The sequence below is a fragment of the Astatotilapia calliptera genome, chromosome 8 (assembly GCF_964374335.1).
Source record: "Astatotilapia calliptera chromosome 8, fAstCal68.1, whole genome shotgun sequence".
NCBI classification, from domain to species: Eukaryota; Metazoa; Chordata; class Actinopteri; order Cichliformes; family Cichlidae; genus Astatotilapia; species Astatotilapia calliptera.
This window is the reverse complement of record NC_137429.1, coordinates 8,555,695-8,607,373: the sequence shown is the minus strand read 5'-3', so window position 1 is coordinate 8,607,373 and position 51,679 is coordinate 8,555,695. Positions and strand designations below refer to the sequence as shown.

General features: G+C 37.6%; 2 protein-coding genes and 3 long non-coding RNA genes across 6 annotated transcripts; 4 read left to right on the top strand and 1 right to left on the bottom strand.

The window, feature by feature from the left end:
* Positions 1 to 6,138: 6,138 nt before the first annotated feature.
* Positions 6,139 to 9,590, top strand: LOC113027890 (5-hydroxytryptamine receptor 3E-like). The gene is made up of 7 exons (XM_080305738.1): positions 6,139 to 6,313; positions 7,733 to 7,890; positions 8,428 to 8,472; positions 8,594 to 8,703; positions 9,000 to 9,169; positions 9,289 to 9,449; positions 9,525 to 9,590. Exons 1-7 carry the CDS (start codon positions 6,241 to 6,243, stop codon positions 9,588 to 9,590), a joined length of 783 nt encoding a protein of 260 aa, XP_080161864.1. The 5' UTR covers positions 6,139 to 6,240.
* Positions 9,591 to 10,331: 741 nt separating this feature from the next.
* Positions 10,332 to 11,141, top strand: LOC145430373 (uncharacterized). Its single transcript, XR_013910918.1, has 2 exons — positions 10,332 to 10,428; positions 10,631 to 11,141. It is a non-coding gene; the product is annotated as an uncharacterized LOC145430373 (long non-coding RNA).
* A 3,586-nt stretch (positions 11,142 to 14,727) lies between these two features.
* On the bottom strand, positions 14,728 to 17,413 carry LOC113027881 (uncharacterized). The gene is made up of 2 exons (XR_003273156.2): positions 17,197 to 17,413; positions 14,728 to 15,318 (listed from the first exon to the last, which is right to left on the bottom strand). It is a non-coding gene; the product is annotated as an uncharacterized LOC113027881 (long non-coding RNA).
* LOC113027900 (uncharacterized) lies at positions 17,411 to 28,117 on the top strand. Its single transcript, XR_003273166.2, has 3 exons — positions 17,411 to 17,542; positions 17,626 to 17,754; positions 27,971 to 28,117. It is a non-coding gene; the product is annotated as an uncharacterized LOC113027900 (long non-coding RNA).
* Positions 28,118 to 28,839: 722 nt separating this feature from the next.
* On the top strand, positions 28,840 to 46,546 carry LOC113028206 (5-hydroxytryptamine receptor 3A-like). Of its 2 annotated transcripts, none has more exons than XM_026178283.2 (13): positions 28,840 to 30,578; positions 30,887 to 30,979; positions 31,467 to 31,706; positions 35,152 to 35,220; positions 35,976 to 36,139; positions 36,810 to 36,854; positions 37,010 to 37,119; positions 38,449 to 38,618; positions 41,542 to 41,705; positions 43,745 to 43,955; positions 44,035 to 44,199; positions 44,286 to 44,365; positions 44,585 to 46,546. In XM_026178283.2, the coding sequence occupies exons 3-13, from the start codon at positions 31,670 to 31,672 to the stop codon at positions 44,810 to 44,812; spliced, it is 1,443 nt and encodes a 480-aa protein (XP_026034068.1). In that variant the 5' UTR covers positions 28,840 to 30,578; positions 30,887 to 30,979; positions 31,467 to 31,669; the 3' UTR covers positions 44,813 to 46,546. The 2 variants fall into 2 exon arrangements, with proteins under 2 accessions (XP_026034068.1, XP_026034067.1); XM_026178282.2 differs by having other exon boundaries at positions 31,464 to 31,706.
* Positions 46,547 to 51,679: the final 5,133 nt, after the last annotated feature.

Genomic DNA, 51,679 nt, shown 5'->3' with positions numbered 1-51,679 from the left:
ATCTGTTACTTTGTTAAAGCAATGATCATTTTAAATAACCTAGTGATTCAAATGGCCTCGTCTGGCCTGCTCCTCAGAATAACTTAGACTTTGCTTTCACTTCTGCAAAACTCTCTGCAAGCCTGTTTCCTGTCCTGTTACTTTTAGCCTTTCTGAAAGACACACTGTTTAACCCCTGAATGCAATATAAACTCCAGATTATATTATTAATGCAATGGTAATGATGACAATTATTTAACAATAGCAGTAAAATAATTTCCCTGCTCCACAACGTTTATTTTGCAACCCAGAAAGAGTAATAAGGGGGGCACTGAAATTCGGGATTGTCCGAGAAAAAACGGGAGGGTTGGCATGTATTGCCTTGCATAGCCTGTAACGTTATTATGATGGACAGATTTTATGAGTGAACTTGACTTTAAGTGACTTACAGGTTTCTTTGAAAAATACTTTCTTATATCCAGGTGTGGATAATAGCAAACACTGAAATACATTTTTTGCACGCAGCAATGAAGTTTGTTCACTCAAATTTAGCTTTTCTTCGCTCAAAATAAAATTCTCCTCAAAATGCAACACTTGCAACTGCAATTTTTTTTTACGTGCGCTCAAATTTGTTTTTACGTGCGCTCTGAATAGTAGCACAAAAATAACGCTATACTCCTCCCCCCTCTTTCCAGCGCAAAGCACAAGGCTCGCGTGCGGAGTGAAGCGGGAAAAAAAGGGTGAGAGAAAGGGTGAGAGAAAGAAAAAAAAAAAACAAACCCACGGCTCACGTCGTTCACTTCAAAGAGTTTCGTTCGCGACCGACACATCACTACGGCAAACTAAGTGAGAAGACAGTGCTGCCATCTGGACTAGATATCTGTCAAAAATTAAAACTTACAGTAACGTGAAGACAGTATATTGATCAGGGCATTTATTCCAGATAGTTTAACTACACAGCTGTGACAATGATGCCGGGTCCTGGGGCAGACACTTTGAAGGCCCCAGGATGTGTACACACCCATCATTGAAAGAGTGTTCACTGGCCTGTAGGTGTAAATAGACTGTGGAGTCCTTTGTTGTGCCATGGTCATGACAGTTTGCATATTAATGATCAAGGAACTAACCCCCGAGCCCATTGTTCCTTCAGTGGCGCTAGTTTCAGTCATTATACAAATGTACTGTTTATAAGATTGGGGAAGCCTACAGTCAGCTGAGACTGAAGAAGTCACTTGGATGAGTGACAAAATGTTTCTCCCACTGAAAACGCTACGTCCAGATGAACAGAATCACCTTTTGGGGACATAGCTTCTCACATTTCTCTCTCTCTCTCTCTCTCTCTTTCTCTCTTTGTGGAACAAACACATGCAGCAGCATGACTGAGAGTGAGAAGAGGAGGTAGACCCTAGCCAGTGATGCTATACTCTCCTGGCTGTGCCTGATGAAGCCCAGAAATGATGAGCAGAGAAAAAGACTTGTAAATCCAATATTTAGATTGCAGTTGCTTGGCCAGGATGAATTGGTAAATGATAAATGGCTTGTATTTGTATAGCGCTTTACTTAGTCCCTAAGGACCCCAAAGCGCTTTACACTATATTCAGTCATTCACCCATTCACACACACAATCACACACTGGTGATGGCAAGCTACATTGTAGCCACAGCTGCCCTGGGGCGCACTGACAGTCCGGTAGGTAATTAAAATTCAGGTGCAAATCTTTGATCTAATCCATTCTTCAAGATGATCTTTCTGCTGATCTGAGGTCTGGAGAAAAGTTCTTTATAACAGAAGCACCACTTTCTATATTATTCCAGTGATTCCTGAGATTAGGGACGAAACAGGTTTTAATTTTCTAAAATATATTTTTGGATTTTTCAAAAACACATTTACATATAATTGTTACACAAAGTTTTGGCTGTCTCACCATGTTTTGGTACAATCTCCCAGGTGTAACATTTTTTAATAATTTATGTTTTTGCTGGAGAAGTGCAAGGTTTTTCTGAACACCGTCAGACACAAAGAAATGCAAAAATATATATTTTAAATTAAGTTGTTTCAGCTATTTTGACTATTAGCAGCTTCTCTATTCTATTGTTTATGCACATATGTTTTCAAAGTAATTATACCACATTTAAAAGTAAGATTGTTTTGGCTTTTTATTATTAGAGTTACAGTCATACATATTTTCAGAAGCTTGTATTTAATCTGTATAAGAAACAGTCATATTAAGCAGGATGCAAATTACACATTTATTGAGAAAATTACATATTTTTATTGGAAGATCATGAGGGAGGAAACTATATGGTTCTCCAAAAGAGAAAAATAAACAAAAACTCCATATTATGGAGTTGACAAGGTGCTGACGGTGGTGACGCAAATCTGACGGTGGTGACACACTAGTAGAAAACAAGATATTATTTCTTTCAAAATGACAATTAAACCTTAACAACCTTCGTAATATCACAAGACACATCATAATAATTCTGTTTTTGCACATGTCAAGTTCTACATCTTAATAGTTCACCAGCAAGTAGCTGCCTACTACTCCTTGATTCCTAAAGTTCTCTGTGGTTGTGTGTTTAGACCCTGCTGGACTTTCTCTCCTTTTGTCTCTGTGCTTGTTTCCAAAACCTTCTCTTCTGACTTTTTTCTCTTCCTTTCAGATCACTGGTGTTCTTTATTTTTCTCTTTTTTCCCTCTATTTCTCCATCTATCCCTTTCCTTTATGAGAACCTCTTTCTTCAACTCAGGCTAGCTGTTAATTTTTTCTCTCTTTTGTTTTTGATCATCCCTGTTCCTTTGCTATTTTAGCCTGAAATGTACCATTTTGTAATTACTATCATTTTTCTGAACCTTATGCTTTTTCACAGATTAAGGATGGATATTCACAACACAATTATGCATTAAGCAATAGGAATGCTATCCGGCCATTAAAGAACAGCTCCCGGGGCACAGCTAGCACAGTAGATGCCACATGATCGAAAGGTTGGGCGTTCAAATCCAACGAACAGAGGCTATCCTGGATTGGTAGCTGCCCACTGCATCACTCAGTGAATGGGTCAAATGCAGAGGACTAAGCATTTTCCTACAGGATTAATAATGTATACATAAACAATGCACGGCATCTGTAATCATGACTTGCCGGCAAAAAAAGGTTGGCTGTTTGTCTGTGTTGTTGTTGTTCATGGGAGTCGGGCTGTGAGCTGGAAAGCTACAGCCAACTCAGTGTATTTGTGGCAGCAACCGGAGTACTGTATTTTTCAGACTATAAGGTGTACTTAAAACCCTTTAATTTTCTCAAAACTCGATAGTGTGCCTTATAATCCGGTGCGCTTTATGTATGAATTCTGGTTGTGCTTAAGCCGCACTGCTTGATGGATTGTTGGAACATTACGGCTAACAATCGGGAGCCTAGCGGCGTGCTATGTACTGTGCTTCAACAATTATTACTGTATTGTGTGTGTATAAGGACCCCAAATGGCACCTGTTAAGAGACATGCTTACGAAGTGGATTTCAAACTCAAGGCTATCAGTCACGCAGTAGAACATGGGAAGAGAGCAACTGTGAGAGATCAACATTTATGAATCAATGGTGTGTTGAAATGTTTCGTCGTTCAGACAAAATTTACCAGTCAGACTATAATTTACCAGTCAAGATGTGTTTATTTTCCTCTCACACACTAAGTAAACAACCTAACCCTAGTTGAAGAAACCTAGGGTTAGGCTGAGCAGAGAAAAACTCCTCAGTAGTCCTGCTTCTCATGTAATGGTCTCCCCACTGTTGAGAGCGTGGTGAATACGGTACTGCCTATATCTATTAGGGTACCTAACTGAAGGTAAGTGTAATGTTTCACTGAAAAATAAAATTTTGTGCATTTGGCTTTGTAAAGATGGTAAATAACCTGAATATTAGCATAAAAAACAACTGTTGTTCACTGACATCTGAGCGGAGTCCAGCAACAATAAACTCATTATAAATAACTTGGTTTTTGTTTTTTTCAAACAGGATCTTTCTACTTCCTCTAATGGAGCACTTAGCAGTGTTTGTTCTCCAGACTGGTATCTCGTGCTGCCATGGTTAATGAATATGTGAAAATCTAAGAGCTTTCCAACCCACATCCTGTCCAACATTAATAAGGAAATGTACAGTTGTCTAGATATTTTTCAAAGATCTCTAAATAACAGTAACTTTAGGACAAGTTGTGCAATCTGACACATTTTTTTACATTATTATTTAAACAAATACACCTGAACATGAATTGCTTTTTAATTTATTGTCTTTATTGTCTGGATATATCACAAATGCTCCAAAAGAGTGTTTGGATTACTGTAGAGTCCTCTAGTTTCATAGACAAGACCAGAACAATAAAGATTTATTTTTTTCTGTAGTAGAATAAGAAAAAAACCCAAGTAAATCTGTGACAACATCTGCTCAAAAAGACAATTTAGTCACTGTATCTTGAAGTTTATTGGGTTTTTAAAAAAAAATTGTTTTATTAAAAGCTAATGTTAATGCACTTCAGCTGTTTGGATTTAAATGAAACTGATGTCAGTCTGATTCATTCACTTTTAATGATTAACCCTACTGTCAAAAACAAAAGCATCTGAAACCTGTCAGAGTAGAGTGCGGACACTTTGGCAGAAAACAATTTTAAAAAATTTATCCAAAGTAGCAAGAAAATAAACTATTCAACCTGACTGATGCTAGGATGATAGAGGCTTGGGCTGTATATCAAGAGTTTGGTTAATAACATGAAGTCATTATTAGTTGCTGTTATATCAGCTGTTATGCTGATGCATAGTGTGCTGATCCCACTGTGTTAGGATCGATATGCGGGTAGAAACACAATTGGTCTTTACATTTGCTCTGAAGAGGGCAGGACAGTGACATCAATAGAGTAGGAAGAATCTCTGAACAGCGCAGAGAGGGTGAAGATGCTCTCTGATCACTCGAGGCTACAATGATTGCAGGTTTCTTCTTGCTGCTGCTACTTGTGGGTAAGCTGAGATCATTCGAATTTAATGCAGATGACAATTTGGACCATTTTAAATAAAATGTTGTATTATATTTTATTCAGCAACACTGTTTTTACTTGGAATAGATAAAACGTATTTCAGCAGAGGGGCTGCTTGGCTCTATAAGTAGCCAGTAAATACATCCTTTTTACTAAATTAAATTCCACATTTAATCAGTTTACTAAAACCAGCATCTTAGACTGAAAAATGAATAAATATTGGTGAATAAGTTGCCTGCCTTCTGATAACCCCGATAGATATTTTCTGTAAAATTTCTGCTGCAACCTCAATACAGGGATAATGAAAATGGTCTATTGGACAACACAAAGCACATAAATACCAACATTTTCAATAGCTCACCTTATGATATGTGCAGATTAGCAGTAGGAGTGTGAATGTTGTCTTTTTCCCTGTGTGCATAGACTACCGCAGTCTGGCGGCTTGTGTATGATGCACACTGACTCTGGCACTATGTCAGCTGGTGTAGCCTCCAGCCCCACCAACATCCTGAACTAGATGTGTAAGAAAATAGATAAATGTTTAATTTGGTATGAAATCTTACATCAGTTGGAGTAAACCAGCTTAAGGAGTAGTTTCACTATAAATTTTAGGGACATTTTTTTTAAAGAAACTGAAAATGCAACCGAAAAGAAAAGAAAAAGTCCTGCTGGAGCACAGCTTGCACTGAGATGAAAACAAACAAATATTCTGTTTATTCACATTAGTGGAACAATAGGAACAGAAGCCAGGGCAATAAAATCGGACCATGGAAATTTGGTTAATAGCTGGGAGCCAGAGGTTATGGCTGGTCCAAGCACAGGAAGGAATAGTTGTTCCTGTAGCTGCTGTAAGGTCCTATGTTGTGATCTTCACTGTGACAGCAAAGCATTTTATGCCTCAGGAAGCAAACCATCTCAAATGTTTTGAGACAAATATTGTCCTGTTTTTTGTCTAATATGGGATTCTAGCTGATAAACAGTCTTGGCTTTGCTATGTTGTATTAAATGTTCCATGGTGCACCAAATATTTTCATTCGGTGAAAAGTGTGGTCTGCATGGTTGCCAGTTCACCACCTGGATTCGTCTATCATTCTATTATGAATGATGTTATAGATACAATATGTAAACTTTTGAATATGTGATTGTGTTGCTGAAATATGTAAGGCTTTTCCTTGTAAAGCCATCATCTGGGAGCATACATTTCTGGATATTTTATACCTTTAGGCATAAATTACTGTACTCTTCCATGCCAGGTGAAAATGGCTCCAGTTCAGAGCTACAAGATGATCAACAGATGATCAATGAAACCACTATCAGAGGTAAAGAGTAAAGACAGTCTATCTATATATCTGTCTGTCTGTCTCTGTGCAAACGTCTGAACCACCCCTTAGTTTGACTGCTTTTTCACTCATTTTCAGTCCAGTCTTTGGACCTAACTATTTTATGAGAAATGTTCTCTTGTTTCTGTGAGCCCACTTACTACTGATCTATGACAAGGCCAATAAAGAGGCAACTTGCGTCTCACAAAAACACAGGATAACACAGTTGAGGACATAAAAAAAAAAAAAAGTTTTCAGCAAACATACGAATTATTAAAGAGCTATTAGGCAAAGACATATGTCAGCATGGTGTGCAGTGTGTACTTAAAATCTGAAAAATTTGAAAATGAAACTGATCCTTCAGTCCAGTCTGCCATTTTGCCAAAGCCCATCAGAATGGTTTTAGTGGAAGATTGGCTTTGTTATGGTTTATGGCTGTATTTCAGTGAATGGTGTTAGGGATCTTGTCAAAACTGATAGAAGTATGAAGAGTACTGTCAGTCCTGATCAATGCAATGCAATCTGAATAGGCAACAGCTTCATTTTTCAACATGGCAATGATGCCGAATATCCTGCCAGTGCTGAAAAAGCACAACTGGATATTAAAAAACAAAATAAAAAGGGATACTATCAGTCATGGATTTTTGCCTTTCATGAGCCCAAATCACCAATTTATTGAGATAGTATGGGATCATCTTGAAAGAGAATGGACTGAAAGGCAGCAAACCTTCAGAATGCTTTGAATGTCCCCCAAGATGCCCTGATAACTATTTCTGAAGACTACTTGAGGAAATTGCATTAAGACTTGCCTAAGAGAGTCCAGATTGTGTTGAAGAATAAAGGTGGTCATACCAAATATTGACTTTCAAGCTTCTTAGAATTGGTTTTGTCTCATATAATGTATTCTCACACATGTTTGTAGTTGTTTCAATAGTATCTCCACCCATTACCCACTTTTTTTTTTTAGCAAAATATAAAGAAAAGATGGTGACTCAAGACTTTTGCACAGTACTAAGCATGTCAATAAGTGATGTAGTATTCACTCAGGATCTAATAATCAGCAATACTAAAATATAAAATAATTTTATGTAATGGAGAAAATAATGAAAATCAATGTCTGTAAATATCAATCTATTTAAAATATTTTTATTAAAGGATTGATTAAATAAAACTTAATCATGACCTTTTAGTGAACAAAAGGCCTCTGGATATATCAGGGTTTGATTAAAAGGTTCTGAGGTATTACTTCATCTGTTGCAAATACGCCAAAAGCTAATAAGCAATAATGATGTCTGGTGAGCAACAGACTTCTGAAGTTTGTTTTTTTTTGTTGTTGAAAATCAGAAATGGGAGTTTCTTTGTGTTTTTCATCTCATAAAAGAAATCGCTGATATAGAATGTGTTTTGATGTCATTTCAGATAATGAAGTGGAGAAACTCTGTAATTTTCAGGCGATTGTACGCCGCCTGAACCTGCGCAAAGACAGTCTTAAGTACACTATGAGCCGGCCCATTATAAACAACAGCCATCATACAGATGTGTTGCTTGAAATGAAACTCTATGCCATCCTGGATATGGTACATTGTTTAAGCTACGTGCATGTGTGTGTTTTTCTCTGAATGATAATGAATATTTTCATTGCCAAATAGTTTGTGTGTGTTTCTTAATAATGGCAAAAAAAACCATCTGCCAAAGAGGAGATAATCATTTAAACCATTATGTAGTCCTGCTGGAGCCTATCCCAGATACCATAGGCATTAGCAGGGTACAGCCTGGACAGGTTGCCAATCTGACAACCATTCCCACTCAAATCTATGGGCAATTTAGAATCGCCAATTAACTGAACTAACTAAAAAAGAAGCTGGAGTCGGGTTGAAAAGCAGCTTGCAGATAAGCAGCAACAGTGTACAGGTTAAAGAAAATTTTATAGCTTACCCAATATGAGATTCAATTTAATTCACTTTTATTTACACAGCACCAAATCACAGCAACAGTTGCCTCAAGGCGGTTTGTATTTTAAGGTAGACCCTACATTAATAATTCACAGAGATGTATTTGCTGATGCTTTAGCTGAAGTGTGAAGCTACCTAAATGAACATTGTTATTTTTTTCAGAGAGAAATTGACCAGACCTTAATTTCTTACATTTGGGTTTATTTGGTGAGTTTTCTCTTAGAACTACAATTTTTTTCATTGTTTTGTTGAAATTTAAATTGCTTGAAATGACATCTTTCAATTTTTTTTCTTGATTTGATCACTTTCCTCCCATTGCCCTGTGTAGGAATGGACAAATGAGTACATTAAGTGGGACCCAAATCAATTCTGTGGAATTAAGGATATGACAATTCCTACTGCATATTTGTGGATGCCCGATATAACTATTGTAGAGATGTAAGTTTGACATATATAAGCATAAACTCACACTCAAAGACCCACTCAGTCTCTCCACTTGATTATGTTGAGGTGGGTTGTAATTAAGATGTGGCTGTTCAGTGCATCATGTCATTTGATTCTTGCAGGAAGCCAAAAGTCAAAAGTAGCATTTTTAGTGCTTACAGTCTGTCAATGCTCATAACACGGGAGGAGTGACTGAAAGAGAAGAAAAGAACTAAATGTCATGTATTTGTTTTGTCTTTTTCTGATGCTGCCATTCATAACATAATCAATTCTCATTTCTTCTCACACAGGACAGAGAAGGATAAAGCCTCTCCGAGTCCTTATCTCTGCGTCAACCACAATGGTGTGATCGAATACAGGAATGACCAGGTGGTGGTGAGCACCTGCAAGCTGCACGTGTACAAATTCCCCTTTGACTTTCAGAAGTGCAACATATCCTTCAAGTCTATTATGTACTCTGGTGAGGACATAACAGGTTCTGTTAATGTATGCTGTTCATAAACACACACTACCACATGCCAGAACATATATTCTTTCCTTCTTGATCTTCTCACAGTAATTTTTTATGTTCGACTTCAGATGCAGAAATAAAGTTACAGCCCGACAACAGCAATAAAACAGTCACAGAGTGGTCTCGTGACTTTATGCAGACACAGTATGAGTGGCTCTTTGTCAACATGTCAGTCACCAACAGAACTGTCAATGAGTTTGACTTCAATCAGCTTATGGTTGTCTACACTGTAAGTATTTTTGGTAACAGAAACACAGAACACATGAAAGCTGTTCTGTTACCCATTACCCTGGTTTTTGTTTAGAATAGGATGACTCTGGATATCAAGAAGAGAAAGCAAATGAAGACAGAGGCAAGGATTAAATGGTAGAAGTTGAAGAAAGAAGAATGTTGCATAGAGTTCAGGGAGGAGTGGAGACAGTGGGAGAGAAGAGAGTTATAAAATGAGTGAGAAAGTGCAGCTGAAGCGGTGAAAAAATATGAAGCTCTTTCTGCATCTTTACATGTATGAAGTAGGATGATTAACCACCTTATTTCACAGATTACCATGAAGAGGAGGTCTGTCCTCTACATTGCTAATTTCTTGCTGCCAGTCTTCTTCTTCTTGGTTCTGGACATGGCCTCCTTCCTTGTATCAGACAGTGGAGGTGAGAAACTTGGCTTCAAAATCACTGTGCTGCTTGCTGTCACGGTGATGCAGCTTCTTCTCAATGAGATCTTGCCCAGCTCTTCAAACAGAATTCCACTTATAGGTAAAGAAGTGTGGTGTATTTGACTGCATTTAATGAATAAATCATGCTACTGAGTGATCAAGTAATTTATCCACATTAATGCTGGCTGCCTTCCTCAGCTGTCTACTGCATTGGGGGGTTTTCTCTGATGCTGCTCAGCCTCTTGGAGACAATTTTGGTGATGCATCTGCTTGACAAAGACTCTGCAGCCCAAGATAATGAGACAGATGGAATCCAAGGTGTGCTTGATAATAGCAATCACTCTACAAATATTTGGATTTAAACTCTATCGACCACTTTTGCAGATTTGTGTTTAGTGGCAGGTTGTATCCACCAGTTAATTTTAATTGTGTTTGATTTATCTTTGTTTCTCTTACTCCAGACATAAAGAGAAATAGTCATTGTGCCTCTGTCTCTGGGGTATCTGCTGAGGAAACACCATCTGTGTCTTTGTCTGTATCATCTCTGACCCAAAAGGTTGGAATTCATTTTATTTAATTTCAAAAAAGTATAATATCAAAACTATTGAAAGGGATTATGCTAGCATTATCCTTAACCCTAGCATATATATCAGAAGCAAACACTTTTATTTAATCAACGTGGAAACAAACCAGTGTGTTGAATCAAGAGTTGACCTAAAATCTTGTCAATTACCTTTCTACAAAACCTCCTTTTTTAGGGTAGCAGCAGTAAACTGACAGAGGTGGCCTTTGCTCTGGAAAAAGTGTCAGATGAGCTGCGGGAGACTGGGAAAACAGTGACTCTACTCAGCAGCAACAGGAAGTCTGGCTACTGGACAAGAATGGTTAAAAAAATCAACAAGTATTTTGTGATTTTTTATTTGACAGCAGTCACTGTGTTCTTAGCAATCATGTTTTCAATGTGGATCGATGTTGAAGACTAGCAGGACTAAAGTTTGAAAAACAATATTCAATCATTAACATGAATATGATGTATTAGTCTCTCTTTTATACCTGTAGTTTCCATTGGTTACTTGTGGACTTCCTGCTTTGCTAAAAGGTTAAATTTTAGTTATAAAGACCATCACTAAAGTCTCCATTTGGGTCCCTTTGCATGAATTCCAATATATTTGCATTTTATTGGGTGATGAACATAAGTCCACGTTGAACTGATATTAATTCATTGCTTTTATTAGTAAAAATAAATAAAAAATAAAAAATGAAAGCCTACAGACAAGCCTACATAATATCATATTTGCATTTTTAAACATGCTTTTTTCACTTTAATGTGCTGTCCCAAAGTTTTTTGTTGTTGTTTCTTTCTCCCAGATAACTGCAATTCACAGGGTATTTTGTCTTTTTTGAACCATTCTCTCTAAACCAAACAGATGGCTGTGTGGGAAAATCCCAGTGGATTGGCAAATTCTAAAATATGTATCCATGTGAAAATATGTTGTAGAAGAAAATTTAATTTAAGGGATTATTAACTTTTTTCAGTCACAATTGTTAAAATTATACAACCATATGTAATTGACATAATTATACATTTCAGTCCTAACAGAGTTGTAGTTTGTCTATAGTAATTATAGGCATTTTCACACTGGCTTTTGTTGTTGTTTGTAAAAAAAAATTTGATCACGTAAACAATATACAAAGTTCATTTGGCAAAGAAAAGAAGAAAAAATGCTACACAAAATAAAGCTAATACATTTCAATATTGCTTTAACTGTGCTGATTCAGTTACATATCGAAAAGGAGTGAGAAGAAGTACACAGTTATTTAATCCCACAGCTTTGCCATTTAGTTAGCCTTCTTACTGGTTGTCTTCAAATCACAAATACTACTACTAATAATAGTAATAATATGCTTTTATTCCATTTATTTCTTTCCCGCTTATCCTATTAAAGGTTGCTGGAGCCAAACCTATATCCCTGCTTAGTGATCGAAAAGAAAGTATTTTTACTATCAAATTCCGGTCCATAAGTCTTCATTAATAGGGGTTTTTGACCAACAAAGATCATGCAAAAACTGACAACAAATAAAGGTCTGTTGTTTGATTTAATTGACTGGCTTCGAGTTATCTGGCTAACCTCCACACCGTATGCCCGCTGGACCTGCAAGCCGCTCCTTCCTCGCCAGACTGCTGTTACACTGCGCCTTCTTCACTGTTTTGTTCATGTGAACTGACCATGTGAGATCCTCCGCCAGATGTACACCTAGGAAATGGAAGTTGCTCACTCTCTCCACAGCAACGCCGTTGATGGTGATGGGGGTGTGTGCTTTTATACATCAGAAGTCCACTATCAACTCCTTTGTCTTTGTGACGTTGAGGGTAAGATGGTTCCTTCGGCACAAAGTGTCAGGGTGCTCTCTTCCGTCCTGTAAGCCAGGGGTGTCCAAACTCCGGCCCGCGGGCCAACTGCGGCCCGCGATCCATTTTTAATTGGCCCACAAGTAATTTTATAAATAGAATAGAATATGGCCCGCACTTCAACTTTTGCTTGAGTGTATTGCACTTCTTAGTTTTAACACCAGGGGGAGCTACTGTTGATCAAGGCAGTTGCTCCACCAAAAAGGACAATCACAGAAGAAATTTACCCCAAGTTAGTTACTAAACATGGCAGAACCAAAGAAGCGAAAGGTAGAAAGTGAATGCAGAAAATTTCAGACATGGTGGGAGAGTGAATATTTCTTCAAAGAATTCAAGGGGAAGTGTGTCTGTTTGATCTGTACTGAAATTATGGCAGTTATGAAAGAGTATAATGTACTACGTCATTATGAAACCAAACATCAGGCCTATGCATCCTACACTGGTGCTGAGAGAGAGCAGAAATTAAAGCACAGGGTAGCTCTCCTGCGGGGTCAGCAACAGTATTTTTTTCGTGCTCAAAAGGTCCAGGAAAAGGCTACAATAGCCAGCTATGAGGTCGCCCAACTCATCGCAAGCCATGGCAAGCCTTTTTCAGATGGAGACCTCATAAAACACGGCCTCGTTAAAGTCACCGAAATAATGTGCCCGGAAAAAGTGCAGGACTTCAACAGCATGTCCAGAAATACAGTTGTGCGACGCATTGAAGACTTGTCAGCCAACATTAAACTGCAACTGTCTGATAAAGCTGTGCTTTTGATTTTTACTCCATCGCATGCGATGAGAGCACCGATGCCACAGACGCCGCACAGCTGCTATTTTTTTGCAGGGAGTGGACAGTACCCGTGTGTTAATGTGCAGGTACACATGCTTCAAATACCGGTATCAATAATGCGCATCAATTCTGTCACTACCCTGCTTTTGCACACCACTTTCTTATATGCGCTTTTCTTGTTAACACACAGTACACACCGCTGTGCACAGCGCACGCACACGCAAAATCAGCTGATCTCATCTGATGCAGATTTGCTCCTTGATCATTTGTCCGGATTTTTGGCACGAGTGACGATCAGCACCGTGGCTGGATGGCCCGATTTACATACCCAGCGCAGCTGATACTCCAGAATAATTTACTAAAATTATATGCACTCCTGCTATTAAGTCCAGTTCAGTCTGTTAATGTTGATAACGGTTTCAAACGAACGTTAATAGGTGTGTTGCTAACCCTAATAACTTAAATAACAAACTTGAAATGTACCCGTCCCATTTTCCCCTTTGTTGTTTTTTCTCTGTGCTGTAAATCTTCTGTCTAAGAAGAAATCTGAGGCTGCTGTTCTGAGAATGAGCTACCAAAGCTTTTTCTGAATAAATCAATAAAGATCCATTTATGGAAAGCTTTGATGAAGGCAGTTTTGTCTTTAATTATATTCAACAATATAACATATTCGACCACTTTTAAGTGATTTTTCTAACTTTAATACACTAAAGTTAAGGTTATATACCTAATTTCTAGTAAGTGGCCCAGGCCCTCCTATATTATTATGTATGTGGCCCTCAGTAAAAAAAGTTTGGACACCCCTGCCCTAGCCTCTTGTGTCACTTAGCAGTTTTGTCTTATTATTGTCTTATTTTTGAAATGTAGGGACTGTGAGCACAAGCAGACGTATTTACTTTAGAAGTGAACATAACCTCATTTTCAGAGTCGTCTCTAACATTTAATGGTTGTGAAATTTGTCAAACATATGCACCATTCTTCAAGGGGTGTGCAAATGATGCCATCTCATATCATATTGCAACTGATTCAACTGTTATTGTATCCTTTCCTGTATAAGACATCTGTTGCTGTTGATAAACCAACATTATATGCTGATGCCTAATGGAAAAGTATTATTTTAATGTCCTTTTAAGATATTTGCCCAGTAACCTAAGTAGAGCCGATAATGTCAGTAATTGACTAAAGTGGATGCATTTATCATGGTGAAAGTAAATGGCAGCATGAAGGGAACTTGGAAATTGCCATGAAAGTTTTTGTGCTTGATGAGGGAAAAAAAACATAGCTGTCTTGCCTTTCTTAAACATGACCCAGCTGCCTCTTCTGATGGAGCACTTAACTGAGGTCTCTCCCACTTCCCTGTTCTTTCATGTTGCTATTGTGACTGTATGAACTTCTGGAAGCTTTTGCCCACATCTTGAAATCTGTGGCTGAATAGATTTTGAAGTTCTGTATGTGGCTCAGGACCATCGACATGGACACTTTTTACAACCAGTTCCAAAAGATTTGAGACGTTGTGTAAAATGTTAATAGAATCCAAATTTGGAATTATCTCATAAATCCAACTAATGTTTTTCACAGCTAATGATAGAAAATATCATGTGTTTAAACTGAGAAACTGTACGATTTTAAGAAAAGAAAACTATTAGGTAATTTTAAAAATGGTGGCACAAACATTGCACAAAAAGTTGGTAGTTTTACTGTGTAATATTACAAAGAAACAGCAGGGGAAAAGTTCTCAAATTGTTAGGTTAAAGGGTCAGTAACAGGTTGAGCAGAGATTCAATCAGCAAGAGCGGTGTCTATAAATTATGGAACAGAATAATGATCTGCAATGTAAAATTGTTAAGACTCTGAATATATAATCTACGCATATTATATCACGGTACCTAATATCAAAGGTCCACTACATTAAAATAGGTATGGTTAACTGGGTATCAATACACTGGCAGAGAAACATTTCCAGACACCACTGGGCTTCATTCACTATTGTTCTTACAAACAAATTCGTTTTCATAGAAAAGCCATCATCAGAAACATGATCTACGTACAATGGCCAGTTTGGTTCTTACAGCTGTGCCTATGTTAATGAATGAGACTCATTCAACTCGATCCACAGGCCTATGCTATCTGCCTACAATTTCCAGTGTGTGCGTCTGATGCCCCAAAGCTGACTCAGAGCCGTAACACCATCAATGGCTGCAGTATGGAACAGATGTGGGTGTGTCCTCATCTCCCAGAGGAGTCCAAATCGTCATCAAACAGCCCTACAGACACAAAAACGTGAAAATATAAACAGCCAGACTAGAGCTGGGCGATATATCGAGTTTTTAAAAAATATCAATATATTTTTATACGAGATATAAGATGTGACCATATCCTTTATATCGATATAGTCTATGTTACGTTATAATTATACTTGCAGAGCCGCAAGTTTGCCTCTCTTTCGTCCACTTTCGTCTTTACGCAACGTTACTCGGCCTCGCCTCTCCTTCACTGAACACAACTCCCCCTCCTCCCCCATCGCTTCACCTGCAGGAAGCGACAAGATGGACACGGCAAATCTCCGTTAACGAGTTACTGCGCATCGCCCCGTGCGTGGGGCTGGACGGCGTCAACGTGTTAGCTAGCTAACCACGCTAACGAGCTAACCACGCTAACGCCATGCAGCCCAGAGGTGCTGCACGGACTAAAATCCTTTCATTTTCTCAAAAGTTGACAGCGCTCCTTATGTATGAATTCTGGTTGTGCTTGATGACTGCGAACCGATTTTATGTGGAACACGGCGCTCAGCAATCTGTCAAAAAATGTTTTAGTACGACTTTGGTAAGCTACGGAGCTGCACCGCTTGATGGATTGTCGGAGCATTACGGCTGAGCCTCGCGGAGTGATACGTACTGTGCTTCAACGTAATATTACCCTACTGTGTATAAGGACCATAAATGGCACCTGTTAAGAGACGTGGTTGCGAAGCGGATTACAAACTCCAGGCTGTCAGTCACGCAGTACAAGTTGGGAACAGAGCAGCTGTGAAATCTGTCTTTGTGCTCGGCGTCTTTTAGTTTACATTTTGACTGCACATTTGTGAGCTTTTTGTTATGCACAAAAACAACATTGTTTTCTTTTATTTATGGAGCATTATTTAATAAATGCTCATAATTTATTTTTGAGTAAATTTTATGTACATCTGCTCTATGTTAATAAAATGCCTGTGTGACATCTGGGACACAGCTTTGACTAAGAACTCTCTTTTTGTTCTTACTTTATGGCTTTAAAAAAATATATATATCGAGATATATATCTTATATCGCCATCCAGCTAAAAAATATCGAGATATGAATTTTGGGTCATATCGCCCAGCCCTAAACCAGACTATAAGCAGTGATTTAACTACTTTAAGACCTCTGTGAAAATCATTTACAGTATATATCACAGAATTTAAGGCTTTTATAATCACAGAGCATACAGAGAAAAGTACAAAACTGAATCAATTTCAGCTTTTGTTTCTCATGATGTATATTGTATTAATAATTACATTTCATTATCTGTGTCTTTACCACACATTTGCCACACAGGTTTAGATACTGTAGGTTCAGTGAATGCTTAAATTGCACTGATTAGAACATACTGGACATTCAAAGCTAAGATTCAGCGCACTGTGTTAGAGGCTGGGATTTGATGACTTCATCATATATACAACCTTTGATCATCGTTTATGTCCAGTTGAGAATGAATCTGTGCACTCACATATTAAATGAACTGAAATCAGTAGTGTGATCTCCAGTCTTGATATAAGGAATGAGAGAACTTACAGCTGTTATTTGAATCAGCCTGTCTCAGTTGTTTTAACTCTAAGTATCACAAAGTAATGTGGTAACATCTGGACTGACGAGTTTACTGTCAGCATTTTAATCACTAGTTTAAAGGCTGTAGGTTGCAGCCATTGCTCTAACACTGTATAAGTGTAACAGGCCTCAGTGCTGGTTCTAATAGTCTGAGCTGCTTCCAGCTTTATTTGTGAAGAGCACAGCAGCTTACTAAACACGTAGCTAGCTCGTACAGCTCCGACGTAAAATTTTCATAAGCTAAGATGACCTTAAAATAACGGGGCGGTGATGCTAGCGTTAGCCATGTTAGCACGTTACCTTCACAGGTGGTCAGACTGCATAAACAGGCACTCAGTCAGAGGTTGGGCTCTCCGTTTCGCTGCAGGGTCCATTCATCCTTCACATATCCGTGTGAGCCGAGTGTAAATACCGAGGCTGAACGGCCTTTGTACAAGCACACACGCTTCTTAGCAGGCCGAAGATATGAGCTAGAAAAATCCAGGCTGGCAGACAGCCTGTATCTGACCAACCAATCAGAGAGCTCCTTACATCCCACGCTGTGGCAGGATGTTTAAAATGAAGTTGTTAATCCAACTGCTAATCCACATCACCTGAGCGAACAGGAAAGGGAAATGGATTTTGAAATGCACAGAGCTACAGAGAGGTATACAGAAGAACTAACAATGACTTGATATTTGTGCTTTTGTAGTTTGTGAGGAACTTGCGTGTTTCTTTGTTTCCATACAGGACAGAAATGGAGAGGCTGAGGACAGAGAAGAAATAACCTAAACTGGGAAAATCTAACAAATGAATCCGAACCCTAAACAGGATTACTTGCAGAGGAACACAGAGTGGAACTTGGGACGATATGCAGAGGTAATACAGACAGACCAGTGATGAGCACAAGAGAACACACACTATAAAAACACATTCGGACAAGGAAACGAGGAAACTGCACACAGGAGGGAGACATGGCTGAACCTACTTAACATGACGAGACAGGGAGGACACAAACTGAACACGCCAACATCAGACACGGACCTTCAAAGTAAAAGAGGAAAGATACACTGACAGAACTCAGAAACACGATACTAACAGAGAACAAAGGGAAGACATGGGCAGATATGACTAGACACTAAACCAAGGAAGCACAGTAACCAAAACCAAAGAACTAGAAAGTCTTAACCAGAATAAACCCAAAATCAAAAGATAATAATAACTAGAAAAATTTGCATTTCCTGCGAAAATGCAGTGTGGATGCCTTAACGGCTGAAGATATCTGCTGAAAAAAGCTGAAAAAGTTGAAACAAAAAAAAAAAAAAAAAAAAGATGCCCTGAGCAGGATTCGAACCTGGCCCTCCTGATCAGAGGGCAGCTATTTAGCTCACTGAGCCAAACACTTTCTCACAAAGAAAAGGTGGAGAGATTGACAATTGTGCTAGCAGAATTTGGGCAAAAAAAAAGGGGTGAAAATTCTGCTGAAAAGAGTTCCATCAGCAGAATTTCTGCTGAAAAGAGGTGAATGAGCAGAATTCTGCTGAAAAGAGTTTTTTTCTGAAAACAGCAGAAAAAACTGAAAATTTTGCTGAAAAGAGTTGAATGAGCAGAATTCTGCTGAAAAGAGGTTTTTGCTGAAAAAGAGCTGATAAAGTTTGGATTTGTGCTGAAAAGGGGTTAAAAAAACTGAAAATTTTGCTGAAAAGGGGTGAATAAAATGAAATTTGTGTTGAAAAGAGTTTAAAAAAAGTTTAACTGTTAAGTGAAAGAAATGTTGCCATAAGCTGGATTTGAACCCAGGCCTCCCAGTCTGAGAACGGATGCTTATCTCACTGAGGTAAAGCACAGCTCAGCCCAGCATGCAAAATCAGTGACCACATTGATAATGTGTTCCATTCATTTCAATGGTCAAAAGTCATAACACACATCAGCAGAAATAGCAGAATTTTTTAAAGTTTAAACATAGCATTTCTGCTAAAACTTAGTATTTATACTAAATAATATTTTTTTCCTGCCAAATCATAGCATTTGTGCTGGAACACAGAAAGTTCCACCAAATCATACAATTTGTACTAAAACATTATTTATGATTTAGCAGAAACATTGGGACTTGGTAGAAATACTATGATTTACATGAAATACTTTGACTTAGCAGAAGTACTACAATCTAGGAAAAAAGTACTAAAGCATAGCAGAAATTCTATCATTGAGCAGAATTACTAGGATTTAGAAGAAATACTAAGATTTGGCACAAACACTGATGTGGCTCAAGAACCTTTATTGTGCAGTTATACTATGATTTGGAAGAAATACTATACTTTGGCACAAATACTATGATTTGGAAGAAATACTATGTTTTAGCACAAATACTATGATTTGGCTCAAATACTATAACTATCCTCGGTCAGAAGGAGAGGCTGACATCCAGGGATTAGATTACCACAGGTGGAGTTTATTGCGGTCAGATGGATGGTACAGGGAGGTATGGCATACAGTAGGAGGATGTGGAGAGGTGATATGGTGTGGTTTCTATGATTAAGAACAGGGTATGCATTACAACATGCATACAGATTAAAGATTAAGAAAACTGGTAACAAATTCCTCCACTACAAATCAGTCTGATGCCACTTTTTACAGGGTTCCCGTTTACTAAGGCACTACCCAAAAGGCGCCACAAGAGGGCACTCCAACACAAGAGATGACCTATTTACACTGATGCACTTAGTAAACAGCCCCTACTTAGCCACTACATAATACAGTGATATTACAGTATACAAATTCACACGAATACTATGATTTGGCAGAAATACTATGACTGAGTAGTAATACTATAACATAACAGATTTCGTAAAAAAAACTATTAAATTGCAGTAATTCTATGACTTGGCAGAGATACTACGTTTTAGCACAAATACTATAACAACGCAGAAATACTATGACTTAGTAGTAATACTATAACATAACAGTTCAATGTTCTTGCACAAATACCACAATATGGCAGAAATACTATGTTTTAGCACAAATACTGTGATTTGGTATAAATACTATGATTTGGCACACATACTATATTCCGCAGATACACTATAACATAACAGATATGCTACAACTTAGTAGTAATACTATAACATAACAGAATTATTATTTGGGCACAAATACCACGATTTGGCAAAAATACTATGATTGGGTACAAATACTATGATTTGGCAATAATACTGCATTTTAACACAACTACTGAGATTTAATTGAAATACTATGATTTAGAAGAAATACTATTACTCCATACAAATACGATTCTTTGGGACAAATACTATGTTTTGGTTCTAATACTATGATGTGCAACAAATACTATGATTTGGCACAAGTACTATGATTTAGTACAAATACTATGATTTGGCAGAAATACTATGACTTAGTAGTAATACTATAACATAACAGATTTCCTAAAAAAAAAAACTATGAAATTGCATTAATTCTATGACTTGGCAGAGATACTACGTTTTAGCACAAATACTATAACAACGCAGAAATACTATGACTTAGTAGTAATACTATAACATAACAGTTCAATGTTCTTGCACAAATACCACAATATGGCAGAAATACTATGTTTTAGCAAAAATACTGTGATTTGGTGTAAATACTACGATTTGGCACACATAATATATTCCGCAGATACACTATAACATAACAGATATTCTACGACTTAGTAGTAATACTATAACATAACAGAATTATTAATTGGGCACAAATACCACGATTTGGCAAAAATACTATGATTGGGTACAAATACTATGATTTGGCAATAATACTGCATTTTAACACAACTACTGAGATTTGATTGAAATACTATGATTTAGAAGAAATACTATTACTCCATACAAATACGATGCTTTGGCACAAATACTGTGATTTGGCAGAAATACTATGACTTAGTAGTAATACTATAACATAACAGATTTCCTAAAAAAAACTATGAAATTGCAGTAATTCTATGACTTGGCAGAGATACTACGTTTTAGTACAAATACTATAACAATGCAGAAATACTATGACTTAGTAGTAATACTATAACATAACAGTTCAATGTTCTTGCACAAATACCACAATATGGCAGAAATACTATGTTTTACCACAAATACTGTGATTTGGTATAAATACTGCGATTTGGCACACATACTATGATTTGGCAGAAATACTATGCCTTAGTAGTAATACTATAACATAAGAGATATACTATGGTTTTGCAGACATACTATGTTTTTGCACAAATACCATGATTTGGCACAAATGCTATGATTTAGCAGAAATACTATGATTGGGTATAAATACTATGATTGGGCAGAAGTACCATGTTTCAGTACAAATACTATGATTTGGCAGGAATACTCTGGTTTAGCAGAAATACTCTGATTTAGCAGAAGTACTATCTTTTGGTAGAAATTCCTGCTAAAAGGTACTATTTCTGCGTTTTAGCAGAAATACTGTAATTTGGCATAAATACTATAATTTGGGATAAATACTATGATATATTCAGCACATATATTATAAAATAACAGAAATATTTGGCCCCAAAACCATGATTTTGCACAAATACCATGATTTTGCAAAAATACTATGAATTGGCAGAAATACTATGATTTAGCAGAAATACTATGATTTGGCAAAAGTACTTAGATGTAGTAGAAGTACTTTGCTTTAGCAGAAATACTATGATTGAGGAGTAATACCTAAACATAGGAGAAATATTGATACACAGACACACATACACAGACAGTAAAGGGAACAGGAGCTGTGGAGAGTCTGGGCTTGGTATATGTAGGTCAGTTAAATTAGCTGCACCTGCTGTAGTCAGCCCTTACACACACAGACACAGAGAGAGATGTGAGTTTTCTTCAGTGTATTTCTGACATTCAGGATTCCCCTCGAACAAATGGCCATAATTTCCTAACCGTAGAGGCTAGAACGGTCATTCAGGCATCGTTTTATTCAGAAGAGATGGGGGAATCTTCAGGTCTTCATAATTCAGAGATAAAACATAAATTCTTAAAGATATATGACTTGTAATACACTGTAACTGAGTAGAGGCGAAGCAAAAACTGCCTTGACTTGCGCTCAAACAACCTTTGGTAACTCTAAATCTATATGGAGCATCAAAATCATTCTTTCACCGTAAGAAACAGCAGGCTTTGGTGAACAGTCATGGAAATTTTCAGGGCTCTGTGGAAATCCATCAAAAAGATATGACGAGAGAAAAAAGTGGTTCATTTCCAGAGATTGAAATCTGATTAAATCTGAGCGAGGGACAAATTTCCTACCCTCAAACAAGTCCAACTCATTTCAGAACGGTAATAGGTGAGAAAGAAATTCTTGAATTGTGAGCGTCAGGAGTGTCTGAACATATACGGGGACAAGCCTCATGTCTTAACTTCGCTTCGTTAAGGAGATATGACAATTTGAAAATGCCTCTCATTAGAGAAATCCAGCGGTGATTTTGAACAAACTCTCCATTGAGTTTATATGGAGAGTTTTCTGACTTTGTGTTACTCTGAGGGGATTTGCAAAATATCTATGAGTCCCACAACAATGATAGTGACATTTTCTGAAAGCCAGCAAAAATACCTACGTTTTGGTGTATAATTTGTGGGGCTTGAGTGGAAATTGAGCGAGTAGCAAGAAGTTGTTTGGACATGAAGAGAAAATTCAAACAGTTTCACTGTCCCCTCTGAGTTAATTGCATAGCAACCATAGCAACGCATGTATTTTCTGAAAAATCACAATTTTGCAACTGAAAACTCAAAGAGGGATAAGATTAAAACGGTAGAAGATCTGAAAAAGCTGAATCATACAGGAATAGCCAAATCATTTGAGAACATTTTAAAGTTTGAATGAAGTTTCTAGGTGAAAGTATGAGGCAGTAGTTAAGTTTCAAAGACAAGAAAGTTTTAGCAGAATTGTGGAAGTTTCCCATTCATTTCAATGGGACAAATTAAAGGAAAAAAGTGTAATATTTTAAAAAGTATAATAGTAATAAACACCAAAAGTCATAGCCGGCATTAGCAGAAAGAGCAGAACAGTTTAGAGTTTGAACGGTGAAAATAGCACAAAAATTGTGGAAGTAGATCCACGGCAAAAAGTGTACGGAAACACCCGGAATAATAAAGAATAAAGAGAAACAGGAACTCAATAGTGTGGATGCCTATTAAGGCATCCACACAATTAAAATAAAACAACTGAGTCCACAGTCTGTCCTGAGTCTGTGGACAAAACATTATTTTGACATACTCGACATATTTATAGAGTTTAGTTTTGCATAAAAAAATCAGCAAGCAAAAGATTCCAAAACATTTTGTATGAAGAGGAAAATCAGATATACAAATTAATTTTTGTTTATTTCAGCTGTGAAATACAAATATTTTTAAATGAGGAATCACTCACATTTGGGCCTATCCTCCAGTGGCCACTGAAGGAACTACAATTTTGTGTTGGCTTCTTTTTGCCTCTGCTTGATGTTGCTTGGGTGTACTGTTTATAGCTGACTGACGACTTGTGAACAGCATGTCTCGCAGGCAGGGAGCAGATTCAACATTGGGCGAACGGGGTGATACAGAATGAGCGACCTATGCTGTGGTGTGATGCTTTGGTGTCCTTTCATTTCCACTTCAGCTCAGGACATTCAGTTGCAGCCAAGTGACAACTCTACAGAAGCGACAGAGTGGTCTCCTGATTTAATGCGGACACAATATGAGTGGCTGTTCATAAACATGACAGTCACTGCCAACAATGCCAGTGATTTAGTTGGCCAAGACAATCTTTGCTCTGATGATGGTCACTAAACGGCTAAATATCAAGGCACAATTGTACACATTTTCAAACATACTTGTGAGGTACAACAAATATCAGCACTAACAGGTAGCGGCAGAGTGTAGATGTTACTTAGATAACTGAGGTGAAGATGTCGAGAACACAAAGGCAATTTGGAAAACACTTACCTTTGACCCGGTAACAAAGTCTGTCAGGACAGCACGAGTGGGACCAAGCAAATCCAAACAAAGTCCACAACAGAAACCTAGGAACAAACATGGAAAGTGATTTAAGAAGTGAGGAGAACTTACACAGGATCTGAACAGATAGACAGACAGTAGACAACAACAAAAAGAAATCACTGTCATTCTCACCTTTTCCAAACAGGGCCTCACTCCCTCTACTGATGGAGCACTTATTAAATCTCAGTATGCTGAAATTAAAGATGCAAACATGTAAAAGCATTTACCCACATCCTGATTTTACCCGAGATTGTGAGGAAATGATTTCCCAGATACATTATGAACATCTATCAACTGCAATTACTGCTGTTTTCAAGTCGCTTTACATAAATATCTCAAACACACAGCATGAACATCAGCCTTGAGTGGTTGCTGTGAATTCAAATACTTTTACATTTTAATGTATCATAAGTGCTCTTCAACGGTTGTTTGGATGGTTACTGGAAATTCTGTTATCCTCTTAGAAAAATGCAAGACATGAATGTCTGTTTGTTGCTTGAGCTTGTTATCTGATGTATTACTTTTGAAATTCTACTACTACCTCTACTACTACTAATAATAATAATATTAATAATAATTCTTATTTAAGTAGCCACTGAATTTCCATCATCCCCTGCAGTAATTCAGCCAGCTTAAATCAAGGGTGTCTAACTCTATTGCACAGGGGGCCGAAACTCAAGGCGCACTTTAAGTCCAGGCTAGGGATGCACCGATACCACTTTTTTGGAAACGAGTACGAGTACTTGCATTTCAGTACTCGCCGATACCGATACCGAGTACTTAATAAAAACATGATTTAAATTTGCAGGTAACAGCTTTAGTCCTATAATTTAACAAAAAACAAACAAACAAGGGACTAGTTTGGAATTAAGAACATTTATTTAAAATGAAAAGCATGTTGTATGCAACATATTACAGAATAAATAATTATAAAAAAAACAAAATTGAATTTTAAATTTGTTCGTCTGTTTCTCTGTTTAGAAGTCTCACTAGCACAGTCACAGCTGGGATGACATCAGAGGCTAGTGCGTCGTAGCTGCTCACTCAGGGAGTTCGTGCACTCGCTTTTGCTCAATGAGGGACTGGAGCATGTAATACGTGCTGTTCCAGCGCGTCTGTACGTCCTGCTGCAGTCTCTTTATTGGCTGGTTGAGCCTGAATGTCCTCGAGGCGGGAGGAGGCTAAGGCGGAATGTTTAAAATGCCCAACTATTTTCCGTCCCACTGCTATAGCATCAGCTATGCTCCTCTGTGCTAATAAGCGTGGGTAAACTCTTTGTACTCGTTGTGTTGGGATTTTAGGTGCTTGATTAAATTGCTTGTGTTAAATGTGCTACCTTTAGAGCCTCCTCTGGACAATTTCGCTGAGCACAATTTGCAGTCCGCCTTTGTTTTCTCGTCTTCGTTCACTTTGAAATAGTTCCACACAGCTGATATGTCTCGCCTCGCTTTCTCCCCGCTCTGAGCTGCAGCCGGGGCGGGCACTTGGCGCCTATGATTAACCCCTTACATGCCGCTCAAACATAGACAGGTCTCAGACCGTGGTATCAGTCCTCGGTATCGGGGGACTTTTAACGAGTACGAGTACTTTAGAAAATGTGGTATCGAGGCCGATACCCGATATCGGTATCGGTGCATCCCTAGTCCAGGCCAAACAAGATGAACATTTATTGAACACACTAAAACAACGTTTTTTTAAACATAAATATGAATAAAAACAGACAAAAATATTATTCCAGAATAAATAAACTTAGAAAAATTAAACTTTAACTTTGACTTTAAATGTTTTGCTCTCCATAAAAATATATCCTGTCAAATTTATGCAAGTTAGAAATATGAACATGCTGCCAAAACCCCAGTAAAAATAAATGAAAATTGTGCTTTTAAGTAAACGGTAAAGTAACAACAAATCAAAACAATGAGATTTTGTTGCTATTATGCCATTTTATAAAAAAATAAATAAAATGTTTTGCTCTTCCTGTGAAATGATACGAATTCAAAATATGAACATGATGCAAAAACAAAAACAAAAACTGGAAACAAATAAAATTTCTGCTTTTCAGCAAAAGTTAAAAGAACAACAAATAATAATATTCAGTTTTCTTTGCTCTTATGCCATTTGTTCAGAGCTGGATGCTTGGCATCTTTTTTGGCAGCAAGTTCGTTTAGTTTGGTGTGAGGTCTTGTGTTGTAGAGATTCTCAGGATGGACTGCAGGTGTTCATCAGTGAGACAACTCCTGTGCACTGTTGTGTTAATCTTCATCACGGAAAACAGCTTCTCACACTGATGTGTGCTACCAAACATACACAAGGTTCGAGCCGCATGTAGACGGAGCTGGGGTATTGCTTCAGGTATGGAACGAATGAACTGTGCGGGCCCTTCAGTGTCGTACTTTGCCTTGAGTGTCCCATTACACTGCAGCTCAATCAGCTCCATCTGAATCTGCACAGGTGCAGTTTCCACGTCAACTGTAAATGGATTGCGAAGCAGTTCAAAATGGTCTTTTTCTGCTCCAAAGTCACCAAAGCGCTGTGCGAACTCAGTGCGCAGTGCGCTCAGTTTATCAGAAAAGTGCTCATTTGGGAACACTGTTGCGCCGACTTGGTTCAACATTACTTAGCAACGGGGAAAGTGAGGCAAGTGGTGCATTTGTGACTCCCATAGGAGCAGCTTGGCTTGAAATGCCTTCCCACATCATACATGCCATGTCCATGAACTGGCAGGTTTCTTTGCTGAGCTCAAAAACTCTATAAAATAACTTTTCCCCAACTCAGCCAACGAACCTCTGTATGATAAGGACTCTGAATCTATTTCCTGCACGAAAGAGGGAAATTGACGGTCATTTAAACCTTTAGCTTGGATAAAATTTGTTTTGCGTTACGTTACTCATTACATGCTCCATTTTTAGGAATTTACCACACAGCGTTTCCTTGTGCATGATGCAGTGATCTGCTGTTAACTCACCAGTTACTCGCATCCTGCCAAGTAGTCCACTTTTTTCACCGCACATTGCCGCCACTCCATCTGTTATAACTCCAACAAGTTTGTCCCAGGGCAGCTTCATGTCGCTACACTTTGACATACGTTTTCAAAAATGTATTTTCCTTTTGTTGTCCCATGCGTCTATTTAATGTCCAATATTTCCTCTGTAACGAACAAATTGGAGTCCACTCCACGGATTAAGATAGCCAGCTGTGTAAGGTCCATAATGTCTGTACTTTCATCCACAGCAAGAGAGTATGCAATAAAGTCTTTGCTTCTTTCACACAACTGTGTTCTTAAATCAGTGGCCATCTCACAAAATAACAGCAATCGTATTTCTGCTCAGGCTCACTTTTGCCAAAATCTGCATTTTGTCTGGAGACAAGACATCGCACAGCTTCATCATGCAGCTATTTAGAAACTCTCACTCGGTAAATGACTGGGCTGATTTGGCTCTCAATATTTTTTCCAAATTCATGGCAATACATATCATAAAACAACACACAATATTTACTTCAAAAATACATGCCAATACACGTGTAAATTTACAAGAACACAGATAAATACCAACTAATAACACCAAAACCATACTCAAGCCTTTTTAAAAATTAATCATATCTTTAAAAGATCCCAAGGTAAAGGACTATTATTCTTCTCTTCTAGAGTTTTCCTCCTTCTCAAATCTGCAAAAATGTTCTTGCAAACAGCCACACTGCCGATCATCTTTTGTTCTATGACCACCTTGGCTCTTGTTTTCCAAACGTGGGGGTTGATAATGCACATGATCAGCCAAAAAAGACGACTTTTATTATCATACATTTTTTTCCTTAAACAGTCCATACTTAATAGCTTTTATATTTTTGTCAATATCAAAGCCCACTTTAGCCATTTCCTGTCTAATCTCTACCTCCTGACCCGGCTCTGGAGGACTCGGGGGTCCATGAGCAGGATGGACCATTATTGTTATTAGTATTGTTATTAGTATTGTTGTTATTAGTAGGAGGAGGAGGAGGAGCGTGCGTGCGTGCGGGTTTAGTGTTTAACGGCTGCTTCTGTTATTGTCCTGCAGGTGGAACGAGGGACCAGAAGGGCAGCACGCACAGGGTGTGCAGAAACACAACTGCTGGGAGCATGAGCACGGGAGTCTAGGGAGCAAAGGGGATTTATTGTGCATCTGCTGCCTTCACTGTAAATAAAGTGCACTGTTTGCATCGCAGAACCATGCGTTTTGGGTCCTCATTCCCCCATATCCCCACGGTCTGCCAGCCAGACCGTGACACTACTGTTCTATAGCAGGATAACAGGAGGTGTTCCAAGGTTTGGCTCTCTGCTCTGCTAAAATGAAACTTGCTTTCACAACAGCTGCACTTTGTGATTTTGCTCTGGTGAAAAATGTCTGCTGAAATGTCAGATTCTTCTTTAGCTCTTCTACTTCCTGTATTTTCTGCTGCGCATTTAGGTTTTTCAGCTTATCCTGTCTCATAGCAATATATGTTTACAGACATGTATTGCTGTAAACATACAGCAATCTACGTGATTGACAGGTCACGTAGATTGCTGTATGTGCCTTATTTAGCAAGGCACTCATCTTCTTGAAGGTGTGTTTGGGGTTGTTATCATGTTGGAATACTATGGCCTCCAAAAGTTGATTCTGTTCATCTGGATGTAGCTTTTTCAGTGGGAGTAATGTTTCATCACTCATCCAAGTGACTTCTTCAGACTCAGCTGACTGCAGGTTTTCCCAATCTTATAAACAGTATATTTGCATAATGGCTGAAACCAGCCCACTGAAGGAACAATGGGCTGGGAGGTCAGTTCCTTAATCTTAATTATGCAAATTCTCATGACCATTGATCAAAGACCACTGATCAATGGTCATCTTATAATGTGATTGCAGCTATTCCCCAACTCTCTGTGAATGGTACTCATGGCCATTGATCAGTGATTTTTTGATGTCTTTATATTTACCATAGTGCCACATTTAGACTTTCCTTTCAGAGGATATTATTAAATCAGGTCAGTAGGAGCAAAGCAAAAGCAAAAAATAAAGAAAATAAAAAAATATTATTTTGTTCTCATGGAAAGTTGTCCACAGTGAGCTAAGTGGAGCCAGAAAATGTCTGAACTGATCCATTTTAAAGTTCTGTACATGCCAGTTCCTTAGGGACTGTTCCATCAATACTGATGATTTTCCATCAGTATCGAAAACCAATTATAAGATAATTGGGATGCTAACCACCGTGGGATGCACGGTGGTTAGCACTGTTGCCGCACAGCAAGAAGGTCCTGAGTTCAATTCCAACATCAGTGTGGAGTTTGCATGTTCTCCCCGTGTCTGCGTGGGTTCCCTCCGGGTACTCCGGCTTCCTCCCACCGTCCAAAGACATGCAGTTTGTGGGGATAGGTTAATTGGATAATCCAAATTGCCACTAGGTGTGAATGTGCGAGTGAATGTGAGTATGAATGGTTGTCTGTCCTTGTGTGTTAGCCCTGTGACAGACTGGCGACCTGGTGTACCCCGCCTCTCGCCCTATGACAGCTGGGATTGGCACCAGCACCCCCTGCGACCCTGAAAAGGATAAGCGGTAGCGAATGGATGGATGGATGGATGGATGTAAAATCTGAACAACAGAATGCAATGATTTCTTAATTTCATAAAGAAAACTTCTTTTATGCACAATAGAAAATGGAACTCTTCAAATATCTAAACAGAAAAAATACAAATTTTATAAAAAAGCATTACCTAATTTTGAGTATGACGGCAGCAACGTGTCTAAAAAGTCGGAAAGGTGCAACAAAAGGCTGGAAAAGTCGTACTCAAAAGAAAAAAACTGGGGGAACACTTTTTGGCAACAGTTAAGTCACACTGGGTATAAAAAGACCATCTTAGTGAATTGAAATATTTTTCTGTTGATTAAGTTCTATCTGTATCTGTGAGTTGTTATAATTGTCCTTTAATATTCATCATTAAATATGGTTGATTAGTATTAAAAGTTTGGTGCTTCAACTCCATTCACTATGTGATTTGTTCTGTAGTGCTGATATGGCAGTTTGGGGTTTTTTGCTTTTCCCAGTAGAATTTTGTAGTTAATGAATTTATTTAAACCAGTTTTATGTTGGTGTAACTAGGAGTACTGAGAATAGATAATATGACCAGGGTAGGATTTTAGGGTTAGGGTCTTTTTTTTTTTAAGAGGTTATGTATCTGAGATTAAACTCTGGGGGAATATTTATGCTTAAATATTTACTGTTGCCAATGTGAAGAAGGACAGCAGGGTCCTGACCTGGAGATTGCATCCTCAGAGAGTGACATTATGGTTGATTTATTCCAGTTTATTGTGTATGTAACCCAGAGTAAAATCTGTTTTACTAGAATTTAGTAATTTCCTGCACTTATTTCCTGCCATTGGACGCATCACAAATACATGACTCCAACCACATGACTTTGCTCAGCCAATCGGATGGCATGTAGGTCATAGTAAGCCTGTCCCGGCTTTCTCCCGTCAGATGAGTGGAGGCAAGCCAGGTGACAGAGTTGTTGCAGGTTTATATTAGCAAACACTTGCTTTTCCGTTTTAATGCATTTTTTTTTAACACCAGCTAACTTATTCGATTTGGACGCTGATTATTGTGAGCCAGAGCCACAGTGCTGTCGTGCACTGAACAGAACGGAATTGGTGAGTTTGAACTTTTAATTGACTGTATTGCTACCAGCTGACGCTAATTGGCTGCTGCCGGTCCAGACAATTTGATTTTGATTTTTTATTTGATGATAGTTGTTGAATAACAAATGCTGTGACGCTATATAATATGTATATAGCAGTTGAAATGTTTTAGTTAAATCCTTATTGGTTAAATATACTGTTTGTTTAATTATTTATAAATTGTGTACCCAGGAACAAGAATAACGTAATGTATTTAGCCTAACTGGCTGACATTTTTTGTATTCTTGTGATTTCTTATTGGCCTCGTTTATTTAATGCAGGCCAGGTGAACCTTTTTGGGTATGAAAAAGGATGGCGAGCCAATGAACGGCTAGGAGCAGGACTCATTCTGCATTGAAGCTTCCACTGGACTGGTAGGAAGCTATCAAAGACGACGCTCTGTCCCGTAATTTCCGAATACACTGATTTCCACAATCATACACGCCAGTTCCCCCGTTTATGGACAATAGCGCTTGGACATCTCTCATGGATATTCAGATAAAACTCATGGACTTCAGTGTGGATCAGTGTTTTCGATGTTAACATGTGTTATTTATGGGGAACTTTTTTTGAGTACCCCTCGCTGGCATGTTTACATTTCCGTCGCACTATGATTGGTTCATTTGGTAACTGGTTTAGGATGGAGCAAGCAATAGAAAAAGAATAGGTTTCAGAGCACAACGTACTGCTTTGTATGTTAAAGGGGCTTTTGAGATTTTGGAGAAGTCATTGATTATACTGAAAGTTTCTTGTAATGAGTTATGTGAATCTGATAGATATAATAAATAATTTGCATGGGACTAATTTTGTCTTGTGAATTCTTGTCTTCTGCTTTATTGCTGCAACAAATGGACAAAGAAGGAGAGAGAAAGTATTCCGGTCTGGTTCCCAGTGAAGTGTCAACCTTTGTATCCCTGCCCACCCTCTGCTGCTGTTTGCTAGATTCTTTGGACAATCCGTTTTTACATTTGCCCCACCCTCGTGAGGCATTGACTTAAATGGAGCAAGAAGCATCTTAAGAACCCATAGAGGACAAGGGTGCATACAGATCTCTGTAAGCAACAATGATCGCTGGTTTCTTCTTTCTGCTCATAATCACGGGTAAGCAAACATTATTATATTTTAATTCAGTTATTTCAGCATTTTATTTATATACAAATATATAAATATTAGGGTTGGGACTCAAAAAAATAATCTGATTAATCGCATTTAATCACAGAAGAAAACCTGCCGCAAAGTGCAAATGTTTTTTTTCATTTAAAAGGGTTTTAGTGGGCAGTAGAATTAAATAATAGACATAAACATGAATATTTTAAACTCAAGCTCTTTTAATTTCTACATTTAAACTGCATTTCAATTCAAAACAGGGAAAGAAAAATAATATCCCTGTCCCACACTAGGCAGACTTAAAAATAAAATGCTATTTTAAGTACTGTAAGTACATTTTCAAAATGGTATTGTCTTTAAATAATAATAATAATAAGGCTAGGCTAAAACAGTGTGATCATGGAAGAATTTAGTACAAAACATAACAAACCCATTGGACTCAAAATACCCCCTTGCTTGTTTACTGTCCATCTCTCTCAGCCAGTTACTTAGGCAAACTAGCATGTTCACATTTTCAGAGCTCAGGGCAGCTCTCCTTTTTGTTACTGTGTGACCTGCAAGTGAGAACAGTCTCTTGCATGGGACATAAATAGCAGGACTAATCAAACGCTTGCGGGCCAGGACAGACACCTGTGGGTGGGTCTCTGCTCGACTGGACTACCACTGCGGTGGGCAGTCTCTCGCTGATAGTTGATTCTGCTCTGTACAAACTCAGGGTCCTGTTACACAGGGCTTCCTCATCTAAATCAGAGTCTGGAGACAATGAAGAGAGGAGGCTCTTTGTCTTTGCTGGCTCCTTTGTGGTGGCATCTTTAAAAAGTTCCTGCAGCAGGGCCTCAAGGCTGGTCCAAATCTCTTCTCGCGCTCCCCTTGCAATACACTTTAAATCCTTAAAACGTGGGTCAAGTACAGTGGCTCTTGTGGGTCTTGAGCCACTGATGGTTGGGTGTAGCTAACATTGGGATAGGGAAGGCAGTCTTAAATTTCACCATGTAGTGTGAGTCGTCATCATCAGAGACCTCCATGGTGTCATGCAGGTGGCAGAAAGCAGGTAAAAACACTCCACATGAGACACATGTCTCACCTCCAAGAAGTTCAGTCACTAACCTGTAGTAGACAGTTCAAGAAAGTAATTATTAATCTACACAATAACTGCCACCTATAGAGCTTTTTGAAGAAAAAGTAACAGTAAGTTAAAAGTTTTAATTACCTGAATGGTTACATGAAAGTCATCAGCTTTTTGCGTTTTACCAGCTGTGATGAAGTTATGACTGGCTTTTGTTTGACTAAAGCAGCAAAAACAGCCTCTTGCTGCTTTAGTAGACGAGAAACCATATCCAATTCCACTGTGTGGAAACATCCTTCATGAGTGACTGTCTGTTGCCCCAGTGTTATGTTTATGTTTGGCACAAACCTGTTGCTGGAACAGCCAAGATAATTCTACTACAATGGCAAACGCAGGCACAACTCTTGCATGAGGGAGATAAACGAGACGAGTGCTGTTCCTGTTGCTCAAACCGCGGTCACTCTCAGTCAGCTCCCCCGCAGCACTGCTCTTTATTAAGGTTACATGAATATTCACAGGTTCATTAACATACAACATCTTACACAGGCATACACGTGAACAAAGAGTGCCCGTGTGTGGGTCAAGATATGACCCTGTGATTGACTCCCCAAAGCTGGTGTTAGGAGTCCAGCGGACCACCTACACAAAATGCTCTTATACTTAAACAGATACAGAGTAAGTGTCCTCCCATACCATAAATCAGAAAGAGAAGGTACGACCTCTCTAGGGTGTGTGTGTGTGTGTGTGTGTGTGTGTGTGTGTGTGTGTGTGTGTGTGTGTGTGCGCGCGCGCGCGCACGCCGGAGTGCTCTGGAATGCACAGTCTTTGTAGACAACTAAGGATCAGACATCCTATCAATATGCAATCGATTATATATCTCTAAGCATATATGAGTATATGTTTCTAAGCATACATGACAATCCAACAATTTAAATCTGACACCCAGTCTTGCTTGCTCCTGGTGTAGTTATTTCAAGTTACTTTTCTCAAAATTTTGAGTTAATAACTCAAAATTTCAAGTTAGCTCTGCCAGTCAGTAATCTATGTGAATGACGTAATTTTCTTGTTAGACGGAAGGATCTGGCACAGAGGAATGTGCACTCAAAGCCAGATTGTGAGCTACCAATGTATAGCAACAAATTGGTGCTTTCAATAGTATGTTTGCTGATAGTAACACCATGTGAGTCAGCTAATAACACAAGGATTTCATCATTTGTGAAGGTCACACTGAAAATACTCAGCAATTTGTGCATTCATGACTGGCTGTAATGCTGGTAGCTTAGCTGTAGCATTTGTAACTGAGGGCTTCAGCGTCCGGGTAAAAAGGAAATGACGCAATTCACGTAGATTACTGATTTGCAGTGTTAATACAAAATTGAGTTAAGGATTTTTTTTTTTTGATTTTTATTTAGTGGTGGAAACGGGCTTCCATAGCATGTAAAGTGCAATTAAATGCATTTTTTTTTGTTTTGTTTTGTTTTACACCAATGTTTGTTTTTTTTAAATTTTGCCTTCATTAACAGAATTCAGACAAGATTTTATGTATTTACTCTTTTGGAAATCTGAATTGAAGGACTTCAGTTGTTTAAACTGGTATGAGATCTTATATTTTACTAACTGAACCAGTCAAAATATTTAACAGTTGTAATATAGATTTGATCTAGTTTATCTATCTGGTTGAAGAATATTGAGTAAAACACAACTAAATATTTCCGGATGAAACAGTTTGCAGACACTATGGCACAAAACAGACAGACGGACACCTAGTCAACTGTTTATTTGTATTAGCAACGCAATACTAATCAACTGGATTGGTCAAAGGAAATAGGACGCTGGGCTGAAAAACAGGACTCTGGTTGGTATCTGCCAGCCAAAAGTAAAGCTGATCTAAATACAGCAAGGTGTAGCATGCAGAAGGAAGCCACTGTGGAGAGAAATATAGGAAGTAGAGAGCAGAAATGAGAACGGAAACAGGTGTTGCAAGAGGTCTGGATGGCATCAGCTTGTGGCTGTGTAAGGGTTGAAGTGACATCTCAAGTACAGTATAAGTCTTTCTGTGAGTTCTTTTGTTACTGATTCCTCAGGACACTATAATATGTTATTGCTTATATATGTCCAGCGGTTGCTGTTTATTAAAATTCCCAGGTCTGTTTCCAAATCTTGAAATTTTTGGTTTGGTTGTTTGAGCCTTTCCATTTGGCCGAGTCACTTATTTATTTTAATTGTAAGCTGAAAATCTATTTAATTGTTTTTTTTTTTTTTAGGTTTGTTTTTCTCATCATGTGTTCTTTCAGTTCATCTATTATTATGACCAACACTTATGCACCTAATTTTGTACATATGTATAACTTCTTTTATGTTCTTTCATGTCAGGTGGATATGTCTCCAATGTAGAGCTACCAGATGCTGATAAGCAAAAAAGCAATGGGACAATTACTGGAGGTATTATTAATTTATTCTCTCAAAGCTTATTCGGTGGATTTCAGTTAAATTTGGCTTAAATAAACATGGATATGCAAAAACAGTATGTATATGACACATTTACTGTTTTTCCATTGTCATGTCTACATCCCTGAATTATTAAGTGTATTTTTTTAACAAAGGAATAAATGGTATTAACATACAAACATGTGACAAAGAAACCTGATACATTAAACCTTAGAAATGAAAGATGTTGTAGATGCTGTATCTTTTATTTTTAAGGTGTAACATAACAAAAAAAGAAAAATCATATAGTCCATACCAGGTTCTAACGTTAATTAAACAAAACATCAGATGAACAAAAGCACATGACATTACACCATATTCTGCTAACTATGAGGTCTGCCATAATGTATATCATGCCTTCCTGAGGTGATTGATCTAAAATATAAAACAATTTTATAAAGAGTACGTTACATGTATTCTACGTCCCATTTTTAATATTGACTGATAAGATAAACATTGCAGACATGGCCTGTTAGTCAACAAAAAGTTCTGTGCATATCAAAAGGTTCTAAATTGGTGCCTACTGCCATTTCTCAGGAATACTGCATTAGTGCAGATGTACATTAGCTTTGATGGATGTAAGCAGCCAGTGAGCATGTTTTTTGTTTGTTTTTTTAAATTTAAAATCAGGAATGAAAAGCACAGACATTGTCTCTTGTTATTTCCTAAAATAAATCTCTAATGGAGAATGCATTTTGATATCATTTCAGATAACGAAGATGAAGAGGAGAAAGTCTGTAATTTTCAGGATATTGTCAATCACCTGAATCTGAAAAAAGACGAACTTAAATACACTATGAGCCGGCCCATTATAAACAACAAAAATTATACAGAAGTGTTTATTACAATAAGACTCTATGCCATCTTAGATATGGTAATTTGTTTGGGTATTCTTTTATTATTAATGACAATTAATTAATTAGTTTTCTTGCTCATGAAACATAATGTCACAGCACTCATCCACAAAAGAACAACTCATTATTATTGTTATTATTACTTACTCTGGCTTGTGTTTCTTGCCACGACCCGTTTTTCTGTTTGTAACTTACAGTTTCTTACATCAGTGCTGTTTCATTTTTATTTAGGTATTTTTTTTGTTTTAGTTTTTTCTGAGACATTTATTTGACACACAGTACAGAGATATAGGTTGAGTTATGACTCCATGCTAATACATGACAGGTATCACTGGATTACTTCTGCTGAAGAAATCTTGAAAAAATTTTAAGCACTACTGTCCATCACTTCCAATCAGACATGATATATGTAGTTAACTGTCTTTGGTTCATGTCTTTATATTATTATTATTATTATTATTATTATTATTAGTAGTAGTAGTAGTAGTAGTAGTAGTAGTAACAATAATTATATTGCTGCATGAGGAGTTGGCTTGGAGGCAGCTTGGACTTCAGCAGAAACTGTCTATTTACCAGCAAAGGATAACTGCTGAGGCATTAGCTGCTATGAGTTAACATTAGCTAACCTGCCTGTTGAGCTTGACATGTGTCTGCCTCAATAAACACTATGTTCAAATTCTTTATTTACAGAGAGAAATTGACCAGACCTTAATTACTTACATTTGGGTTGATTTGGTGAGTTTTCTCTTAAATATAACATAGGTATATATGGTTTTCTCTGTATTGTTAAAATTCTATACTACTATTACTATACTATTTTTTTTTTCTTCAATTATTTTATTTGTTTTTCATCATCTCATCTCTTTGCCTTTTTGTACCCTTGAGTGTAGGCTTGGCTCAATGAGTACATTAAATGGAAACGAGATGATTTCTGTGGAATTGAATATATAACAATTCCTACTTCATATCTGTGGATACCAGATATAACTATTGAAGAGATGTAAGTTTGACATATGCAATATGCCCATAAACTCACTCACATATAGTCATTTTATAATCATATTTATAAATATATGCTACTGTAAAAACCATAGGGTGACAGAAAATGTTTTCCTTATTGTAATTCATGAAATAATTTACAAATTGAAGAAGGAAAAATAGCAAAGACATGGTTAGAAATAACCATTTTTACTTAAAATAACTTTATTCAAACAGAGTCAGAGGATGTGAGCAATTATCAGCTGTCTGTTGAATTTATAGGTAATTCATCTCAAGCTGTTTTGAAGCACCTTTCACAAGTTGGATTGGTTTAATAGGCAGTTCACACACTATATTGCCAAAAGTATTAATATCATCCAAATCACTGAACTCAGTTGATCCAATAACTTCCATTGCCATGTGTGTAAAAATAAATAAATAAATGAAGCAACTAAACAAGCAGACTGTTTCTAATCTGCTCTGATGAACTCGGTGAATTTCACCATGGTACCATAATAGGATGCCACTTGTTCAACAAGTCCAAATGAAACTTGCTTGCTACTAATTAATCCCCAGTCAACTGTATTATAACAAAGTAGGAACGACTGTAACTAAAATCACATAGGGAGGGGAGGTAAGCAGATGCTGAGGCACGTAGTGCGCAGATGTCACAACCTTTTATGCACATTAAATTGCTACAGACCTCCATACTTCATGTGGCCTTCAGCAAAGCTCAACAACAGAGCTTTCCAGTTGCTGCTTCCAGCTCAGCACAAACACAGGCAGCTCTCCTGTCGGGTCCCGGCATCCTTTCGAAATGGGAAAGGTATGACCAGGTGATGGAGAATAGCTGTGTGCATCAGCCTCCTCTGACACCACACCCCGAACCCACCCCTCTTTTGAACTTAAAAAAAATAAATAAATAAATAAATAAATAAATATATATATATATATATATATATTTATTTATTTTTTTCAACAAAATCTATTACAATTGGATTTTAAATCATATTGGATCATATAATGAAAGACTATTCAGCATACAGAAGCAATGACAAAATATAACACATCTGTCTCTACTGCAATAGATCCAAAGACTGGTTGGAGGATGTGTTTGTGTCAGAAAGGGGGGGATTTTCTTGTAAAATAAAGAAGGGCCTAGCAAAAACTAAGTTTGGGAACCACTGGCCTAGTCAATGGTATCTCTTCACCTCTAGTACTAGCAGGTTTTACTAAGATAAAATAAGATATAGCTGCAGACATAATAAATAGTCATTTATAGCATGATGCAAACTGTTTTCCATAGTATGATAATACATTGTTTTCATTACAAACATATTCTTTTATACAGGACAGAAAAAGACAAAGCGTCTCCGAGTCCATATCTCAGCATATATCACAATGGTCGGGTTGAGTTCAGGAATGACCAGGTGGTGCTAAGCACCTGCAAGATGCATGTTTACAAATTTCCTTTTGACACCCAGAGCTGCAACCTCTCCTTCAAGTCTATCTTTCACGATGGTGAGTCCATAACAGTTTCTGTTTACATGTCCTTTGTATGGTCTTAAAAGCACAACATTAGATATTTTAACATATACTGCCCGGCCAAAAGGAGGGGCTCTAATTTTCTGTTTCTGCTTTGATGATGTCATGCATAATTTCAGGAAGGTTATCCAATGCCAAAAAACTAATTTTCATCCAAATTTGCACATATTTTGGGCCAACATCTTATTTTGATGATGTTAGAATTGGACAACTGTGTGAAAAGGAATTGGGAATTTCCAAAGAGTCACATGAAACCCTGGAGCTGCTATAGAGAGCCGTACACGTAAGCTGGATCCAGTTCTGTTTAATATTAGTTTTATCTTGTTAAAAACTCCCATTAGAAAGATTGGATGTTGCAAGTAAGCAATAAAATTTGAAATAGGCATTATACAAATGCTGGGATTTAATCAATATTCCACACAACAACTAAACAGAATGAGCATGTTTTTATAACATTTTAACTTTTAACTTTAGTGATATTACTGTTTTTCTTGTAGTTGAATTAGCTGATCTGCAGTTTTTTACTGAGTTTGGATAAGAACTTTAAAGTCAGGTTAAGTGTCTGAGGTAGTGATGTGTCGGTCGCGAACGAAATGGCTCTTAGAGCCGGCTCCTTATCGCAAGCCGTGTTTTTTGGTTGTTTTTTTTTTCCCTTCTCTCACCCTCTCTCACACACTTTTTTTCCGCTTCACTCAGCATGTGAGCCTTGTGCTTGCGCTGGGAAGAGGGGGGGAGGGGCGGTAGTTACACTCGCAGTAGCACAGGAACAGAGCGGGAGGGAGAGAGAAAGGGAGCCAGGGACAACAACGCAGTGTTGCCAACTTAGCGACTTTGTCGCTATATTTAGCGAGTTTTCAGACCCCTTAGCGACTTTTTTCTAAAAAAAAGTCGCTAATAAAAGACGTGAAAGCGCGTATCGCTTTTACTCTCAACAAGCAGTGGGTGCTGTAACGCAGTCAGTTCTTCTTTTACTCTTATGCTGTTTTGTGGATCACAAGGTTTAAAACTACTTATAAACAAACACACACACACACACACACACACACAGTAACTCCACCAGAGTGCCTATTTCGGGTCACTTTTGCCGGTCCAAGCCCGGGTAAAGGAGCAGGGTTGGAATTGTGACATTGAATAAACAATAATTGCTAAAAGAAATTTAGTATATTTACGGTGGCCCCTAGAGACGTGTTTTGTCTCTAGGGGCCACCGCAAATATTTATATATAAACATATATAAATAAAACCAGGGGGTTTTTTGGGGTTTTTTTTTTTTTAAATTTTGCATTAGTAATTCCTTTTGTGCATAATTTTATATTATTGTTAATAATAAATTAATTAAAGCAACAAAAAAACCTGAAGAGCTGGTTCGGAGCCGAAAGAGCCGGCTCTTTTTAGTGAGCCGAGCCGAAGAGTTCTCTAAACAGAGCTGGAAATCCCATCGCTAGTCTGAGGTGGAACTGCGAGACAGTGGACAAGTAATCATCAATGAGTGCATCTGTCTGGATTCGTTAGGTTGCATCTGCTTCAAAAGTGAGACATTTTCCCTGAAACAATTAATAACTCCAACATAACAATCACAAGCATTTATGGCTCAAACACAGATGACCGACCACACATTCTATCATAACTTCTTCACATCATTACAGGATTTCTCCACATCTGCCATAATCATAGGTGGAAACTTAAACACAGTTATCAACCCAACAATAAACAGCTCAACAAACTCACATCATACCCAAAACTGGCATTCAGCCCCAATCATACCATAGCATACCAGCTTTATTTATAAATCACTTTAATATAAAGCCAGGGTTCACAAAGTGCTGTACATATACAAATAGCATAAACAAAATAAAATAAAACATGTTAAAACAAGTTGATAAAACAAGTTGAGTCAACCCCTTAAAGAGTGCCAAAGGCTTCAGCAAATAACTATGTTTTAAAAAGAGTTTTAAACTCAGAAACAGAAGAGGCCTGCCTAACGTGCAAGGGCATTTCATTCCACAACTTTGGAGCAGCTACAGCAAAGCCATGGTCACCTCTAAATTTATACTTATTTTTTGTTACCTTAAGGAGCTGCTGATTGGTGGACCTAAGGGAAGGGGCGTAGTGTTGGGGAGTAACAGAATACATGTACCAGTGTTACGTATTTAAAGTACAAAATATGATTAACTGTATTCCGTTACAGTTACCGTTTAAAAGGGTAGTATTCAGAATACAGTTACTTTGTTGAAATAAAGGGATTACATGACGGTCTTTTCCTGTTTCATATGTTAGGCTATGCCCTCTCTATTGTTGGTAATTCCACGCTGGTGGAAAACCCAAAAAAAACATGTATTACAGTGGCTTGCAAAGGTATTCGGCCCCTTTGAACTTTTCCACATTTTGTCATATTACAGCCACAAACATGAATCAATTTTATTGGAATTCCACTTGAAAGACCAACACAAAGTGGTGCACACGTGAGAAGTGGAACGAAAATCATACATGATTCCAAACATTTTTTTACAAATGAATAACTGCAAAGTGGGGTGTGCGTAATTATTCAGCCCCCTGAGTCAAAACTTTGTAGAACCACCTTTTGCTGCAATTACAGCTGCCAGTCTTTTAGGGTATGTCTCTACCAGCTTTGCACATCTACAGACTGAAATCCTTGCCCATTCTTAGATTAGATGGACAGTGTTTGTGAACAGCAGTTTTCAGATCTTTCTCAATAACATCACACTAACATCAATACCAAAGCAACAGTTAGAACAACAGAATCTTAGACACCCCACCTACCCCAGAATAAGAAAGAGCACTACAAAAAATGTAAAACAATAAAGCACTTATTCCTTGTTGGTCTGCTCACATTTATATTATTTGTCCTTTATCACATTTCTTTTTATATTCAATTTCAGATAAAGAAATATATTTGCGGAACAACTCTATTAACAATTCAACGGTCACAGAATTGTCTCGTAAGATGATGCACACGCAGTATGAGTGGCTGTTCATCGACATGTCAGTCAACAACGAAGTTGTTGAAGGTTATGGATTCAATCAAACTGTGGTCATTTACACTGTAAGTATTTCTGAAAACAGAAAGGAAAACTCGTTCTTTTCCCTTTATCCATCTACTCTAGCCACCTGGTTTCAGGTCAAGCACTCAAGTTTTTTCCACAGCAGGTGATGGATGTGCTGAACCATGCTGCTGTGTTTGGCCCAGTTCAGTTGTAGGGCAATCTTTGAGTTGCCAAGTTTGCAGTGGACAATATGCTATGATGTACATCAATTAAAATAATTTTTATTCATCAGATTTATCAGCCGTATCATTTAGTTATCATAATTTGCAGTATATATTTAGGAGTGTGTAGGATCAGGTGGTCTCGTTGATTTTAACCATTGATATCAACGCGTTATCATTGTTAATGTGAGGTTTAAAGGACTTGTATTCAGCTTTAATGGAAGATAAGTCAGGTTTTACTTTTGATACTTTATACTTGGTTTTTAAATAACAGTTTTATTTGTAGTGATATTTTTCACAGTGTTGTTTATTTCCTAAAGGAGTGGTTTGAATTCCTACACCACTTGTCTCTGACAGCTAATAGCAAATATTTTTTGGTAATATATCAGATATTTATTTAACTATAGAAGTACTTTTTTGCAATTTTTCAGCCAGGAAGGAGTGCATGACGGTGAAGAAGTCCATGTAGAGTGCAGCAATAATTTGTCAAATGTCACTGCACGCCACTGCCTTATATATAGTTGTGTTCAAAATCATAGTAGTGTATGTTAAAATGTGAGTAAAGTTCGAAATCCATATATATTTTTTTAATTTCCCTTCATTTGTAACACTGCACATTATATTTTTCATCAAAACATGAAGGAAAAAAGTATCAATATTTCAATTACTTGTCTGCATTTTTTCATTACAAACTCAAATATTTACTCAAAGTGGAAAAAATGTTAAGATTTAGCCTTCCTGTGTATCACTAAACTAATATTTAGTTGTATAACCACTGTTTTTGAGAACTGGTTCACATCTGTGCTACATGGAGTCGATCAACTTCTGGCACCTGTAAACACGTACGCCAGCCCAGGATGATTTGACAACCTTCCACAATTCCTCTACATTTCTAGGTTTTGCCTCTAAAACTGCATTTTTAATGTCACTCCACAAGTTTTCTTTTGGATTAAGGTCCGGGGATTGGGCTGGGCACTACATAACCTTAATTTTGTTGGTCTGGAACCAAGATGCTGCTCACTTACTAGTGTGTTTGGGGTTGTTGTCTTGTTGAAACACCCGTTTCAAGGGCATTTTGTCTTCAGCATAAGGTAGCATGACCTCTTCAAGTATTTTGATATAAGCAAACTAATCAATGATCCCTGGTATGAGATAAATAGGCTCAACACCATAGTAAAAGAAAAAGCCCCTTAAGTTTTTTTCCACATCTCTCTGGTTTGGCTTTCTATTTTAAAGCATTGGAGATCATTTTAGCTGAGCAGCCTAGCATTTTCTGCACTTCTTTATATGTTTTCCGCTCTCCAATCAACATTTTGATTAAAGCATGCTGTTCTTCTGAACAATGTCTGGCACAACCCATCTTTCTAAGGTTTTCGGAGAATATTGCATGTGCAACATGTGCTGGCTTCATCCTTAAATAAGGGCCACATGAATGACACCTGTTTCTTCACATAATGAATGACCTCACTGGTTGGACTCCACACTGCTATTATTGTGAACACGGCCCTTTCACTTAATTATTCAATTGCACAGACTCAGGTGCATTCATATTGTGAATGTTGAGTCTGTTGGTTTCTCTGACTCTACTCACCTACTGGTAAATTATTTGCCATGTAATAAAATGATTCCTATCAAAAACACTGATCTGATTCGTCATGTTGGACTGCTGTTATTTTGAACACAACTGTACATCCTGTGGTGGTGTTACAGACACCCAAAACAACATTAATAACGCTGCATGGTTTGGCACATTTACACCACCCAAAACTTCTCACTTAACTCCTTTCTCTTTACTATTTGAATACAAATTCACATAATACTTCTTTGAGTGTAAATCTGTCTATTGTGCCTAACCACCTGGGGAAACAAATTCACAGATTACCATGAAGAGGAGGTCTGTCCTCTACGTTGCCAATTTCATCCTGCCAGTGCTCTTCTTCTTGCTTCTGGACTTATCCTCCTTCCTCATCTCAGACACTGGGGGTGAGAAACTCGGCTTCAAGGTCACTGTCTTGCTTGCTGTCACAGTGATGCAGCTTCTTCTCAATGAGATTCTGCCGAGCTCTTCAGACAGTATTCCACTTATAGGTAAGGAAGCGTGTTTGACTGCACATATAGTCAATACTTATTTGTCCACAAATTTAATAATACTGTCTGCCCTCCTCAGCTGTCTACTGCATTGGAATTTTTGCTCTGATGCTGCTCAGCCTCCTGGAGGCAATTTTGGTCAAGCATCTGATTGAAAAGGAAGATGAGACGGATGGAGACCGAAGCCTGGGGGAGAACTCTGGGAACAACCAGGGCGGCCACAACTTCTACAGCTGTTTTAGAGGTGAGCTTAATCATAGCAAACATTCCACAAATCTGCATGCAGTTTTAGTTGTGTTGCATTAATCTTTATGCCTAATGTTTTTCCAGAGATTAGGAGACTCAGTCACCACGCCTCTGTTGATGAGGTATCTTCTCATGAAACACCATCTGTGTCTCTGTCCCGAAAGGTTGGGAAAAAATGCACATTTTTTTTCTCTTTTCAGAAACTCCAGGAAGGGATGTTTGCATTGCAGAGATTATCCTGTATCTTAAACTGTATATCGGAAGCAAACATTTTTTTATTAAATCAATGTAGAAACAAACCAGTGTGTCAAATGTTAAAGCTATCATGAACCTTATTGGCCTAACATCTTGTTGATTGCCTTTCTACAAAACCACTCTTTCAGGGCAGCAGCAGTATACTGACAGAGGTGTCCTTTGCTCTGGAAAAAGTCTCAGATGAGCTGCAGGAGACAAGGAAAACAATGACTTTGCTCAGCAGCAACAGGAAGTCTGGATACTGGACCAGAATGGCTAAAAAAGTCAACAAGATTTTCCTAATTTTTTATTTGACTGCAGTCACTGTGTTCTTAGCATATATGGTTTCATTGTGGAACAGTGCTGAGGGTAAGTAGGGCTAAAGTTAAAAAACCTAAAAGAACTAAAGCAAAAAAGAAAACACACAAACGTATTTCTTACTCTGTGTTATATATTTGCAGTTAATTTCTATTTGTCCGAAACAAAAACATTTTAGAAACCAGAAAAAATTTCTGAAATTGTACTCTGATCTCGAGTGTTAGGAGTGTTGTGATCAGTGTCAGGTCATAGTCAAAAAAGTAATGTATTACACATATTACCCAGAACACTTTTCTTAAAAGTAATGCAATAAATTACTCCAATTATTCTTAAAAGTAATGCAATAAATTACTCCAATTAGAAAATAATTAATTATACTGGCATTAACATTATTTTCACCTTATTCTGTAAAATAACCTGAAACAAACTTTCATAATAACCATTTAAAAGTATAAACTGAGTCTACAGTCCACCACAGCAACACAAATCCCTATCGCGACAAGGACGCACATATGATCTTTCTCTTAGTATTTAGGTATGAACACAAAGCTGACAGTACAAGCAAAGATGAAAACCAGCACAAAAATTGTTAAAAAAAAAAAACAAAAAACCATCGCCACAGTGATTCTAGAATTCAGAGAAAAAAGTACGCATTGTTTCACGATTTATAAGATGGAGCATTAGTTGTATATTCATAGTTTATTATTTAAGTGTAGCTCCTGACCTGATGCTTCCTTGTACAGTTTGCCCTTGTTGAGTTTGAGTGTATTAGCTAGTTCCAGTTTTATTTTTCCTACTTTATTTATTCTTGTGGTATTGTGTTTAGTTCCCTTCCTGTTTCCACTCTCTGTATTTGCAGTGTATTTATAACCTTACCCTTTCTTTGATTTCTATTAGAGTATTTTGTATCAGTATACTACCCAAAGAGCTTTATTTGTCTAATTAACATAGAAAAAATCACATCATTTAGTGGTCATTAAAGTGTGTTCAGATTTATTTATTTATCACATTTAATATATTTAACTTATTGATGATGATTTATCTCATAAATTGTGAAACAATGCTGACTTTTTTTCTTGGAATTCTGGATGAAAAAGACGTCCCCACTTTTTGTTTTGTTTTTTCCAATGTCTCCAGTTCTCTTTTGTACATAAGCTGGTTTTAAAAGTTAAACAATTCTAAAAAGTTCTAAATCACTAGTTTCAGCCTATCTGAATAAAAGACTGAGTATAACATGTTCTAATATGCTAGTGCTTTCTCAATAGAGAACACAGGACATAATGTTCAAAGTGAAAATATAGCAGATTGTTATTGTTACATATTTATTACAATATTATTAGAAGAAAATTAGCCTTTTCTTTTACAATTGTAAGAGAAAAGGCTAATTTTCTTCTAACAATATTGTAATAAATATGTAACAATAACAAACAAAACATACGTATACGTAACAATTACACATCAGTCATATAAAAAGGTTCTGTTCAAAATGAATCATAGGTGTTTTCATACTGGCTTTGGCCAAACTTTCCTTGAGCAGTGTCTTTGCATGTTTTATGTACTTGTATACATGTATCCCATAGTCCTTAATTATGTGTCTGTTTCCAGTAGTATGTTTAATATACTCATCTTAAGGATATAATAAAAGGGTATGATAATATTCACTTGATAAGAAATATACACACTGTTGATGTTCTTTTACATACATAATGAATATGTTTAAAGTATACTGTACTGGAAGTTTAGGCTTTTAATAAACAATTAAACATAAATACGTGGCAATATGAAGTAATGTACTTGTGTGTGCTGTATATCCTTCATTTACATGTGCATCCTACTAGAACATTGCAGTAAACGTTAGAAACATCTTGCTGCTCCTTTCATTGTATATTTTTGTGTGTGTGTGGCACAACCAACAGATTTAGAGTAATTAGAGTGTAAATTTCCATGAAATGAGGTGCTGCAGGTAAAGGCAAGTTTTTAAACACACAAATTGCATAATTCCTCCAAACTTAACTACCTTTCGTAGCAGTACATCCTGGTTTGAATCAAGGTGATGAAGAAAACGTTCATGTTCTCCCGGCTGCTCTCCTTGGAAAGTGACAGTATCATGGAGTGAGTGAGTGTCCGCTGAGTCTATGGTAGCCTGATTGTTCTATCATGTACTAATAGAATGATGGACTCACTCATAGGACACTGGGAAAAGGTTAACACAAGTTTATTTACAGAATGTGATGCGGAAAAAACTAAACTAGAAATGCACCGTCTCTAATGCTGTGGGTTGGAGGGCAGAGGAGATGCAGGAGATGCATCTCAGACAGAAAAAAATACAGGACAGTTTTCCAAATCTTTAATGAATGTATGGTTTTATGATAAAAGGCAAACATTTTCAAATGTGACAGCTTTTACATACTGTGTTCATGGATGTATTGTAGTAGGACATGAAGAGGCTTGGTGTGACAAGAGGATGCTAAGGATAGAGGTCCACATTTAGAGGTGCAACCTGCCCACCAAGTCTATTGTTACGAAATAAAAACTGTGTGTGTGACGTATAGCAGAACTATAGATATGTAGTTTGCCTGGCAAGGCTTTCAGAACTGGGGAACGTCTTCGCAGAGACGAAGACGTACCCCTGTCGCCAAAAGAATTCAAAAGAACGGAATTTAATACTATCCAGCAGTGGTGAGCCCATAATATGTTCTGTTTGCATGTGTTTTTCATGGTTTCTTAATCACATCTTCATATATCATGACATTGTTTATCTTACAGATGGAATATGAGTTAGAATTAGAATTCATTCAGATTTACCTGCTTAGAGCCTCGTCACATGATGCTGACGTAGACACAGCACAAGTGGTTATTCATCACCATGACAAAGAAATTATACCTGAACCCCCAATTCTGCCATTAGCCACATTTGTTCACACCCTACCAAGTTGTGATCACACATATTTCCAATTTAACCTTCATAATGAAAACAAGTTGCTAACAAAAGTTGCTATAATTTAAGTTAATTTGTTTATCCGTTTTCTTCTTATTCAATTCAGGATTGTAGGCAGGCTAGTATTTAAATCCTTAAATACATCAAGGTGATGAATTCATGGATTGTAGGTGTGACGGCCAGTTGAAGGATGGGAAAGAGCCAGTCCATCTCTCCACCTAAGAAAGAGGCAAGAGAGATTAAACAAAAGGAAATAAAACCAGCCTGTCTAGAAAAGTCTATTCATTTTACAGACAAGCTGCGCTCATAAAATTTTCATACTAGCTCTCACAATGGAATTATCTTGTTATTATTAAACCACCAGCTTCTACCTGAATAAAAAAAACTTATAGGCAATTAATTTAGGTAAAAATCAGATAACTGCAAAGGTAAACAGCTAAAGGTAATATGTCTATCTGCCAGGTCATTTTTATTATAACTGCTTCGTATTTTAATGTTGAAACAACACTGCACTGCTTGCCACAGGAGTCACTTTTGCTTCCAGCAGCATGCAAGGGGCTGAGTACTGTATGACAGCTGCTTATTCAGTTCTACTCCAGGCTTTTTTGGTTTTGTTTTTACTTCAGTATAATGTGTCATTAATTCATTGTAAAATGACATTCTGTAAAAATACAGTACAGTGTACTGTATAAATGTGAAGGAATTTTCTCTGTTAATTATCTACAGGTATTGTATTTCTTAAATATTGCATTGCGGTAGCAAACCCCGAAAGGAGGCAAAAGTAAGAGGGAGGCCAGCCATTGCACTGACAGGCTTCATTTTAGTGCTAAATATTAAAGCTTTTATTAAAATAACGTTTTTTTTTTTTTCAAAAGACTCAGTGTTTTTATTTAGAAATAATTGTTAATATCTTTGTTAACTGGATCTGCCAGATAAGTCTGGAATATTTTGCTGTCTCTTTTTGAAAATAATCATGATTTAAGTTTAATATGACTTAATCTTTCCATTCTAGCCAATAATACAGTTTTTTTTATTTTATTGTTTATGATACCCCTAGTTTTAGCCGTGAGAGGCTGGTGTTCAGTCATTTTAGCATACAACTCAGAGTAGCATACATTGCATTAATTCGCATATGCATTGTACAATAATTTCACCATGTCAATAGGAGCTATCAGTTCGGCATACAGATGACAGAGAGTAAGTAAATTATGTTTATTTTAATATAGGCACATTCTTCTTTGACTTGACAGAACACTGGATAAAGCGCAGTATTCATAAATACTATATTTAGCTGCCTGCTTCTCTCTGGGCTTTAAACAGCTTTGACTGCTAGTTGGCTAATGAGCTAAAGTCAGTGTTGTAGATCAGTGTTTCCCAACCACTTGTTGTGCCGTGAGAAATGATCAGGTGTGCCGTGGAACATTACCTCATTAACTATTAATACTTATAGCAAAACCACTCACTGAGTTTGCAAAACTAAAAGCACAAACACTGCTTTGCACTCAGTTTGCCGTTTTGTAACACAGACTTTGTAAAACTGTAGGTAAAATCCACTGCAAAGCACTCTTTTTGCAGAACTGTAAACACAACTCACTGCTTTGCACTCAATTTCCAAATGATCAACACACTTCTAGCAAAACTATACACATTTATGGCTATTATTTACACTACTTTGCCAACTGTCTGGCACACTGTCACATGTGAAAACTATTTTAGATAATTAGTTCACTTTGCAATCAGCCTAAGCACTATAAATAAGCTACAGGTAAGCTGTGTGTGTGGAGTACAATGGAGGGAGAAGGAAGAGTGAGAAGTAGAGGAGGCTGAGGAAGAGGACGTGGAGGTGAAGAAGTAGGACGAAGAGGACGACAAGGACAAGGAGGAGCAAGAGGAGGACGAGTAGAAGAAGAAGAAGAAGAAATAGAATTACTGATGACATCAGAGCTACAATAGTGGACCATGTAATCAACCATGGAAAGACCCTGAGGGAAGCTGGCCAACAGGTTCAGCCTTACTTGAGCTGCTACACTGTAGCAAGATCATAAGGACATTTCAAAATGAGAATCGGTTAGTACAGTCACTTTGCACAAAGACTTGTAGCACTGCCATATGCTAATGAGAAACACAACAATACCATAGATGTAAAATTCCAGAAGATAATTTCCCCGGTGCCTTGGACTAGAGGACATTGCATGTGATGTAGATGAAATTTTGTAGCCGGATCCACAGAGACGACACAATGTAGACTGATTTGTTTTTTTTCCTCACTGAAATTACTATTTTGTTTTGACTTGGAAATAAACACTTGTGTTTGTTTTGATGTGTGTGACTAAACACCAGTACTTGAGGTTTGGATCCCTCTGTGTTTACGGACCTATGACAAAAGTATGACCTCAAACTGACATGGCCTACCTTTTGCACAGAAAAGCAAAAGCCAGATGTGGTTTTTATTCATACCATCAGTGTGTAGTTGGTGCATTGTGTGCTTATTAATGTGATGGCTTGTGTTAACTGTTTGATACAAAAATACCATTTTTATGAAGGTTTGGAGAGTTAAGCATGTTTATTAGCTTTTACAAGAAAACTACAACGTTTTGCTGATTTGGTGAAGGGTTTTGCAAAAATAGCCAATAGTTACAAAAAACGTGCTTAAGCCATCAGAAAAAACTGTAAATGGGTTGCCAACTGCTAGTAAAACTGAAGAAGACAAAGAAGAAATTACATAATAGTCATGCTGTGAGTAAGACAACGCAGCGCGTAATAACAATAGATACGTTTTTGAAAAGAAAAAGTAGCCAATCTGACCAGGGTCCTGGAGTAAATTCCGACCCTACCATGAGTAGTGGTAAGAAGAAAGCAAAAAAGGTATACCAGGGCAAACGCCAAGCCAATTCTGCTATACCTGGTCCGTGGGGGGAAATTATCAATACGTTTTTTGTGAAAAAAAATTTTTCGTGGTGTGCCGTGTGATTTTTTTTTATTTTATTTTTTTTTTCAAAACACTAATGTAGATAACTGGGAAAAGTTAAAAATTCATGGTTCCACTTAGGTATAGACAGGAAGGAATAGTTTTAGGACTCTAATAACTTCTACAGTAATACTTCTGTTTTACAGTTGTCTCTACTTTAGACTTTTAAAGGGTTTCAGGCAGAGTTTCACTAAACCCAGTTTTAGCCTCAGACCTGCCTGGCAGATGCAGTTTTACCTCAGCATATTTATCATTATGTCCATGTTGTAGCACATAGAAATATTTAATTAACATTTTCAAGCAGACACATTTTCTCTGCAACTATTTCTTTGTCATGGTCGTTGACCCAGCATTTTGTGTTTAATATGATTATTGTCTTCTGTTCTAGTTTATTCTGATTTTGGTATCCTGTGTCCTCCCCTTGTGGCCGGTTCGTGTCCCTGAGTTCGTGTTGTGGATTTCCTGTTTTATTTTGAAGGTCTGTGTCTGTTGCTACTGTGTTCAGCTTGTATCCTCCAGTCGTCTTTTCTATTAGGATCAGCTGTGCTTCCCTCCTCTGTGTGATTACCCGATTACCTTGTGTGTGTGTGTGTGTATATATAGTGGGTGTCGGTCTGTGCTTGTTGTCGGCTCGTCTGCGTTTCATGGTGTTTGGTTCTCTGTTTTCACCCTGCCCTTCACCCTGCCCTTCACCCTGTTTTGTCATTATTTTCAGGTTAGCTCTTAGTTTGCCCAGTTTAGGTTCCTTCAGTTATTTGTCATGCCTCCTTGCCTGTTTTGTCACTCCGCCACTTTGTAAATAAACATCACTCATATCAACAGTCTACTGCCTGCATTTTGAGTCCTCATTCTCACAACACCTCACGGCTCGCCCCGGCAGCCGTGACAGTCTTCATTCTAACTTTTGTTGAAATGTGTTGTTTGGTATAGTAATCTGTCTTTATCTATTTTTATTTTAATGTTTTATTATGTGGTTTACTATTATATGGGGAACAAGTCAGGCTTGTGTTGAGAGGGCTG

What these genes read in the sequence shown, in the direction of transcription:
- LOC113028206 (XM_026178283.2), top strand. Translation starts at nt 31,670, where the DNA reads ATGATCGCTGGTTTCTTCTTTCTGCTCATAATCACGG. An exon ending in AAACTGTGGTCATTTACACT is followed by an intron (nt 41,706 to 43,744) that starts GTAAGTATTTCT and finishes ACAAATTCACAG; the next exon opens with ATTACCATGAAGAGGAGGTC. An exon ending in CTTCTACAGCTGTTTTAGAG is followed by an intron (nt 44,200 to 44,285) that starts GTGAGCTTAATC and finishes ATGTTTTTCCAG; the next exon opens with AGATTAGGAGACTCAGTCAC.
- LOC113027890 (XM_080305738.1), top strand. Translation starts at nt 6,241, where the DNA reads ATGCCAGGTGAAAATGGCTCCAGTTCAGAGCTACAAGATGATCAACAG. An exon ending in TCTATGCCATCCTGGATATG is followed by an intron (nt 7,891 to 8,427) that starts GTACATTGTTTA and finishes TATTTTTTTCAG; the next exon opens with AGAGAAATTGACCAGACCTT. An exon ending in CAAGTCTATTATGTACTCTG is followed by an intron (nt 9,170 to 9,288) that starts GTGAGGACATAA and finishes GTTCGACTTCAG; the next exon opens with ATGCAGAAATAAAGTTACAG.